Raw genomic sequence first — 72,089 nt, forward strand, 5'->3', positions numbered from 1 at the left:
TAAAAACTTCCTAGAAATCAGCTCCAGTGAGGAATATCCCTGTCTAAAGGATGCTTAGGTGCCAAAGGAAGGCAGAATCCAAGGTGGGACAGTGTGGTGTGGTCTCAGGATGCCTAGGTGTGGCAGAGTACTGAAGCATGGGAGCTAGGAAGCCACCTGCAATCAGTTCAGGGTTGCCATACACCACAGACTGTGGCATTGTTGGGACCATTCTCTTAGCAGGGACCCAAAAAGCAGTGGCAGAACTGGCAAGACTCCCCTTTCTCCCTTGGGAGGAGTGGCATAGCAGCATGCTGTAGCAGTCTGCAGGGTTTGGAGCCTCAAAATAGGGTCACATGCTTGAAATAGAAACACTCTGTCACAGGCCTGGTGAGCAGGGAATGTGGAGGGAAACCAGGGAGACAAGAGTGATGATGGACTGTTTTCCCTAAGGAAGCATTGAGGATTAGAGCACAGGGCTTTTGGCTCCAGGGCTGGAGATTGGGATGCTACATTTCATTCCATCCTCTAAAGAGGCATGGAAAGCCTTCAGGAACAAAACCCACATAGAGCAATCCAAGCAGTGTATTTAGCCTGGCTGCCTGGCAAGGGTGGTACAATTCCACCCAGTGCAATGACACTTGAGAGTCAAAGCAACAAGCCCCTCCTCCAGAAGATCAGCAAGAACATGGGGCTAAGACCAACTTTATGGATCACACAAAACTGCAAAACTCTAGCACTAGGGGAAAATAGTACGCAGAATTCATTTCTTTTTTTCCCATGATTCTTTAGTCTTTCAATTTTAATTTTTTTCTCTTGCCATCTTCAACCAATTTCATATTTTAATAAATCTTTGTTTTAAATCTACTTTAATTTTCATTTTTAAAGTACATTCTATACTTTCATTGTATTTAATATTATTCATATACATACAAAAATAAATGTATATATTATATGTAATATATATATACAAAAATAAAATACATGTGTATATATATTTGTCTTTTTTTACAATTTGGAGTGTGATTTCTTTTTTTTTTAAGATTTTATTTATTTATTTGATGGACAGAGATAACAAGTAGGCAGAGAGGCAGGCAGAGAGAGAGGAGGAAGCAGGCTCCATGCTGAGAAGAAAGCCCAATACGGGGCTTGATCCCAGGACCCTGGGATCGTGTCCTGAGCTGAAGGCAGATGCTTTAACCCACTGAGCCACCCAGGTGCCCCTGGAGTGTGGTTTCTTCTAAGGAACAGATCAAAATAAACCCAGAATCTAGTGTGTGGCTCTGTTCTTTTCACCTGTCTAATCATATTCACTTTCATTTTCTTTTCCTACTTTTTTTTTAAGCTTTTAAAATTTTCATCTTTACAGTTACATTCTATCCTTTGAATGTATTCTATTTTAATTTTGTTTACATATGTTTTTCTTTTTTTATCATTTTGAGTTGTAGTTTCATCTAACAAAGTGACCAAAACACACTCAGGATATAGTGTATTGCTCTGTTCTGCTTAACTGCTTATATTCCTTATTTTTTGTTCTTTTTTTACTTTTCCCTCCCTCTTTTAATTTTCATTTTTACATTTACATCCTATCCTTTCTTTTTTTTTTTTTTAAGATTTTATTTATTTATTTGTCATAGAGAGAGAAGCGAGAGTGAGCACAGGCAGACAGAGTGGCAGGCAGAGGCAGAGGGAGAAGCAGGCTCCCCGCCAAGCAAGGAGCCTGATGTGGGACTCGATCCCAGGACGCTGGGATCATGACCTGAGCCGAAGGCAGCTGCTTAACCAACTGAGCCACCCAGGCGTCCCTCATCCTATCCTTTCATTGTATTTAATTTCATTTCTTTACATATATAAGGTTTTCTTTCTTTACTATTTTGGGATCTAGTTTGAAAAAAAAAACCAACAAAACACCAAAATAGACACAGGATCCAGTATATTGCTCTATTCTCTTCAGCTCTCTCATTATATTTACTCCCTTTTTAAAAACTTTAATGCGTTGTTTTGTTTTGTTTTCCATTTCAGGTCTCTTCTGATTTGTTTAGTGTATGTTTCTCTGGCATCACTGTTCCCATTTTAGTATTTGTATTCTTGTTCATCTATTCTTCTCTGGACAGAATGACAAGATAGAAAAACTCACCTCAGAAAACAGAACAAGAATAAGTATTGGAAGTCAGGGACCTAATCAGTATGGAGATATGGATGTCAGAACTAGAGTTCAGAATAATGATTATAAATTTCTACCTGGGCTTGAAAAAAGTATAGAAGACACTAGAGAATCCCTTTCTAGAGAAATAAAAGAACTAAAATCTAATTAAGTAAAAATAAAAAAGTCTATTAATGATATGTAATAAAAAATGGAGACTCTAACTTCTAGGAAAAATGAGGCAGAAGTGAGAATTAGTGATATAAAAGACAAAATGATGGAGAATAAAGAAGCTGAGAAATAGCTAAGAAATAAACAACTACTGGATCACAAGGGGAAAATTTGAGAGATAAGTGACATTACAAAGTCAAAAAATACCAGGATAACTGGAGCCCTGGAGGAAGAGGAAAAGGAACGAGAGAGAGAGAAAGAGAGAGGTCCAGAAGTATACTGGAGCAAATTGTAGCAGAAACTTCCCTAATTTGGGGAAGAAAACAGGCATTCAAGTCCAAGAGGCACAGAGAACTCCCCTCAAAATCAATAAGAATAAGTCAACACACTGACATTCATTACTGAAACTTGCAAATCACAGAGACAAAGAAAAAATCCTGAAAGCAGCTCAGGACAAGATATCTGTAGCCTACAAGGGTAGAAACATTAAACTGGCAGAAGACCAAACCACAGAGACCATAACAGGCCAGAAAGGACTGGCATGATATATTCATGGTGCTAAATGAGAAAAATATGCATCCAAGAATACTTGATCCAGTTTGAATGTCATTCAAATTGAAGGAGAAGTGCGCCTGGGTGGCTCTGTCATTAAGCGTCTGCCTTTGGCTCAGACCTAGCTCCAGGGTCCTCGGATCTAGCTCCACACTAGGCTCCTCGGATCTAGCTCCACACTGGGCTCCCTGCTCTGCAGGAAGCCTGCTTCTCCCGCTTTCACTCCTGCTGCTTGTTTTCCCTCTCTTGCTGTATCTCTCTCTGTCAAATAAATCTTAAAAAAAAAAATTGAAGGAGAGATAACAAGCATTCAGGACAAACAGAAACTAAAAGCATTTGTGATCACTAAACCAGCCCTACAAGAAATATTGAAAAGGTCCTCTAAGTCAAGAGACAGTCCAAAAGTAAAATAGATCAGAAAGGAACAAAGACAATATACAGAAACAGTGACTGGACAGGGAATACAATGGCACAAAATTCATATCTTTCAAGAGTTACACTGAATGTAAATGGGCTAAATGTCCCAATCAAAAGACACAGGGTATCAGATTAGATTAAAAAAAGCAAGACCCATTGATATGCTGTCTGCATGAGACTCATTTTACACCCAAAGTCACCTTCAGATTTACAGTACAGGGGTGGAAAACCATTTCATGCTAATGGACAACAAAAGAAAGCTGGGGTGGCAATCCTTATAGCAGAGAAATTAGATTTCAAACTAAAGACTGTAATAAGAGATAAGAAATGTCACTGTATCATACTTAAAGGGTATATCCAACAAGAAGTTCTAACAATCACAAATATTTATGCCCCTAACATGGGAACAGCCAATTATATAAACCAATTAGTAACAAAATTAAAGAAATACATCAATAATAATACAATAATAGCAGGTGACTTTAACATCCACTCCCTGCAATGGACAAATTATCTAAGCAAAAGATCAATAAGGAAGCAAGGGCTTTGAATGACACACTGGACCAGATGGACTTCACACATACATTCAAAGATTTCCATCCTGAAGTAACACAATACATATTTGTCTCAAGCGTACATGGAGCAGAATAGATCCCATACTGGGTCACAAATCAGGTCTCAAACAATACAAAAAGACTGGATCATTGCCTGCATATTTTCAGACTACAATGCTTTGAAACTGGAACTCAGTCACAGAGGAAATTTGGAAAGAATGCAAATACATGGAGGCTAAAGAGCATCCTACTAAAGAATGAATGGGTCAACCAGGAAATTAAAGAAGAAACTTTCTTAGAAAGAAGTGAAAATAAAAACACAACTGTTCAAAACCTTTGGGAAAAAAGCAAAGTTCGTCCAAAGAGGGAAGTATATAGTAATACAAGCCTTTCTCAACAAGAGAAAACAAGAAAGTTTTCGAATATATATGCTAATCTTATACCTAAAAGAGTGGGAGAGAGAACAAACAATAAAGCCTAAACCCAGCAGTAGAATAGAATTAATAGTGACTAGAGCAGAAATTAATGAAACAAATCAAAAGAACAGTAGAACACTCCTTGCTTCCTTTCTAGGAAATTAGGAGCTGGTTCTTTGAAGAAATTAATAACAGTGAAAAACCCCTGGCCTTCCTTGTCAAAAAGAAAAGAGAAAGGACCCAAAGTAAATCACAAAGGAAAGAGGAGAGATCACGCCAACACCACAGAAATACAAATAATTACAAGAACATATTAGGAGCAACTATATTCCAACAAATTAGGCAATCTGGAAGAAATCAATGCATCCCTAGAGATGTATACACACCAAAACAGAAGTAGGAAGAAGTAGAAAACCTGAATGATACCAGCAAGCAAATGGAATAAGTAGTGAAAAATCACCCAACAAACAAGAGTCCAGACTGGATGGGTTCCCAGAGGAATTCTACCAAATATTTATTTATTTATTTAATAGATTTTATTTTATTTACTTATTTTGACAGAAAGAGTGAGACAAGTATAAGCAGTGGGAGCAGGAGAGGGAGAAGGAGAGGTAGGCTCCCAGCCCAGCAGGGAGCCTGACACAGGGCTGGATCCCAGAATCCTGGGATTATCACCTGAGCTGAAGATAGGTGTTCAACTATCTGAGCCACCCAGGCACCCTCCACCACACATTTAAAGAAGAATTAATACCTATTCCTCTGAAGCTGTTTCAAAAATTGAAATGGAAGGAAAACTTCCAAGCTCATTCTATGAAGCCAGCATTACCTTGATCCCAAAGTCAGACAAAGACTCCACCAAAAACAAGAATCACAGACCAATATCCCTGATGAGCATGGATGCCAAAATTCTCACCAAGACTAACCAATAGGATGCCACAGTACATTAAAAGAATTATTCACCATGATTAAGTGGGATTTATTCCTGGGCTTCAAGGATGGTTCAACATCTGCAAAACAATCAGTGTGATACACCACATTAATAAAAGAACAAGTACTATTATTCTCTTAGTAGATGCAGAGGAAGCATTTGACAAAGTATAGCACCCTTTGTTGATTAAAAGTCTTCACAGTGTAGGGATAGAGGGAACATTCCTCAATATCATAAAAGCCATATACAAAAAGCCCACAACAAATATCATTCTCAGTGGGGGAAATGCTGAAGGCCTTTTCCCTGAGGAACATGACAGGGATGTCCAGTATTGCCATTACTTTTCCACATAGTACTTAAACGCCCAGCCTCAGCAATCAGGAATAAAAAGAAATAAAACACATCTGAATCAGCAAAGAAGTCAAAATCTCACTCTTTGCAGATATATGTTGATTCATGTGAAAAACCCAAAATACCCCACGCCAAAATTGCTAGAACTTAGATAGGAATTCAACAAAGTGGCACAGAAATGCACAGAAAACAGTTGCATTTCAATACACTGAGACAGAAGAAAGAGAAATTAAGGAGTAGATCCCATTTACAATTGCATCCATACCATAAGATACCTTAAATAAACTGAACCAGAGGGAAATGATCTGTACTCCAAAAACTATAGAACACTCATAAAAGAAATTGAGGAAAAAACAAAAAAAAAATGGAAAAACATTCCATACCATGGATTGGAAGGACAAATATTGTTAAAATGTTTATGCTACCTAGAGTAATCTATACCTTCCTTGTAATCCCTATGAAAACACCATCAAATTTTTTCACAGAACTGAAACAAATAATCCTAAAATCTCTATGGAAACAGAAAAGATCCCAAATAGCCAAAGGAATGTTGGAAAAGGAAAACCAAAGCTGGTGGTGACAAAATTCTAGACTTCAAGTTCTATTACAAATCTGTAATCATCAAGGGGGTATAGTACATACCCAAAAACAGACACATAGTTCAATGGGTCAGTATAGAGAATCCAGAAATGGACCCTCAACTCTATGGTCAATCTTCAAAAAAACTGGAAAGAATATCCAATGGCAAAGAGACAGTCTGTTCAACCAATGGTGTTGGGAAAATTGGACAGCCACATGAGAGAATGAAAGTGAACCATTTCCTTACACCATACACAAAAATAGGCTCAAAATGGGTAAAAGACCTAAATGTGAGGCAGGAATCCATCAAAATCCTAGAGGAGAACATAGGAAGCAACTTCTGTGATCTTCACCACAGCAACTTCTTGCTAGACACAATCTCCAAAGGCAAAAGTGAATTACTGGGATTTCATTAAGATAAAATGTTTCAGCACAGCAAAGGAAACAGAGCACAAAACCAAAAGATAATCTAAAGAATGGGAGAATATATCTGCAAGTGACATATCAGATAAAGGATAGTATCCAAAATCTATAGAGAACTTACCAAACTCAACACCCAAAGAACAAATAATCTAATCAAGAAATGGGCAGAAGACCATATAATAACTGGCTCTCTCTGCTTGACTTATTTCACTCAGCATAATCTCTTCCAGTATGTCCATGTTGCTACAAAAGTTGAGTATTCATCCTTTCTGATGGAGGCATAATACTCCATAGTGTATATGGACCACATCTTCCTTATCCATTCATCCGTTGAAGGGCATCTTGGTTCTTTCCACAGTTTGGCGACCGTGGCCATTGCTGCTATAAACATTGGGGTACAGATGGCCCTTCTTTTCACTATATCTGTATCTTTGGGGTAAATACCCAGTAGTGAAATTGCAGGGTCATAGGGAAGCTCTATTTTTAATTTCTTGAGGAATCTCCACACTGTTCTCCAAAGTGGCTGTGCCAACTTGCATTCCCACCAACAGTGTTAGAGGGTTCCCCTTTCTCCACATCCTCTCCAACACACGTTGTTTCCTGTCTTGCTACTTATTTGTGGAGCATAACAAATAACATGGAGGACATGGGGAGATGGAGAGGAGAAGGGAGTTGAAGGAAATTGGAAGGGGAGGAGAACCATGAGAGACTATGGACACTGAAAAACAACCTGAGGGTTTTGAAGGGGTGGGGGGTGGGAGTTTGGCAGAACCAGGTGGTGGGTATTGGGGAGGACATGTATTGCATGGAGCACTGGGTGTGGGGCAAAAACAATGAATACTGTTACACTGAAAAGAAATTTTAAAAAAAGTTGAACATAAAAAAATATTGTCGTATTTGATAAAGAGCAATTATTTTATATGAAGCTTCATACTAAACAATCTAAAAAGACAATTTTAAAATTAATTGTAATTGAAAGAACAGGGATAGAATGTAATAAACAGGTGTTTTGAAGTGTATGCAAATTATGGAGCTACTGTCAGTTTCATGTTTTATATCTACATATTGCAAAAAATGTCAGAAGAAACATTAAGATATTGTATACATTTGTATCTAACATTAAATCAGATTTACAGCAAAAAAAAAAAAAAAAAAGAAATGGGCAGAAGACATGAAGAGACATTTCTCCAAAGAAGATATCCAAATGGCCAACAGATCCATTTAAAAAATGCTCAACATTTCTTGGCGCCAGGTAAATACTAATAAAAACCACCATGAGATACCACCTCACACCAGTCAGAATGGCTAAAATTAACAAGTCAGGAAATGATAGGTATTGGTGAGGATGAGGAGAAAGGGGAACCCTCTTACACTTTTGGTGGAAATGTAAGCTGGTGCAGACTCTCTGGAAAACAGTATGGAGTTTCCTCAAAAAGTTGAAAATGGAGCTACCCTATGAACCAGCAATTGCACTACTAAGTATTTACCTCAAAGATACAAATGTAATGATATGAATGGGCATGTGCAACCCAATGTCCACAGAAGCAAGGTCCACAATAGCCAAACTATGGAAAGAGCCCAGATGTCCATCAACAGATGAATGCATAAAGAAGACATGGTATATATATACAATGGAATAATCCTCAGCCATAAAAAAAAAAAGAAAGAAAGAAAAGAAAAGAAAGAAAAAAGAAAAAGAAATCTTGCCATTTGCGACAATGTGAATACAACTAGAGAGTATTATGCTAAATGAAATAACTCAATCAGAGAAAGATAATTATCAGATAATATCACTATGTGGAATTTAAGAAACAAAAAAGATGATCATGGGGAAGAGAGGAACACATAAAACAAGATGAAATCAGAGGGGGAGACAAACCATAAGAGACTCTTAATCATAGGAAACTGAGGGTTGCTGGAGGGGAGGGAGATGGAGAGATGGGGTAACTGAGTGATGGCCATTGAGGAGGGCGTGTGATGAATGAGCACTGGGTACTATAAAAGATTGATGAATGACTGACCTCTACCTCTCAAAATAATAATATATTATATGTTAATTAATTGAATTTATACAGAAAATGTTTTAAAAAAGAATGTGTAGTGGTATTTAGTCTTTTACATGATATTGATGCCAAAAAGATATAATTAGTGATTCACAGTAATGTTCAACAATTCTATAGTTTATAAAATATCTGTGATGTATAATGTCTCTAATCTCAAATGTGTAAAAATACTGTCATGAAATGTTAAAAAAAACAAAACTATCCAAAAATACTGTCAAAACCACATAATTAGGGGCGCCTGGGTGGCTCAGTGGGTTAAAGCCTCTGCTTTCGGCTCAGGTCATGATCCCAGGGTCCTGGGATCGAACCCCGAGTCGGGCTCTCTGCTCAGCGGGGAGCCTGCTTCCTCCTCTCTCTCTGCCTGCTTCTCTGCCTACTTGTGATCTCTGTCTGTCAAGTAAATAAATAAAATCTTAAAAAAAAAACCCACATAATTACTATTCAACACACATATTCTTTAATTTCTCTATGACTCTATTCTGCATCTCCTGTAACTTGACCCTTGGGGAAAAAGCTAATGTCATAAAACTCTTAACATCTATAGACAGCCAATAATGGAATAAATGTTAGTTATTAACACCCAGTCCTGTAATTGGTTTCATTCCTAACAGTAACAACTATTTATAACCTCGTGTCTCAATTAATAAAGATGAATCTAGAAGGTAGTGAATGTCTCTGTGTTTCTCAATCCCTTGAAGCTGCTGAGGGTGAAAACCAGAGCCTGTGCAGGTACGTGAAAACCCCATCTTTAATTCTCCAGCATTGGGTTCCATAATTAACTCCTTTTTTACATTCCCCACAGTTTACTTCTCTCCTAGTCACCCTTTTCCTTTGTTAACTCAATTTATTTGAATAAATTTCATTCATACTGTTTTATATCCTTCTAGTCTTATTCTAAGAGTTAAAATTGTATGACAGATGAACGTAACATATTCTTCAAAGCTCTAGTATCTTTTTGAAAATAGTATGTGAAGTATATTGGGTCTCTCATCTCCCTTTTCTCTGAATATTAGGATAATAAAAATAAGATGCAATGTCTATGCCTTTGCTCTTCTATTCCTACTGAAATAACATGAAAAAGGCATGCTAGCTTTCTGTCTGCCAGATTTACTCAATCACTGTTAAAACTCTGGTCTGTTTCCTGAAAATCATCAAAATTATCACAATATATAACACTTATTTAGCATTTTGTGTATGTCCAAACACTATTTGATGTTTTGTTGTTTCAACTCATTTAGTCCTCAAAACAACTACAGGAAATAGAGACTGTTAGTATCTGCCTTTAACAGATGCAGAAACAGACGTATCTGGCAGTTGAGTAACTCATATGGAATACACAGCAGGTAAATGGGGGACCTGGGGATGCATTTTGGTCCCCATGTCTGTGCCCTTAAACACTGTTTTACTATGTATTGAAATGGTTTCTATATAACCTTTCCATCTCCTCAATTTATTTTGACACATTTGTTTTCAAATTTAAAAAATGAATATTACCTCTAAAAATACAGCAAATCAAGTTGGGGGTAAAGAAACAAGTGTAAGATTAGTTAAAATCCCACCACCTGTAGGACAACAGATGGTAGTTACACCTGTGGTGAACATAACATAGCATATAACGATACTGAATCACACCTGAAACTAATGTAACATTGTGTGTCAGCTATATTCAAATTAAAAAAGTTTTTAACCACACCACCTATAGATATTTGGGACAAATTCTAAAACTCTATTCATTTAAATGTCATTTGCACTCCCCTCCACCAGTAAAAATATTTTTTTACTGTATTTTTCTGGACTTAACTGATATCTTTCCATACTCATTAATGTAGACCTAATGGCTTTTTAAAAATAGAATATATCCACATAATCAGTCTTTTATCATTAAACATTTCATATTATAAGAAATGTTAAAGTAAAGTAACATATGTTTTTTATATTTATCTATTTTCTTTCAATTAATTTCAAGGCATAGCATTACTGAATCACAGTTAAAATATTTTTTATGACTCAACTGCCTTCTGGAATGACTGTACTATTTCACATTTCCTTTCACCTGAGAAGCACTGCTTCTCCAATTCTAAAACATCAATAGGCTTATTCAGTCTGTTGAGGAGAAAATACAAAAATGGAATCTGCTTTCTGAATTTGAGGTAAATGCTACAATCTCAAATTTTAGAAAGTGAATCATAATTCAATGTATTAAACTTTACAACTTTATTTTTACATTTAAGGCTTCTAATAATCTACAATATACTTGCTGTAAGATATATAGTAAGATACTTAAAAGTTTGTTTCCAGTGTTGAGCTACATGTTTAATAACCATTGAATACTCTGAATTTAGATATATTCTAAATTCTAAAGCCCTCCATTATCCTATTTAATTGTTTTGACCTCTTTATCATATACTAAGTTCCCTAATTTGTATCATATTCATAACTACATTTTGTCCTATTTACCGGTCAATTTCAGTCAAATCAATCATTATTTAATTAGCATGGGTTTATGATATATCCCAATATCTTTTATAGAAAGTATTCTCTTTTCTCCCCTTGGTACCCACTTGATTTCTTTTTCAAAATATTCCTGGGCTTTGAAATGGACATTTAGGTATCTTTGTAAAGCTCCAAAACATTTCTGCTGGGCTTTTAATGGACACTGCAGTTATTGCTCAAGATAGTTCATTAAGAATGGATTTTTTTTAGTTGTAAAAACATCTTCTATTTGCATGGATTCATTTCCTATTTTAATCTGCATTTCAAATGTTTCAGGAAAGTTTGTTTTTTCAATAGAGTGCATATATTACACATTTGTTTCACTTACAAATGAGAGTTTTTCAATCAAATTTTAATAAGTCATTTACTACTTATTATTTATTATATTTATTAAAATAATCTTGCTAGATTTATTTTTCATTTAATTGTAAGTTTTTGACATGGAAAATTGTATGAGTTGGGAATGATTATAGTTTCGATACTGTTCTTTCAAGAATATTATTTGATTTAATCTTTCTGCTATAGTAAATCATTGAAACATAGTGCTGCAGGCTTCCTTCTTTATGTTCTTGGTTTTAATGCTTCTTATTTTTTAATTTAATTTTATTTTTTTCAATGTTCCAAGATTCGTTGTTTATGCACCATCTATAACCAGACATTGACTATTGGTTTAAAAATTTATTAAAATCATCACTTATTTTATTTTTTCAGTGTTCCAAAATTGTTTATGCACCACACCCAGTGCTTCATGCAATACATGCCCTCCTTAATAACCATCACCAAGCTCACCTAACCCCCTACCCCTATCCTCTCCAAAACCCTCAGTATGTTTCTCAGAGTCCACAGTCTCTTGTGGTTCATCTCCCCCTCCAATTTCCCCCAATTCGCTTTTCCTTTCCTTTTCCTAATATCCTCCATGGTATTCCTTATGGTCCAAAAGTAAGTGAAACCATATGATAATTGACTCTCTCTGCTTGACTTATTTCACTCAGCATAATCTCCTCCAGTCCCATCCATGTTGATAGAAAAGTTGGGTATTCATCCTTTCTGATGGAGGCATAATATCCCATTGTATATATGGACCATATCTTCTTTATCTATTCATCTGTTGAAGGGCGTCTTAGCTCTTTCCACAGTTTGGCAATTGTGACCATTGCTGCTATGAATGTTGGGGTAATATGGCCCTTCTTTTCACTACATCTGTATCTTTGGGGTAAATACCCAGTAGTGCAATTGCAGGGTCATAGGGTAGTTTTATTTTTAATTCCTTTGGAATCTCCACACTGTTTTCCAAAGTGACTGCACCAACTTGCATTCCCACCAACAGTGTTAGAGGGTTCCCCTTTCTCCACATCCTCTCCAACACTTGTTCACTGTCTTGGTGATTTTCGCCATTCTAACTGGTGTAAAGTGGTATCTCAATGTGGTTTTGATTTGAATCTCCCTGATGGCTAATGCTGATGAACAATTTTTCATGTGTCTGTTAGCCATAAAATCATCATATTAAAATATTTCTTAATCCTATTTTACTAAGAGGTTTTTGTTTGTTTGTTCTTTTTTTTAAATCATGGATCAATTTTGAAATTTACCCAGTGACTATTTAGTACATTAATTCCTTAAAGTTTTTATGGAAATATCCTCTCAAGTCAAATATTGCTCATCTCTACTCATGGCCTTATGTGATATGCTGAGGGATCAAAACTTTTCTCTTGACAGACCCACCAAAGGTTTCAAGTAGGAAAGCCATGTGGTGTTATTTGATCTTTAGATAGACAGATATGGAAACAGACTGTACAATGGACTGGACATGATGAAGAATGGAATGGGGAGATCATTTAGGAGCCTCTTCAACAATTAATATGGGAAAGTAAAAGTTTACCAGAAGTAAAAGATAAAATGACAATAAAAATGAGGAAGGAACTGAAGTGAAAAATAGTTGAAAGTAAAAATTATGCAACTGAAGCTGGAAGTACAAGGACAGAGTGTGACCCAGGTATCTACACTGGGCACATTTATTAAAGCATTGCTGTCAATTAAAGTATCATAAATTCAGTTTGACATTAACTTGAAGATGGAGGTGGAACTTCCATCTGAGTATGCCACATACTGGTTCGGATATATTACTCTGGAGTAAGAGATAAAGCTACAGATTCAGAATTCAACATGTAGGTACTAGTTACAATGAATAACCTGATACTAAATAAAACTTTTACCCTATGGGCAATGAGAATCCATACAAGGGTTTTAAAAAGACACAGGTGAAAAATCCTTACAAGGGTTTTAAAAAAGATACATATGTAATGTAAGATTTGCATTTTTAAATCCTTTCTGTCATCAGACCAAGGTAAACAGGCATATAAGACTTTGCTGAGTATGGTTAGGAGAGGTATTTCCAGCATAATTAAAAAAAAAAAAGAGCAATTACTTATCATAGACTCTGAATTATACCATAAATTAAGGTTGAGCAAAGGAAAATGATTACTGTGTTAGTGAAAGGTATAGAGAAGTCAGAAAGGCAGAAGAATAGTTAGGAAAGGGCTATCATAAAAATGGTCTGATTGGGGGCACCTGGGTGGCTCAGTGGGTTAAGCCTCTGCCTTCAGCTCAGGTCATAATCCCAGGGTCCTGGGATCGAGCCCCGCATCGGGCTCTCTGCTCAGTGGGGAGCCTGCTTCCTCCTCTCTCTCTCTGCCTGCCTCTCAGCCTACTTGTGATCTCTGTCTGTCAAATAAATAAATAAAATCTTTAAAAAAAAATGGTCTGATTGCATTCAACCAATTAACAGAAAACCTGGCTTATAGTTGATCAAAGAAGTTCTAGTTTATTTTTCTCACATTAGAAGAACAAATCTGAAGGGACACTATGGCAGATTTTAAATGATTCAACATGTTTTTGGTTTCTGGGTCCTCTCTAAATTTTTATTGTATTATTTGTATTATATGGGCTCTACAACTTTGTTGTTGCTGTAACTTTAAGATATCATTGGAATTAAATGAAAAAAAAAAAGACCATGAAAAGAGCCTTCTCTACATGGAATTTTGTCTTTTCTTTTGGAAGGAAAGCTCTCCAAACAACATTGGTTTACATCACATTGAACATTTCTTGGTCATATATCCTACCTTAGATGAAATCATGGGCAGGGAAAATGGAATTATAGGAAATGGTTTAGAAAAATCACATATCATGCTCTCAATTTAGGATAGATCTATTGTCTTCTCAAATCTAGAGATTTCAGCCAATCACTTAAACAAATGCTATCTATTGGCAAGAAGTGGGAAGAGGATTGGCCTTATGAAAGCCAAGGAGCCAAGGACAGAGGGAGTTACAGAACTAAGGACATGAAAAACAGTATCAAATCCTGCAGAGATATCAAGGAAAATGATAATTGAAAACTGATTATTGTATGATGTATTTGGAAGCCAGAGTCTCTTTCTAAGAAAAAGGAATTTTGGAAACTGATTGTTTTGGCTTACTGGCAATCAAAAAATGAGGGCTGCCAATAAGGATTTAGGGAGAAAAGAAAATTAAGAGACACAAGATTCAGAGATTTGATTTTTTTAGAAAGAACTTAACTATGTAGGAGAACCTGGGTGACTCAGTTGGTTAAGTGTCCTAAGATTGAGCCTCACATTGAGCTCTCTACTCAGCAGGGAATCAACTTGCCCCTCTCATTTTGCCCCTCCCCCACACTCATGCATCTCTCTCTCTCTCTCTGTCTCAAATAAATAAATAAATAAAATCTTTTTGATCAATCAACTAAAACAAATAAATAAAATCTTTTTTTTAAGATTTTATTTATTTATTTGACAGACAGAAATCACAAGTAGGCAGAGAGGCAGGCACAGAGAGAGGGGGAGGCAGGATCCCTGCTGAAAAGAGAGCCCTATGTGGGGCTCGATCCCAGGACCCTGGGATCATGACCTGAGCCGAAGGCAGAGGCTTTAACCCACTGAGTCACCCAGGCACCCCAATAAATCAAATTTTTAAAAAAAGAACTTAACTTTATGAATAGGTAAAAGGAAGCAAAAAGTAGAAGAAATTTTAACCGATGGATCCTTAGGAAAGATCCAGCATATACTGGAAGGTGCCAGGCTTGAAGAGCACAATGGCATGGTTATAAACATGGATTACAGTGTCCTAGAGCTCTGGATAAAAGTTGCGGCTCTAATACTTGATCCCTTTAAGACTCCGTTTCTTCGTTAGCAAAATGAATGTTAAAAAAGCATTTCTTATGGAATTTCTTATGGAATTCTGTGGATTTAAGTGAGATAATGTGGTTCATACAAAGTTTTGCATAAATGCTATTTATTAATTTTATAATTGTTTAATTAACACTTTTATGTTCAAGTATTCAGCCTTTGTATCCAAGAGTTTAATTGAATATAGAGGCAGATACCATGATAATAGTTATGAATCAAAATTATGAATAACTACATCTCAGCATGTGACTTTCATGGTAAATTATACAAAATTAAAAAAATAAAACAAAACACACATACAAGGTGAAACAAGGTGAAAGGCACTAAACTATTTTGGCCTAAAGATCTCTATGTGACCACTGAAATAAATCCAGCTAAGGAGAATTAGCAAATACGTGTGAGACTATTACTGTGAAATTGACAGTAATAGCTGAGATTATTCAGGTGAGAGAACACCTAGGTAAGTGATCAGGGGTATGTCTAAAAATCCTTGAGAGGCAAAATAAAAAGATCTGAAAATGGAAATGAAGGGAAGCAACACTATTTATCTCCATCTAAAATAATAATAATTTTCTTCTGTTTTTATGTAATCATTCTCTTAACCACCACCACATTTCTATATCCTTATTTTTTTTTCTTATCCTATTTAATTATTTCTAGTTCAGGATATGTACCCCAAAGAACAACTAGCAAGAAATAGGAAATTTACATTTATACCACTGATTGTATCTTTTTAATCATTTTCTATCCTCAGGTGATTTGAAAATCAGCTCTCCTGCCCAAGTCAATGGATAGACTAAATAATTCTGTGGTTTCTGAGTTTGTGTTGCTGGGACTCTCTAGTTCTTGGGAAACTAAAGTTTTTCTCATGTTGATTTTTTCCTTGATTTATTTAGGGATCATCCTGGGAAATCTCTTCATTTTCTTTTTGGTAATTTTTGATTCTCACCTACATTCTCCTATGTACTTCCTGCTGGCCAACCTGTCACTCATTGATGTGGGAGTTGCCTCTACCACAGTCCCAAAGATGATTAGGGACCTTTTAAGTGAATACAAGATTATTTCTTTCCAAAGCTGCATGACACAGATATGTTTTATCCACATCATGGGAGGAGTGGAGATGGTGTTACTCATAGCCATGGCATTTGACAGGTACACAGCAATCTGTAAGCCTCTTCACTACCTGAACATCATGAATCCTAAAATATGCGTTTCATTTGTAATTGCTGGCTGGGTAACTGGGGTGATCCATGCTATGTCTCAGTTTGCTTTCATTATAAACTTGCCCTTTTGTGGTCCTAATGAAGTAGACAGCTTTTACTGTGACTTTCCCAGGATCATAAAACTTGCATGCACAGATGGAGACAGGTTTGAGTTTATTATTGCTGCCAACAGTGGCTTCATGAGCATGGGCACCTTCTTCTTGCTAATTCTTTCCTACATCTTCATTTTGGTCACTGTCTGGAAACGTTCTTCAGGAGACTTATCGAAAGCATTTGTCACTCTGTCAGCTCACATCACTGTGGTGGTTCTTTTTTTCACTCCATGCATGTTTCTCTATGTCTGGCCTTTCCCCACATCATCAATTGATAAATACCTGTTCATTGCTGATTTTGCTATCACTCCCATTTTAAATCCCATCATATATACATTAAGAAATAAAGACATAAAGGTAGCCATAAAAAGACTGAGCAAACAGGGACATTATGTCAGACTTTGCTAACTGGCTCTATCTTTGGAGATCTAAAACTATATATCCATCTGCTCTTTGGACTTCTCTATTCAGGCATCTGACATTTAAAATAGAACTGGATGTATTATCTACCTCACTGAACAAAATTCTACTACTACTTCTGTAGAACATTCATTCATTACCTTGGCTACCATGGGAGATGTGACTCTACCATGTAAGGGTATTATTTTCTTTTTTCAGCAGACAGCAGTAATACCTACTAAATAATATTTTATAATTGAAATTGTGATCACTTTGACAATAAGTAAGAATATACGAAAATCTCTTCTGCTTCCCATAAGTACAACCCAACTTGGGAAATGTCAGGACCTATCACATTGAATGGTTATATATGTAGGAGTAGTAGCTCTACTTAGTTACTTAGGTTGGTTTCTCTCAGCTGGTCCAAAGACAACACTGTATTGATTTAGTTTGTTTGGAAACTCATTTTTGGATGCATCAGTAAGGGAACTGGGAAATGGTCTTGCGAAAGGAAAGATGCTCATGTTGGTAATATAACTGGAATGCAAGCAAACTGTAGTCCTCCAGGAGACTGTATAGATTCTGTGATTTAGAATTAGCCCAACTGAAAGGCAAGGTATTTGAAGTGTTTCTTCATTTGTAGAGGATTCACTGACTCCTTAGCATACCCAGCCTTACCCACAGTAAATATTTTGTATCTCTGTCAAGAAGCCAGACACAAGCAATCAAATAGACTTTGAGGGGCTGACAGTAAAGACTTATCTCCAGTAAAAGTAAACTTAAAAGCAGCCTCCCAATATTGCTTTGTAACTTAAAGAAGTGCTACTTAAACATTTTACTCCAGTAGGCCCCAAACTGGTAATTGAGCACAGAGGATTCTGTAATTCTGCTTTCCACAAGTCCCATAAAACCAGCAGTTCAAAGTAGGCCATTTGCCTGGGAGCATGGTTCTGCAAGTCATGACCAACCTACAGGACCACGTCCCACAGCTGGCCATCACAGGCTACCCACAAAAGCCTTCTGACTTCCTCAAAAAACAGGAAGGGAAATCTTGGTTCCAATTTAAGAACTGTAGACATAGATGAAAATAAAGTTAGATTTTTCTCACACCTTCAAAAAAGTCAAATGAACTGAAATTCAAAACAACTCTAGAATTGTTATAATTAAATTGACTTTGGATTTTTCGGTCTGAATTTCAGAAAAGACACACTAATAAATGATGTCTCAATTTAGGGAAACTTCCTAAAATGTCCCAAGAGACATAGCATGGATAATCTGCCTATAAGCCTTTTTCTACCCACAACACAGAGCTCCGATGTTTCCCACTCAAGAGCACATCCATTTCTGAGGATATCACTATCTGATAAAACTTTCCCAAACAAAATGTATTGTTTTATTGCATTCTGACTGTATTTAGGCCCTGAATAGATTTTTGACTCAGCTTTATATCCATGAAGAAAACTCGGATCATGGATAATGATGTCTCCAAATGTGATTCATCTTATACTCTATAATAAACTCATAACTTCTCTCTTCTCTTCTTCCCTCATATTTAAACCAAATTTCAAAACCAACTTTCCATATATAGCAAACTGGATATTTCTGGAAGTTTTTTAAAATTTTTTTTCATTTTATTTACTTATTCATTTGCTGAGCAGGAAGACTGATGCAGGGCTCCATCCCAGGATACTGGGATCATGACCTGAGCTGAAGGCAGAAGCTTAACCGACTGAGCCACACAGGTGTCCCTGTTTCTGGAAGTTTTACAAAGTTTCCGGAAATATCACAGGGTTCTTTCAGGTAATTCCTGGAATCTGGACTCTAGAGCAAAGACTTCCCTGAACCAAAAGGAATGCCTTCAGTACGGTCTTAGAGCTCCCTACATACTGACATTCAGGAAGGACTATTCTCACTTCATGATTCACAATCCTCCTATACAAAGAGATGGCCCTGGACAGAGATTCATAATGTCAGCTACAAGAAATGTCTAAACAAAAAACTGGCTGTTAATCATATTGTTTGCCAACAGTTTAGGTCAGGAAGAATTTGAATTATATAGAGGGAAGGCTCTCAGAATGCTATGAAAACCAGGTATTTTCCATAGAAACAGAACAAGCTTTTAGAACTTGACAGAATCAGAATGGCACCTTAGAAGTAGGAGTCAGTGGACCCAATATGTGTACCCAAGTTATGCTTCTTCCCAATTTTGTGGCTTCTTGAAAGATATGCTGAAATATATTTCAACATAAAATCCACTTCATGGATAATAAAGATTAGGTATTACAGTTTGAATGGAAGCTCCTAGCATGTGAATTGTATAGAAAGGTTTTTTCCAGATCTTTCCTTTTGATCTGCACATATGTTTACCCCCTCTTTAAGGAGAGTTCTGTCTTGAATATCTGAAGATAAAAATATAAACTCTTGGAACCTAAAGATCTACTGCTTCGACCTTAAACATCTTGTATTTCTAAAATTTATTACTATGGTATTCTTTATCTGACTAGTAACATAAATTAATTTTATAATATTATCAATACTCTGTGATGTGTAAATCAACATAAAACATTAGTAATGCCTTTCAAGGAAAGTGGTAAGCGGAGAAACTATGCATGGACTTTGGTGTCACCTCACACTCCGGGTCTCTTTCACCTGATGTGTCCTGATAGGCTATGCTCTATGAAAATGGTCAATAAATCCTTTTGAGTTTACTAGAGAAAATTAGAACCTTCCAACTGCCTTTTGGTGCACTGACACTCAAGTACTCTAAAAAGTAGCTCACAAAGCCTTGCTTTAACACACACCCACAGGAAACAACAGTGATAAAAATTAATCCATAAACAAAAGTCTGGCAGTTATATTAATTAGGGTTGGTAAATTTTGCCCCAACCACTCTGGCCATACAGTTAAGCAAAATTGATATAATTTTGGCATAAAGCTTTAAGACATTTTTATAATAAATTTTAATTAGGCTGCAAAAAACTACAAATAAATAAAAATAACCTACAAAATTGACTTTAATATTCTTGACTACATGATAGTTAAGACCCAAACTTAGATACCATGATAGCTAAGACCCAAACTTAGAGAATAGATACCCCTTATGCTTAGCCCCAAACTCCAATAGTTTTAATAACAAAATTATTCATGAAAGTACTATCAGCAACAGACTAAAACTCAAGGACTGAGGGTTCTTTATATCTCTTCAGAGGAGCCTGTTCTATAATTGATAAACCCTAATAAACCTTATCAACTCTTGCTAATGAGGTCTATATGCTACCACCTTCAACAAACCCTAAAAAGGAATTATAGTAAGCACAAACATGAAAACATTAAAATGTTAGATCAAGTTGTAACCTATGAGGTAGAAAGAAATGGGCTACATTTTCTATTCTAAAAACATTAAATTTTATACTAAAGTCTTTATGAAATTAAAACTAAAGGAGAATTTAGTAATAAATTAAGATGAGAGAGCTTAATTCACTTAGGTCATGAGACACAACACATCACCCTCTTCAAATAGCAAAACTTACACAGAACTTATTAATAATCATTATATATACGAGAGGAGATAATAAGGTAAGTATCCTGGAAAGTGTGTTTGGACATATCAAAATGAACTTTAAATAAAACACCTAGTTTACACCCAGGAGATTTCATTTAATATGAGTACCTGAACGAAAGCTGGCCCAAACTTACCAAACTCAGTATTTTTTTAAAAAGATTTTATTTATTTATTTGACAGACAGAGATCACAAGTAGGCAGAGAGGCAGGCAGAAAGAGGAGGAAGGCTCCCTGCTGAGCAAAGAGCTGGATGCAGTGCTCAATCCCAGGATCCTGGGATCATGACCTGAGCCAAAGGCAGAGGCTTTAACCCACTGAGCCACCCAGGCGCCCCCCAAACTCAGATTTTTAAAAAGATTTTATTTATTTTTCTGAGAGCAAGAACACAGGTGAGAGCATGAGCCAAGATAGGGTAGAAGGGGGAGGGAAAGGGACAAGCAGACTCCCCACTGAGCAGGGAGGCTTACATGTGGGGCTTGATCCCAGGGCCCTGACACCATGATCTGAGCCAAAGGCAGACACTAAACCAACTGAGCTATCCAAGTGCTCCATCAAATTCAATTATTATAAATGAATTAAATAAAACACTTATTTAAAATTAAAAGTAAAGGAGACAAAATTTTAATCAGTGCTATAGAAAAAGTATGATAAGAGGATGATAAAAGAAATATTAAAAGCACTAAATAGCAAAGTTTACCCTTTTTTGTACCTGCAGAAAGATTTACCTAGAACAATTAAAGAGAACTTAACTGCTCTGAAACCAGTTGAGCTATCTATAAAAATTTTAAAGAACAAATTTACCTGTGTAGCAAAATAGTGAAAAGATTTATAGGAAGAGGTGAAAAGCCTATCAAGCCTGGTGATAGCTATCCAGAACAGACTATCTGATAGTTATCCAGAGCAGAGTTTTAGCTCAACTTTAAACTTCCCTTAAGGAATAATAATTTCAACATAAATTTAAATATTCCTCTAAAAAGGTACAGCCTTTAGATACAGGACACAACCTTCCATAGAGAGTAAGTAGGCCACCATAGGTGGCCTAGATGTAGCCTCCAATTAAAGTATTCAAGCTCAACAATATACTCATCTAAATTACAACAATATACTCATCTAAATTACAACACTAAAGACCAACTCCTAACCTAACACTAGATTAATCTATTCATTAATAGAAACAATACTGTTCATCTGAGTAACATGAATTATTTCTCTTTGCACAAGCTTCTATCAGAATGGATAATCACTGATGGCTAACAAAAAAATAAATTTAACACATTGATTCCTTGCTATTTAAGTTAATTGTTAACCCAACACAAGTATGCATTTATGGAAAGATTTTTAAAAGTAAAAGAATCTCAGCAAACACAAACCTTATCTGTTTACCAAATACATGACCTTTAGCATTTCTAGTATTAGAGGCACTCTGTGAAATAGAGGCAATCAATGAAAATCACTTTCCCATGAAGACATAAGAATGACATGTTAAACAGAAGAATCTATGGAGCTTTAATTAATCAGACCAAAAAAGAACAAAACATTTAACCAAATTTAAAGGATAACGAACCTTTAAGTGTACTAACAATTTTGTTTGATCTAACTTCAGCTAACAAAATATCCTCCAAGTAATTAAAATCCAGACCAACCAGTTAAAATGTTTTATCACTTACTGATCTAAAATATGGATCAACAGAACAAGTTACCCTAGGGATAACAGCACTATTCTATATAGACCAAGTGGTCTATGATCTCAGTGTTAGGTCAGGACATCCCAATGGTGTAACCCCTATTAATGATTGGTTTGTTCAACTATTAAAGTTCTATGTGATCTGAGTTTAGATCTGAGTAATCCAGATCAGTTTCTACCTGTTCTACATTTCACCCAGTAGGACACAAAAAGATAAATAAGGACTACTTTACAAAATAGTCTTCATACTAATAGATGAGATAATATTAACATGATTAATTTATACCTAGCCCTGCCAAAGACCAGGGCTTGTTAGGGTGGCAGAACCCGGTAACAGCCTAGAACTTAAACATGTATTACCAGAGGTTCAATTCCTCTAATAGCATGCTCATAATTACAATTCTGTTATTGATTATACCTATGCCATATGCTGTGACATTCCTCACACTAATCAAGTGAAAAGTATTAGCCTAGATACAACTTCATAAAGGACCAAACATTGGTTGGCCCCATGGCCTACTATAATCTAACACTGATGCTCTCAACTTATTCATTAGAGAACCATTTAAAGCACTAATATCATCAATATCCATATTTATTTTTGCACCAACCCTACCCCTCACTTTACCCTAAGAATATGAATTCCACTGCCCATGCCATACCCATTAGTTAATATAAACCTAGGCATACTGTTTATACTAGTCATATCTAGTTTAGCTATTTATTCCATTTTCTGATCAGGATCTGGCTGAGCTGCAAATTCAAAATTCCAATTAGTGGATCCCTACCAATGGTGGCAGAGTTTCATACAAAGTAACATTAGCAGTTATCCTACTACCAGTCCTGTTAAAATACAGGTTATCTACACTCTTCACACTAATTATTATCCCAGAATATCTATGACTCATTTTTTCCATCTTGATCACTAGCTGTAACAACTTATCACAACCCTCGCAGAGACAAACCAAGTTCCATTGGACCAACAGAAGGAGAACCAAAACTCATTTCTGGTTTCAACAATGACTATGTAGCAGGTCCATTTGTCCTGTTGTCCCTAGTAGAAAAAGCTATTATATGGGGCACCTGGGTGACTCAATGGGTTAAGCCTCTTCTTCCAACCCAGGTCATGATCTTGGTGTCCTGGGATGGAGCCCCACATCAGAATCTCTGCTCAGCAGGGAGCCTGCTTCCCCCTCTCTCTCTGTCTGCCCCTCTGCCTAATTGTGATCTCTCTCTCTCTTCTCTGTCAAATAAATAAATAAAATCTTTTTTTAAAAAGAAAATGCTATTATAATAAATATTTTACAACAGTTCTGTTGTTAGGAGCCTTCCACAGCCCCTATATACCAGATTGTATACAATTAACTTTATTATCAAAACCCTTTTTCTATCTCTTTTTATGAACCTGAGCATCCTATCCATGATTCCAATATGATCAACTCATGCATCTCTTATGAAAAACTTTCTACCATTAACAATACCCCTTTGCCTATATAGCATGCATCACTGCTCATTATTATATCAAGCATTCTATCATAAGCATTAAGGAAATTACTTCAATAGAGTAAATAATGGAGCTTAAACCCTTTTATTTCTGGAATTACAGGAATTAAACCTAGTCCTAAGAATCTAAAATCTTCATGCTACCATATAACAGCATAATTATATTGTAAGGTCACCTGAATAAACTATCAAGCCCTTAACCAAAAATGTTGATTTATATTCTTCTCATACTAAATATCTCCAATTCTCACTATCATCTAACTAAAGATCATTGCAGGAACCATAATTGGGATAATGAGCTCACATTCACAAATAATCTGAAATTGCTATGAAATAAATATAGTTGCTATTTTTCTAGACTTAATAAAAAAATTTAATTCACATGTGAGCCATAGAAGTTCCACCAGTTTTTTTTTTAACATCAGCCACTGAATCAAACTCCAACACTCTCACAATTCTTACACAAATGAATATTCAAGAAATAAAAATATGACATTATTTGTCATCATTAACAGTAATTATAGCACTACTTAATCTATCTAGATATGATTAACTTCCTCCACATCATTAACTATACACCCATGAATAAACAACATAAAAATAAAGTGATACTTGAAAACATAAAACAACCAATCCTTAAATCAACACTAATGGTCATTTCATTACTTCTCCTAATACCAATATTGTCACTACTGGACTAGTAATTTAGGAGGTTTGTATATACAAATAGGCTTCCAAGCCCCAAGCAAGTATAATTTACTTAATCCCCCCCCCCCAAAAAAATAAAGACAATAAGACTTATTATGATATAACAACTGAAGGCAAATCAAATTCTTTAAATTAAATGAAATCCATACTAAATCGGTGGGCTTTCACCCCACAAAATTTGAGTTACATCTAAATATCCTAGTTAACAGGCTTCAATCTGATTTTCTTGCCACTTCAGGGAAAAGGCATGAGAAACCCCAACAGAACTGAAGCTGCTACTTTGAATTTGCAGTTAGCATGTCATGTATCACAGGGCTTGGGAAAAAGAGGACCCAACCTCTGTCTTCAGATTTACAGCCTAATGCTTGCTCAGCTATTTTACCTGTGTTCATGAACTACTGAGTATTCTCAATAAATGATACTTTACACCTACTCTTTTGTGCTAACCTGGGATAGTAGTACTGCCTTTTAATCGGTACTGAACTAGGTCAGCTGGGAGCTTTATTATGTGATGACCAAATCTATAATGTAGTTTTAATCACCCATGCATTTGTAAGAGTTTTGATTTTATTTACACGTATCATAATTGGAAGATTGAGAAACTGGCTAATCCAATTAGTAATAATTGGATCACCTAACACAGCATTCCTTTGAAAAATAACATAAGTTTCTGACTACTCCCATCATCACTGTAACTCCTGCTTAAATCATCAATAGTTGAAACAGGTCCTGCAATGGATTGAACTGCATATACACCTCCAGCCAGCAATCTGCTCCACTTTGGAGTTTCTGTTGAATTAATCATTTCTCCCTACATTTAACAGGTATATTCTCAATTGTAGGTGCCATTATTCATATTGCTACAATAATTAATATGAAACTAAGAGCCATATCTGAATATCAAACAACATTATTTGTTTGAGCAGTCCTAATTATAACTATGCTACTACTACTATCATTCTCACTTTTAGCAGACAGAATTATTATACTATTAATAGAGCACAACCTAAACACTGTTTTCTTCGACCTCACAGGATAAAATCCAATTATATATAGCCATTTTTTATTCTGATTTTTTGGTTACCCTGAAGTCTGTATTACTATCCTACTGGGATACACAATAATTTCCCACATAGTGACATATGATTCAAGGAAAGAAGCAACTTTGCAATATATAAGAAAGTCTTGAGCTATAATATCCATTGGTTTCCTAGGATTTAGTGCATGAGGTCACCATATATTCACAGCAGGTATAGATGTTGATACATCTATATACATCTATATTACATCAGTTCCTATGATTATTGTCATTTCTACAGGAATAAAAATGTTCAGTCGACAAGCAATCCTCCATGGAGATAATACTAAATGCTCACCAGCCATAGTATGACACTTGGGTTTTATTTTCTTGTTTATACTAAGAGGTCAAACAGAAATTACTTTAGCAGATCCACCATTCAACATTGTTCTCCATGATATATATCATGTAGTAGCACATTTTCATTGTGTCTTATCAATTTGAGCATTTTGCCATTATAAGAAAATTTGTTCACTGATTCCCATTGTTGTTAGGTTACACTTAATCTGAACAAAAATGTATTTCACATTTATATTTGTACGTATTAACATAACTTTCTTCCCACAACACTTTCTTGAACTTTAAGGAATGCCATGACATTACGTTGACTACTCAGATACATATACAACACAGAACACCATGTCAACCATAGGTTTGTCTGTTTTATTAGCAGCAATAATGTTAATAGTTTTCAGAATCTGAGAGACATTTGTATCCAAGTGAGAAGCATCAAGAGTAGAATCAATGACTACTAACTCAAATGACTACATGGATGTCCCCTACCATACCATAAATGTGAAGAACCTACCCAAGGAAATTTAAAATGAGAAGGGAAGGAATGAAGCTCCTCCACCTGGCTTCAAGCCAATATCATAACCACTGTGTCTTTCTGAGACATTAGCAAAAAGTTCAATAATTTATCAAACTTAAATTATAAGTTCAAATCCTTTAGATCTCCATGGCACATCCATCCCAACTAGGTTTTCAAAATGCAACATCACCCATCATTGAGGAACATTTACACTTTCATGATGATATAGTAACTAGTTCCTAACTAGCTCTTTAGTCCTCTATATCATCTCATTAACATTAAGAACCAAATTAACCCACACAAATAAAACAGATGCACATGTAGAAACAGTCTGAGCTATTCTGCCAGCCGTCGTCTTAATCCTAATTGCCCCACCACTATTACAAACTCATTATGTAATAGACTAATAATCCTGCCCTAAACATAAAAACTACGAGCCATCAATTATACTGAAGCTATGAGTATACAGACTATGAAAACTCAACCTCCATTCCTATATGATTCCTATATTTTCTAATTGCAGTCTCATTTTCCAAACTTGCCATCTGCCCCCACTGTTGAAGGCAGAGCACTTCTCCTTTTACATCCTATGAGTGTGAATGCAGACTACATTAGAGAAAACTTTTAAATCATTTGTACCAACACTAATGAAATTGTTTATGGAATATCTTTCCATATGGATAGGTTCCATTCATTTCACCTTTTTGAAAAAAATTCTTATGGAGACTTAACATTATTAAATGTAAACTACGAGAGGACCCAAATCCTACTCTTGGTTATTTCCTGAAATGAAATATCAAGATATCAAGATCAACACTAACCTGTAGAAGAATATTCACCCAATTCTACTTTTAATCACCAAAAACTGAAAACAGCCATAATGTCTTCAACTGGGGAGTAGATAAATAAACTTGCTATGTCTGTACAATGAGAGAAACTACTAATACATGCATCAAAATAGATGACTCTCAGGTGCACAAGGAGAAAAACCAGACTCGAAAGGTAACATGTGATTTCATTTTTATGATCCTTTGAACAAGAAAACTACAGGGACAGAAAAGAAATCACTGCTTTCCTGAAACAAGGGAATGGTATGTGGTTGACCAAAAGGACCACAGGAGAAGTTGATGTGAAGTGCATCTGTAGGATGTCTTGCTGTGCTTTGGTTACCCAAATATAAATGTATGAACGCTGAGAAGCAGCCTCTTTATTCTTTAGAAGTACCCAAACATTTAAGATTTAAGTATTGTTAGTATTTCTGAAAATGGGTGTGAAAGTAGAGACAAAAACAGAAGGAACTGAGGAGGAGACAAGATGGCAGAGGAGTAGCACAGTGACATGACAGCAGGTCACAGGAGTTCAGCTAGATAGTTATCAAACCATTCCGAACACCTACAAGCCCAACATGAGATCAAGGAGAAGAAGAGCAGCAATTCTAGACACAGAAAATCGATCACTTTCTGAAAGGTAGGATGTGAGGAGAAGTGAATCCAAAGCGACAGGAAGATAGACCTCAGGGGGAGGGGCCAGCTCCTGGCAAACAGTGGAGCAACAGAGCACAAAATCAGAACTTTTAGAAGTCTGCTATACTGAGGGACATCAATCCAGAGGCTAAGTGGGGGTGGAGCCCTCGCAGGGACACTGTGGTCTCAAGTCCTGCAGGGTCACAGAAGTATTGGGGGTGTCTGAGTATTACAGAGCTCGCAGGTGTCAGAGCAGGAAACCGGCTACAGAGATGGAGCCGAGGAGTGAGCTTGCAGTTCGTGTTTACCTTAAGCTGTGATCTGTGGCACAGGCAGTCCACTGCTCTTTAAGCAGGGACCCCAAAAGTGGCAGATCTGGGGAGACCCACCTTCATCTGCCAAAAGAGCAGAGCGGCAGGAACCTAGAGTGTATTATGTTAAGCAAAATTAGTCACTCACAGGAAGACAAATACCATATGATTTCACTCATATGTGGCAGTTAAGAAATGTAGCAGATAAGCACAGGGAAAAAAAGAGAGACAGATGCAAACTGAGAAACAGACTCTTTTAACTGTAGGAAACAAAGAAATGGTTACCAGCAGGGAAGTGTGGTGTGGGAGAGTTAAATAGGTGTTGGGGATTAAGGAGTATATTTGTTGTGATGAGCACTGGGTAATATATGGAAGTGTTGAATCACCTAACTGAAATTAAAATAAAAACTTAAACATGCATGTGTGTGTTTGTGTGTGTAACTACAGAATTAATTTTGATATATGTAAAGTGTGAGTGTGTGTGAAAAGCTATAAATTACAAAAATATAAAATGAAAGAAATACTTTATTGAATTACAAAGTTTTCACTCTAAGTTTCAGAGCAACCATGTACTTCTTCAAACTCTCCCCTAAACAAGCATCCTTCCCCAGAGGGTACCTCTCACTGATCTTTCACTTAACAGCTCTAAGGTTTGGGAGAGTCATTAAGCCTCTTTTTGCCTGTTTCTCCTCTGTAGATGGATCTATGTGTTACCACGACTGCATGAGATGATGCCTGTAAAGTGTGTTGTAGTACACAAGCAAGGGAATAAATATTGACTCTTTGAGTTCTCAGATTGAGATGGTTATGGACTCTAGACATCAGGGCACAAAATGGCTTATGGATCATGTTTTGTGATCTAGACCAGAGATGATTTAGACATAGATCATGCTTTGTGATCTAGGTGTGAAAAAAAATGCCATGCAACTCAGAAAGGGAGAAAATGAGACAGCAAAGAGGACAGAGAGGGGCAGGGCCAGTAAGGAATAAGAGAAAAAGAAGGAAATGGGAGAATTTATTAATAGCCTTTCACATCTAATTTACTTAAAATCAAAAGTAAAAACAAACACAAAAGAGAGATTAAAAAAAATTCTCTAAGGACACATGGTGATATGTACAGTCATCGTCACTGATGGGAACAGGAACAGAAGGATGCACTGCAAGACCAGTAGTTGTTACCTCCAAGAGTGCATGAGACCGAGAGCACAGGTGAAGGGGGCCTTTACTATTTGTTCCAGATACTCCTATTTTTAATAGTTGAAATCTTATTAAGATTCCATTCACATATTATTTCCTTGGTAAATGAATGACTTGAAAAGTCTCCTTTCATTATCTCTCCATTACTTAGAGAGATGCCTCTAATATGTTTTATACTCAAACTGTTGGTGTTCGGGGACCAGCTTAAGGAAGGAATGTGAAGGCTGAGACCTAACATCCCCCTGAAATCCAAGGAAGCGAGTTCAAGTAGGCCCTTAAATCATGACCATAGTTGCAACATGCCAACGATGAGCTACTAGCTACCTGCCCACCTACATAACTCAACTAGATTCTGGTGGGACTGGAACTGACATCTTAGTTCACTTTATGACAATGTAGATAGACAGCTAAAGAACGAAAGTTATAGCCTCCTCATAGACAAAGTAATTAAACATTTTGATCCCCCTTCTCTTACACTTTTACTTGTATTTAACTGGACTACCTTGAATCTAGCTTTGAAAGGCGTGGGTTATTGCATGATGCCCTCAAAGCCCAAATTTTCCTCAGGGAGAACTGGAAGTTAAGGATCCCCAAGAGCATGATAGGGAAAGCCTTTCCAAACACTTGGCTCTATTTAAGCCACTGAGATGGAAAGCCTGCAAGCTCAGAGGCTACTCCTTACAGTGGAAACTTGGCACACCGAGGAGAACACAATCCTCCAATACTGCTCATGGCAGAAACTTAATTGGACTTCATTCCACGTAAGGTGGATTCTAGAGTAAGCCCTCTCAGTAAGCAAGGAAGGAACCGGTTTCAGGGGTGATCTGTGTAAGGTAAGTACATCCTGGACAACTAATGTTTGGCTCACACATTTGATGTCTTCCCCTATTTTGAGACTTATTTCTTTCTCTTCCCCTGAAGCATTTTTTTTTTCATACCTATCTATAGAGTTTCGAGTTCTGAATGTGTTATTCAGTGAATGTCTTAGGGGAAAGATTATGGGTTTTCTCTCCCAGCGAATCCCTGGGACTTCTACATTCCTAACAGCATTTCACACACTAACAAAAGCACTGCCTATGTACATTCTTAGATGCTCCCAGAAGTTCAGGTTGGGGATGACTGGTTCTCAAAAACCTTCCAACTTATCCTGACATTTTCTAATTCCTTTTGGATTTTACTCGTTTTGCCTTTCCTCAAGGTAGCAAATGGAGAAATGCTTCAGGAAAAAATTAATAGGCCAAAGTGCCTAAAATTTAAAATCAAACAAAATGCTTCTGATTGGTTTTAATGTGAACCTGTGTGTATCATTCTTATCATTATTAGCCATTTACAGTTACTCATGTGTCTGTTATCTTTTCATTGAAAAAATGTATTACTTCAGAAATCTTGTTTTCCTAGTCTGCCAAAATCAAGGTTTCTATCAGGATCCATTTTATAGTAGGGAAGTTATTGTAGAAGATTTGGAGTCAGATAGACCGCAGTTTATTTCTTTTAAGATTATTTATTTATTAGGGGGCCTGGGTGGCTCGGTGAGTTGGGCGTCTGCTTTCAGCCCGGGTTGTATCCTGTCTCTCTGGGATAGAGCCCTACTGTTGGGCTCCCCTCAGGAAGCCTGCTTCTTTCTCCCTCTGCTTCTCCCCCTGCTTATGCTCTCCCTCGGTCTCTATCAAATAAATAAAATGTAAAAAAAAAAAGTATATTTATTTACTTACTTGAGAGAGAGATAGCACAATTAGGGTGAGGGGCAGACAGATGGAGAGCAAGATGCAGGCTCCCCATTGACCAGGGAGCCAGACTAAGGGCTTGATCCCAGGAACCCGGGATCATGACCCTAGCCAAAGGGCAGATGCTTAATCAACTGAGCCACCCAGGCACCCTCAGGCCTCAATTTAAATTCTAGCTTTATTGTTATTTTACAACCAGGAAAATAGGTAATTTCTGTATGTATGTATATAGTTTGTGATGTTTTTGTTAAGTATTCTTACCAAAAAATAAATACATAATATAAAATAAAATAATTAGAATCAGTAGTGAGATGACAGTCACAAGGAAATCACAACCACATGTTACTTTTGTTTAAAAAAAAAAAGACTTTTTTTTTGTTTGAGGAAAAAAAAAAAAGCTTAGAAGGAGAAAGAGCAAAACCCAATAGGAAAAACATACAAGAAAAGAGGAGTATGCAGTTCAAAGAAAAGGAAAGGCAATTAATCCTTAAAAATGGGAAAACCACTTAATCTCACAATCAGAAATTAAAACTACATTCAATGGTACCTAGGTGGCTCAGTTAGGTAAGGGTCAGACTTTATCCCAGGTTCTGACCTCAGGGTCTTGAGATTAAGCCCAGGATCATGCTCAGCATTCACTGTGCAGTTGTTTTGGGATTCTCTCTCCCACTCCTCTTGTCCCTCTCTGCCATGCCCATGCCTGTGTGTGCTCTCTCTCTCCCAAATAAATAATCTTAAAAAAAAAAAAACTAAATTCAATTGCCATTTCTCATCATTATATGAGAATAAGATTGCACTGGAGAAGCTGGGGAAAAACAGGTAATTCTTACGTTGCTTGTGGAAATTCAAAATACTTTCACTCCTATGGAAGGAATATAAACAGATAAATAAAAAGCAAAACAGATAAATGTTTTTAAGGTGTTTAACATAAACTTGGTACATATTAAGATGAATGGATAAGGAAGATGTGGTCCATATACACTATGGAGTATTATGCCTCCATCAGAAAGGATGACTACCCAACTTTTGTAGCAACATGGACGGGACTGGAAGAGATTATGCTGAGTGAAATAAGTCAAACAGAGAGAGTCAATTATCATATGGTTTCACTTATTTGTGGAGCATAACAAATAACATGGAGGACATGGGGAGATGGAGAGAAGGGAGTTGAGGGAAATTGGAAGGGGAGGTGAACCGTGAGAGACTATGGACTCTGAAAAACAATCTGAGGGTTTTGAAGGGGCAGGGGGTGGGAGGTTGGGGGAGCCAGGTGGTGGGTATTAAGGAGGTCACATATTGCAAGGAGCACTGGGTTTGGTACAAAAACAATGAATACTGTTACGCTGAAAAGAAATTTAAAAAAAAAAATTTAAAAAAAAGAGCTATTTAGTCACCTCTATAATGTGAACTTTATAGCCTGAAAAAAAAAAAAATAGGATACAAGAAAGAATGGAATAAGAGAAGAACTTGGGCTCCTAGGTTATAGAGAATAGTAAATATATACGTTTCCACATAGGTCAACGTAAACAGCATGTCAACAGTTTACATACAAATGAACTTAGAATTTATATTTTTTCCAGTGAAGTACAGTCAGGAGTAAAACTAACTTGCATATATCTGTCATTTAATATAATCTCAGAAAAGAAATCTCTGTTACCAAGGAGAACCAAGGACCAGTCAATATACGTTCATGAATGATGTTACTTAGGCCAAAGAATACATGAGTTTGTGGAAATATCCTTTCATGGGGAGATTCCAAATACAGTGAAATACTGGATTTTAGAAATGCATAGTCAGCATCCAGAGTCTCTTTTAGAACACAAATAACATTTCTCAAGTCATTTCATCAACGGTTTTCCCCAGAATTAAAGAATTTGGTACAGTTCAGCTCCTAATACATATCCACCTAGCAATAGATTTGTTTCTGAGAAGCATGTTTTGTATCAGAAAGCCAGCATTGAATTATTGCCCTGGGGGGAGTGGATAGAAACTCTGATATATTTTAAAGTTATGTATTCTCCCTATAGAAGAGATAGATTCAAGCCTTGGAGAAATTATTTCCGTTATATATAACTATTGACAGAATATCCATTTCTGATTCCCATAACAACTTTATTTCACATAGGTAAGGTTTTTGAACTCCCCTTCCATATTTAGCTCCTCATCTTGACTTAAGACTGTGTCTACATGTAAATTCGAGAAAATTTTATTTTCAATTTTTACCTAGTACAATGGTAAGATTTGAATTTTGCCCATGAATAGGAGGTGTCTGCTCTCAGTACCTGAGTGTTAAGGAAATTCTTTTTTCCATTCTAGAAGTTCTCAGTTCATCTCTTTCTTTGGGTTCCATTAGAATTCCATGTACAAAATGGAGGAAGCAAACCAGTCTATGACATCTGAGTTCATTTTTCGTGGACTTTGTGATTCAAGGGAGCTCCAGACCTTCCTCTTACTGCCTTTTTCTACGCTCTACCTGATGACTGTTGTGGGCAACCTCTTTGTCGTGCTCTTATTCATCACTGACCCTCATCTCCATTCCCCAATGTACTTCCTCTTAGCCAATCTCTCATTGTGGACTTCTGCCTTTCCTCAGTAACTATCCCTAAATTAACAACAGACTTTCTAAAGGATAATAAAACCATCTCCTTTGGTGGCTGCATGACCCAGATCCTCTGTGTGCATTTTTTTGGAGGGGGTGAGATAGTGCTGCTGGTGACAATGGCCTATGATCATTATGTGGCCATCTGCAAGCCACTGCATTACTCTAGCATCATGGACAGACAGAAGTGCATCTGGTTAGTTTTGATATCATGGATCATTGGCTTTGTGCATGCCATGAGCCAACTAGCCATGATTTTAGATCTGCCCTTCTGTGGATCCAGAATAGTGGACAGTTTTTTCTGTGATATCCCTTTGGTGATCAAACTGGCCTGCATGGATACACATACTCTAGGAATGCTGATAAACGCTGACAGCGGGATCTTGGCAACAACTTGCTTCATTCTCTTACTGATGTCCTACACCTATATCCTCCTAACTGTCCGTCTAAACTCCAAGGACGGAGCATCAAAAGCACTCTCTACCTGTACTTCCCACATCACAGTAGTGTTGCTATTCTTTGGACCTTGCATCTTCATCTATCTGTGGCCACTTAACATCACTTGGATGGACAAGTTTCTTGCTGTGTTTTACACAGTAATCACACCTCTCCTGAATCCAGCCATTTACACACTGAGAAATAAAGACATTAGGAATGCCATAAAGATACTGATAAATCAGCATATGGATTCACAGGATAATTTTTAGTTTTCTCATGTAATCAGAAAATGCATCCCAATTTGTCCACATTTAGAGCTATAAACTAAACTGGAAATGGGACTTATTCATATCTGAATGCTTGAAGTATTGACAGATGTATGGTTTGTGTTCATTCCATTACAAAAATATGTTCAAAACTCCAACACTGAGGATGCCTGGGTGACTCAGTTTCTTAAGTGTCTAAGTCTTGGTATTGACTCAGGTTACAATCTCAGGGTCATGGGATCAAGCCCCACAACAGGCTCCATTCTCATCTAGAATTCTGTTTGAGGATTTTCTCTCTCCCCCTGCCCCTCCGCCTGCTTCCCTCAAATAAATAAATAAATAAGCCTTTTAAAAAGAATCCAACATTTATGATCCTACCACTTGGAGAGAATAATAATTGATAATCATAATTTGCATAAATATGCCTTTGCATTTATTCCAAGATTACCAGATGATAACAATGATAATTATAAAAATAGTCATTAGTACTATTTAACACTACCAACATTCCCAACACCATGCTAAAACATTTTATCTAGCCTATGTATTATTACAAAACCACTCTGATCTAATTATCATTATTCTCATTTCTAAAATTACATGATTAAGCCTCTGCCTTTGGCTCGGGTTGTGATCTCAGGGTCCTGGGATTGAGCCCCACATCAGGCTCTCTGATCAGCAGGGAGCCTGCTTCCCCCTCTCTCTCTGCCTGCTTTTCTGCCTACTTGTGATCTCTCTGTCAAATAAATAAAATATTTAAAAAAATAAAATTACATGATTTACTTACTAACTCTTACTTAGCTAGACAGGGTACTAAAGATATTTGCATGGTCTACATCTGCATTTTATGTTCCAATGATAGAGCATGCTAGAGGGAAGTTCAAAGGCAGAGAAAGATTTGGGCTTCCCCTCTGCTTGCTGTGTTGTGTGAACATTACCACAGCTACTACAGTGAAGTTTCTTTTCTGTGGTGGGAAGTGAATTCAGGTTGCTGTTTCTTCAGAAGTTTCAGAACCAGCAATATTGTACCTTCTTATAGATAATGTCAGCATGCTGGTACTCTATCTTCAAAAACTCTGGGTCCCAGACCTATCATGCCTCTCCTCTGAGTTCAGAGAAAAAAACCAAAGGCAAGACACACTACATCCAAAAAGGGATTTTTAGCCCCACAGGATCCCTTTTCTAAATAACAAAATTTCCATAATTCTAATTTCTTATCTTTGTTCCCTCACCCTTAGAAGTAGTAGCTGCTTCCTACACTTGTTCCCTCCATGACAATAGAGAGCTATCTTTATACTTTCAGAAAGCTAGTTAACAACTTGATACCTGCTTAATATTTATATTAAACTCTGTTCAAATAATGTGTATATCCTCTTTAATGACTGATTCCTGACTGATACAGCTTCCCACAAGGAGAAACACAGGCCTAAATGGCTTCCCTGGTGAATATTGCAAAACATTTAAGAAAAAAAAAAGAAGTGTTTTTTACATAAAGTTCTTTTGAGAAGAGAAAAAGTAGAAACACCTTGTTTTGGGCTGAGATAACAAAGTTGGATAATCAAAAATATTATCCAGTATCAAAATTTAGTGGTAATTCAAAGGAAACAGAATATAAAGGTCAAGAATGGAGACTTCTAAGACCACTAATCCCCAAGTTTGCTCACAATATTTAGGATGCACCTATCCAGATACAACAATCAAGACTCAGTTCTGATAATGCATGGAGAGCATAATTTACAGAAAAGAAGTTTATTTAGGTCAGAAAACATCTTCAATGTTTACTCTGATAACTGGTTAGCTAACTGATATTTTTCTGTTGGTTCTATCCAATAAATCCATAAATTGCAGGCTAATCTACCATTAGCAACCAAGGTTGGTCAAGCATAGCCTGCTGAAAAGACCCCATATGTGAAGACTCCCCATTTTCTTTCTAATAATAAATACTATCAAGTGGTCCAATTACCATGCTTGCAAGGAGACTGACCAAGTCATTTCTATCTTTCCTTCTATATTTTTTGCTCCAAGATATCCACAATTAGGAAGAAAGGGTTTCAGACCAATGTTAACACTTTGTCCAAATTTGTTTATAAAGCCAACATAAATCTGACATGAAATCAGATAAAGACATAAAAAGAAAAAGTCATAGGCCATTCATTCTCATGAACATACATGCAAAATTTCCAAACTATATCAAAGAAACTGGAACAATATAAAATAAGAATAAAATATCATGCCAAATTAATTTAATACCAGAAGTGCAAGGTTGATTGGAAGTCAATCACCAGGTTAAAAAGGGGGGGGGGGAGCATACATACAAATATCTGGGTATAGAAAGAGCATTTGAAAAAAATCTAATACACATTCATGATAAAACTTAGGAAAGAAATTATAATGAAAATTACTTGAGCAAATAACATCTGCAGCACAAATTGCCTAAAACTGGAAATGAGAAAGACATGCTTCCTCTTAACACTAATATCTGGTATTTTTTGGAAGTCCCGACCAGTTAATTCAGGCAAGGGCACTAAATAAAATGCATAAAAGGATAGAAATGTGAATGAGGATATGTGTGATATATTAGGGATTAAGAGGTACACAAACAGAAAAAAAGAAAATAAATTTATTGTTCCTAGACAATATTTTTATTTAAAGTTATATACCTTTTCTATAGATTTCCTCAACCCAGGACCATCTACCTACTTACAATAGCATTTAATATACAATATTGCCTGTTTCATTTGTTTTCCTAGATAGACAATAAACTTCATGAGAATAGGAATTTCTAAAGAGTAAAGAATAATATAAAGGCAGATGTAATAGCGTTTTAGAAGCAAATAGGTATTAGTAAAGAAAAATGAGCTGCTTTTGAAACAAAACCAAAAGTACCAGAATAGTGAAAAAAATCAAGCAAAGGCTTCAAATGTTGTGAAATCTGCTATATAATAAGGAGGGACTTTCTTACACTATACTTAGCCACAGGAATATACCACTCACATCTCCTTTCAAGACAAAAATTGGCTTCATGGAAAGAACTTAACTGACGGCTTCTAGCTGTTGCATGTCAGATTCCACTGTAGCATTCACAGAGGCCACAGTCTGCCCAGGCTTCTCCTAGCCAATGATTGACAACAGTGGGCATACCAGAGCCAGGACATTTCTGCCCCATGTGGAATTCTTGTCATGGGCAATCTTTGCCCTGGAGACTCCCCCATCAACCTTACTGAAGCTTTCTCACAGGCACACTGCAGTCTGAGACTACTCCATCCTACCTCCCTCCTTTCCCCTCTTTTTTTTTTTTTTTCACAAGAGCCACATGGCATTTTGTAGGAAGGCTTTCCCTACCACTACTGCTCTTATTCCCCTTCACAGACATTGCTGTCAAGAAATATCATATAATTCCGTCATGGTCACTGCTTCACAGAGTACCAGAACTGACACTAACACTTGGTTTTGAACACTGAAATGTCTATGATCAAAATACTAAGAGGAATACCAGACTTTAAGGGTTACTACCCAAAATTGCCTAGTCAAGCAGCAAACAAGTTTTTCTCAGACATCAAATCACCTACACCACCCCCATTATAATGCTATGTTGACAGAATGTACTGTAAGGTAAATTATTGTCCTGGTAAAGTCAATACTATGAAATAAGCAATAAAGCTAAACTGGTAAGGTAAGTTGGTTTTTTATTAATAATATATGAACAAAATATTCATATTTCTAAACAGTTGGCCACAAAATGGGTAAATTCTTCAGTACTTTGGTCAAGTCAGTACAGATAATACATCATGCCATTGCATAGTCACATTGCCTCACATTTCCTTGTAGTTTATACTGCTGAGATGAGAACAAGTAGTCACTAGAGAATGTATCCTTAATTCTTTAATGCTGAACCTATTGCCTTCCCACTCTTTCATCAGGCCTGCCTGAAACAATAAATATTAATGGGTTCAACTTTGCGGAAAAAAGATCCTCAGGCTTTTGCAAGTTGTTTCTGCACTGTTACCTCATCTTGATCATGCCTCATCTACAAAATTCACACTTCATAAACTAGACTGTATTCTTATTTTTTTAGACTGTCTTCTTATTCTTCTTATTCTTATGCTTCTTATTCTTCTTATTCTTCTCTGATTATTATATTCTCATTTTGTCATCCACCATTTTTCTATTTCTATGTACAAGGACTTAGCCAGTATACTTGCCATAAAATGTTTTGCCACTTTAGCTAAAAAGGACTGGTTTTCTGGAGCGAATCCCTCCAGAAAATAGATTCACCTTAATTGAATAGCTTTTGGGTTTCTTTAAACAGAAAATCATTTCTTCACAAAGCTGTACTGACGGAAATCCAAGCAATCCCGCAGTGAAGCCCTAGGCAGGATACTCTTCTTTGCTTATTCAGTGGTTTGTGAAGACTGAAAAACACATTTAGGTATATTTAACCCATGAACAAACTTTTTTTTTCATAAAACAAAAATTTCTTTGTCTCTAGAACTCTATATAGAATAATTTTAGATATTAAAACTCCAAGTGACATATTTGAGCCTTCATATTTTTCAAATGCTTATATATTATTTCTCAAAATTTTAAGAGGAATTAGCAATTAAGAGTATATAGTAGTATTTATTCTGTTGCATGATATTGATGCCAAACAGATATAATCAGTGATTCATGATGATGATAACTTTCAAAAATTCTATAATTTATAAAATATCTATAATGTATAACATCTCTAATCTCAAATTTCGTAAAAATACTGCCAAAACCACATAATTACTACTCATCACAGGGACTCTTCAATTTCTCTGTTACTCTGTTCTGCAACTCATGTAACTTGACCCTTGGGGGAAAAAAGTAAATGTTCATAAAATTCCTAATGTCTATCGACAGCCAATAATGGAATAGATATTAGTTATTATTTTTATTTATTTTTTTTAAAGATTTTATTTATTTATTTGACAGAGAGAGATCACAAGCAGGCAGAGAGGCAGGCAGAGAGAGAGGAGGAAGCAGGCTCCCTGCTGAGCAGACAGCCTGACGCGGGGCTCGATCCCAGGACCCTGAGATCATGACCTGACCCGAAGGCAGCGGCTCAACCCACTGAGCCACCCAGGCGCCCCTAGATATTAGTTATTAATACCCAGTCCTGTAATTGGTTTCATTCCTAATGGTAACAACTATTTATAACTTTATGTCTCAATAAAGATGAATCTAAAAGGGAGTGAACGTTCTGTGTTTCCCAATCCCTTGAAGCTACTGAGGGTTGAAAACCAGAGCCTGTGCAGGTAGGTAGAAATCCCACCTTTTAATTCTCTAGCATCAGGTTCCATAATTATCTCCTTTTTTAAATATTCCCCACAATTTACTTCTCTTCTAGTCACCCTTTTCTTTTGTTAACTCACTTTATTTAGATGATTTTCAGTCATTGTTTAATATACTTCTGATCTTATCCTCAGAGTTAAAACTATATGATAGATGAACAAAACATATTCTTCAAAGCTCTAGTATATTTTGAAAATAGAATGTGAAGTATATTGGGTCTTCCATCTCCTTTTTCTCTGAATATTAGGATCATAAAAATAAAAAGCAATGTCTGTGTCTTTCCTCTTCCATTCCTACTGAAACAATATGAAAAAAGCATGCTAGCTTTCTGTCTGCCAAATTTATTCAACCACTGTTACCAGTCTGAAAACTCTAGGTCTGCTTCCTGAAAAATCATCAAAATTATCATAATAGAGAACACTTATTTAGCACTTAATGTATGTTCAGGCACTGTCCGATGTTTTCTTGTTGCAACTCATTTAGTCCTCAAAACGACTATAGGAGACAGTGACTGTTGGTATCTGCCTTTAACAGATGAAGGAACAGACACATCTGGCAACTGAGTAACTCACATGGAACACACAGAAGGTAAAGGGGGTATCTGGGAGATGCAAACAGTCTAGCCTTTTGGTCTGTGACCTTAAACACTGTGTTTTACTATGTATTGGAAATGGCTCCTATATAAATATTTCCATCAACTCAATTTATTTTGAAACATTTGTTTTCAAGTTAAAAAAATAAATGTTACCTCTAAAAAATATAGCAAATCAAGTTGGGGATAAGGAAACAAATATAATATTATTTAAAATCCCACCATATGCAGAAAATTGGGGTGAGTCCAACACATTTACCATGAAAAATGCCATTACTCTGCAAATGTTTCCTTGACTTATTGATAACCTCACACTACTTATAGTAGATTTAATATTCATTTTTAAACCTGCTTTATATGAATGTATCCACTTATTTAATCACTGTTATTCTTAAACAATGTGTTTCCAATTAGTTCACATTATTCAAAATGCTCATAGTAATATGATGTTACAAATACATTGTGTTCATGTGTCTATTTCCTTTCAAAATCATTCCAATATAATTACTGAGTTATTTATTTATTTTTAGTTTTTGAGAGCAAGTGAGAGAGAGACAGAGCACAAGTACAAGCAGAGGGAAATGCAGGCAGGGAAGAAGTAGGCTCTCCGATGAACAATGAGCCTGATGTGGGGCTCAATCCCAGGACCCTGGGATCATGACCTGAGGTGTCAGCAGATGCTTAATAGATTGAGCCACTCAGACAGCCCCCTGCCTTTTCTTTTTTATTTTTATGACTCAGTTAACTTCTAGAATGACTGTACCACTTCACATTTCCCTTCTGCTGAGAATGAGAAGCACTTCTTCCCCAATTCTAAAGCAGCAATAGGCTTATTCATTCTGTTGAGGAGAAAATTTAAAAATGGAACCTACTTTCTGAATTTGGAGTAAATCTCTTTGATCTCAAGTTTTAAAATTAATTCACATATTTTATTAAAATTATATAATTTTACTTGTACATTTAAGCCTTCTAATCACCCAGAATTTACTTTAAACCTGTTATAAAATGTAAGATAAGATACTTAAAATTTCATGTTCCCAATGTTGAGGTACATGTTTAACAACTATCAAACATTCTGAATTTATTTTTATTTTAATTCCAGTGTAGTTAACATAGAGTGTTGTATTAGATTGAATAGATCTTCATTACTTACATAATTGTGATGCCTTTTTATCATATACTAAATTCTCTATTTATATCACAGTCTTAACTGTGTTTTGTTATGTTTATCTGTTCAACTTTTGTCAAATTAATCAGTTTAATTCATATACTTTAGGATATACTCTAATATATTTCATAATAAGCATTCTCATTCCTTTTCTAATTTCCATTTCATTTCTTTTTTAAATATTTTATTTATTTATTTGACAGAGATCACAAGTAGGCAGAGAGGCAGGCAGAGAGAGGAGGGGGAAACAGGCTCCCCACTGAGCAGAGAGCCCTACGCGGGGCTCGATCCCAAAACCCTGGAATCATGACCTGAGTCGAAGACAGAGGCTTTAATCCACTGAGCCACCCAAGCACCCCTCCATTTCATTTCTTTTGCAAAATTTTCTGAGCTTTAAGATGGACATTTAAGTCACTTTTTAATATTCTAAAAGATTTTCACTGCACCGATTGGTCAGTGAGAATTGATATTTTTATTACTTGGCATTTTCTTCTCTCCATTTGCATAGTTTCATTTCCTATATCATATAGGGTTTCAAATATTTCAGAAAAATTTATGATTTTTCAGTGGAATGCATACACTGAACATTTGGTTCACTTATAAATGAAGTTTCTCTTATATTTAATAGGTTATTACTGACACTACATTTATTAAAATGATCTTATTAAATGTAATATTTTTTAATATTTGTCTTAAGTTTTTGAGGTAGATAATTGAGTGATTTGTGAATAAATATATTTTGCTACCTTCCCTTCGGTATTATTTGATTTAATCATTCTGACTATGTAATATGATTGAAACAGTGCTGTAGGCTTCCTTTTTATATTACTGATTTTGATATTTCATCTGTAATCAGATTTTAACTATTAGTTTAAAAATTCTATTAGAATCGTGTTAAAAATAGTAATCTTTCCTAATTTACTCAGGGTTTTTTATCAGGAATCAATTTTAAAACTTATCCAGTTACTGTTTAGGGCATTAATTCCCTATAATTTTCATGGAAATATCTTCTGAAACCAAATATTACTCCTCTCTTTTCAAAGTAGTAGGAGATACGCTGTGGGATTTCAATAATTTTCTCTTGACAGACAAACTAGAGGCTTTAAGTAGGAAAACCACATGATTCTTTTTGACTTTTGATAGATAATATCTCAAATCAAACTATAGAATGGACTGGACTTGGGGAAGAATGGAGAAGAAAGATCATTGAGTACCCTTTTCAATTGTCAAGATGGGAAAATATATGGACTAGAAGCAGAATAATATGACAAGAGAAATGAAGAGGAGAGAAATTAAGAAATATTTGACAATAAAAGTCATGCAACTAGAGGTAGAAAGGGTAATACAAACAAAAGTCCCATACAGATGTTTATATTGGGCATCTGGGAAAATGGTAATAATATTTATGAAAACATTGGAGTGGAATACAATGAGTTCGGTTTGTCATGTTAACTTGAAGGTGGAGGCCAGACTTGAATTTGTGTGAATCGCATACAGCTTTAAATATATTGCTCTCGAGTCCAGTGATAAATCTAAAGATAGAGAAGTGAACATGTAGGTACTAAAAAGCAGAAGGAGGGAGATCATTTGTGGCTTTGGGTAAGTGACTCTACATGCAACTTGGGGCCCAGATAACTTTAGAACTTTTCACTACTACTTTTAGTATTTGAGCTTTAGAATTTTATGGTTGCTTCACCTTTAAGCATCATTAGCATCAAATGCAGGAAAAATGGACCAGGAAAATCCATCTGCACATGAAGATATGTCATTTTATTTGGGAAAGAAAACCCTTCACAGACGACATTGATTTACAATTCACTGAACAGTCATGGGCCGTGTGACCCATCTTACACTAATCCAGGACCAAGAAAAACGTAATTATAGTAACTAGGTTAGGAAAATCATATAATATACTTTCAAGGGTTACTCCCTCCTAATTGAAGTGATTTCAGCTCACTACCTAAACAAACAGAATTTCTACTGGTAAGAAGTGGGAAGGGGAATGGCTTTAAAGAAGACAGGAAGCCAAAGGCAGAAGGGGTTACAGAAACAATGTCATGATAAACTATAAAAACCTGCAGAAAAATCAAGGTAAATAATGACTGAAAAGTGATTATTACATGAGGAATCTGGAATCTAAAGCTTCTTTCTAACAAACAAGAAATCTGTGGACACCATTTTTAGCTTATGAATGAACAAAAAGTGTGGACCAGCTTACCAATGAAGAGTTGGAGAGAGAAAAATCTGGAACGGGACACAAGATACAGAGAGTTAATTTTTAAAAAGAAAGTTCATTATGCTAATATTAGGTAATAATAGTAATTTTATGCCTGTTATAAGTCAAGGAAAATTTAAAAAGGAAGAAAATTAATTGATGGGTCTTTTATAAGACCCAGGATATATATGAAGGGGCTGTCCTTGAAGATCATAGTGCCATGTTTAAGATCAGGAATTCTGATGTCCTGTACCTGTAGATACAAATTCTGGCTCCGACAATTGATCCCTTTGGAATTCAGTTTCTCCTCTCATACAATGAATCTAATAAAACAGTTACGATCTTATGGAATTTTATAAAGTTAAAATGTGCTTAGTGCAGATAATGTGCTTAGCACAGTGGCTTGCAAGAAGGAATAAATGTGTATTATCTATTGATATTATCTTTGCTTAATAAACATTTCCTTACTAACAGGTATTTATTCTCTTCAATATTTTCTTTGATATAGAGATCTATGCATCTATCATGACAGTGTGTCTTGAATAAAGCATTATGAATAATTTCAACCTGAATATCAGACATGCATGATAAATTGTACCAAAAAAAAAAAACCCCACAGATGAGGTAAAACAAGGTGAAATTTATTAAACAGTTTCAGCCTAAAACTGTCTATTTGACCAGTGAAATAAAATATCCAGCTGACAAAAATATGCAAGTTAGTATGTGAGCATTAATGTGAAAGTTACAGAAATGTTAGAGATTATTCGGTTGTGAGAATACCTAATTAAGTGGTCAGGGAAAATGTCTTGAAAGTCAATAAAAGGAAAAAAATGCCTGATAATGGACTAAGAAGGGAAATACCCCCAATTAATCTCTATCTAAAGTACTCAATTTTTTTCTATTTTTATATAATCACTCCCTGATCGTTATAGTAATTCTATTTTATTTGTATTTTTTCTTATCAGTTAAATGATTTCTAACTCTAGAATATGAACCATACAACAAACTACCAGCATAAGTAGGAAAACTGCATTTGATTTCTGTTTTGTTTTCTAAAGAGGGAAGGGAGAGGGGCAGAGGGGCCGTACACTGAGCATGGAGTCTGATGTGGGGCTTGATCTTACAACCCTGACATCATGACCTAACCCGAAATCAAGAGTCAGCACTTTGACTAAGTCACCCAGGCACTACAGAAAACCTACATCTGTACTATTGATTCTCACTCTTTTTCATTTTCTATCCTCAGGTGATTTGAAAATCAGCTCTCCTGCCCAAGTCAGTGGAAGGATTAAATGATTCTGTGGTTTCTGAGTTTATGTTGTTGGGACTCTCTAGCTCTTGGGAAACTAAGTTTTTCTCATGTTGATTTTTTCCTTGATTTATTTAGGGATCATCCTGGGAAATCTCTTCATTTTCTTTTTGGTAATTTTTGATTCTCACCTACATTCTCCTATGTACTTCCTGCTGGCCAACCTGTCACTCATTGATGTGGGAGTTGCCTCTACCACAGTCCCAAAGATGATTAGGGACCTTTTAAGTGAATACAAGATTATTTCTTTCCAAAGCTGCATGACACAGATATGTTTTATCCACATCATGGGAGGAGTGGAGATGGTGTTACTCATAGCCATGGCATTTGACAGGTACACAGCAATCTGTAAGCCTCTTCACTACCTGAATGAACATCATGAATCCTAAAATATGCGTTTCATTTGTAATTGCTGGCTGGGTAACTGGGGTGATCCATGCTATGTCTCAGTTTGCTTTCATTATAAACTTGCCCTTTTGTGGTCCTAATGAAGTAGACAGCTTTTACTGTGACTTTCCCAGGATCATAAAACTTGCATGCACAGATGGAGACAGGTTTGAGTTTATTATTGCTGCCAACAGTGGCTTCATGAGCATGGGCACCTTCTTCTTGCTAATTCTTTCCTACATCTTCATTTTGGTCACTGTCTGGAAACGTTCTTCAGGAGACTTATCGAAAGCATTTGTCACTCTGTCAGCTCACATCACTGTGGTGGTTCTTTTTTTCACTCCATGCATGTTTCTCTATGTCTGGCCTTTCCCCACATCATCAATTGACAAATACCTGTTCATTGTTGACTTTGCTATTATCCCTGTCTTGAATCCCACCATCTATACATTACGGAATAAAGACATCAAGGTAGCTATAAAAAGATTGAGCAAACATGGATATTATGTCAAATTTTGCTGAATAAATCTGGCTTTGGAGCTCTAAAACTATATATCCATTAGCCTATTGAATAATTTTACTTAGGTTTCTGGAACTTAACACATCCAGATCTAGATATAACATCTACCTCATTGAATAGATATCTACTCCTGTAGATACTCATTACTTTTGCTACCATGGAAATTGTGAATCTACTACAATATGGGTGGCTTTAGCAGACAGCCTCACTATCTACTAAATAACATTTATAACTGAAATTATGATAATTTGATAATAAAAGGATATAATTACTTCTCTTCTACTTCCTATAGGTTTGCAAATAAACTGCAAACTTGCTTTGGAGAATGTCAGGCATCATTATATCAAATATATGAAGGACTAGTAACTCTGTCTAGTTACTCAGGTTGTACTCCCTCAGAAGATCCAAAGACAAAAATTGATCGCCAGTAGTTTATTTGAAAGCTGATTTTTGGAAACATCATTAAGGATGTGGGAATTGAGACTAAGACATGAAAGATGCTTATGTTGATAAATGTAACTGAGATTTAAGCCTATCATGGCCCACTGGGAGACTCTATAAACTGTGGCTTAGAATTGTCCTAACTGAAGGTAAAGGAAGCTGGAGGTTTGTTTGTTTGTTTGTTTTCATTTTCATAGAGTGCATTAACTCCTTAGTATGTCTCAGCTTTCCCACAGAGAATAGTGTGCGTTAAAGGAAGCTGGTAGGTAGAATTTCGGATGTTGGCAGTTAAGAACCTTCTCCTTGTTTGGAAACAATAAATGCCAATGTATATTCCACCTTTATTTATTTGTTTATTTGACAGAAAGAGAGACACAGCAAAAGAGGGAGCACAAGCAGGGGGAGTGGGAGAGGGAGAAGCAGGTTTAGCCTGATGTAAGGCTCAATCCCAGGACACTGGGATCATGACCTGAGCCGAAGGGAGACACCTAATGACTGAGCCACCCAGTTGCCCCTATCCTGCTATAGATTTTTAAAGCAGTAGCTGGATAAGAAAATCCTGGGTTGAGAATCACTATTTTAAAAGTCATAGTGGATTTTCACTCAGTTCATACTTACAGAACTGATGTTATGTGCTAACTTCAAGTGCTTGGTCTCTACTAAGTTCTAGCAACTAGCCAGAAATGTTTTTTTTTTTTTTCCCCTTATTTGTTTCTTTTCTTTTTCTTTCCTTCCCTCTTCTTCCTTCCTTCCTTCCTTTTCTTTTCAGTTTTAAATTCCTTTATTGAAGTATAACTAATATATAGTGCTATATTAGTTTAAGGTGTATTCAACATTATTCAACATCTCTATGCATTACTCAGTGCTCACCACTGTGTTAGCTACCATCTGCCACCAAGAAATATTATTACCATCTTGTTGACTATATTCTAGATGCTGTACTTTTCATCTCTGTGATTTATTTATTTTGTAACTATTTTATTCCCCTTTATTTATTTCACCCATACACCCACCAACCTCCCCTCTGGTGACCATCAGTTTGTTATCTGGTTTTTTGTTTCTCTCTCTTTTTTCCTTGTTCATTTGTTTTATTTCTTAAATTCCACATATGAATGAAATCATGTTTTTCTTTCTATGTCTGACTTATTTCATTTAGCACTATACCTTCTAGATCCATCCATATTATTGCAAATGGCAACATTTCATTCTTTTTTAATGGCTGAGTAATATTCCTGTGTGTGTGTGTGTGTGTGTGTGTGTGTGTGTGTGTGTGTGTGTGTCTTTATCCATTCATCTATTGATGGATATGGGTTGCTTCCATATCTTGGTTATTATAACCAATGTTGTAATAAATATAGAGGTGCATATATATCTTCAAATTAGTGTTACAGAAATGTTTTCTTATTAAAGGAAAGTTGCAGAGGATGGAAGGGCACTGTTTTAAATCATAAAGTTCTACACTAAGATTCGACTATAGGAGCTAACAAATTTTCCACATAATATCCATATGTGTCTCAGAAAATTCAAACACTACTGCATCTACCCTCAACCACTGGCCTCCTAAAAATTATCTTAAAGGGGTAAGTCCATGAATTTGGGGAAAATATATTTCCTACTCTCTGGTATATGTGTGACTTACAAAAGTGTCTAGAATTTTGCCACTTCTTTCTCACCAGTTCTGATAGCATTATATCATCACTGTAATGGACCTGGAAAATGACCTATGGAATAGAAAACTGGAGAGTTGATAGAGCCTTGAGATAAAATAGTGAATTTGTATAGTTGCATCTTCCAGAAAAAAACACAATGCTTCTGAAAAATTTTGCTAATAACTTCTGGGGAAGATGGTAGAGTAGGAGGACCCTAAATTTATTTTGTCCCATGGATATAACTAGATAACATTTACATAAGGGAAAATAACCCAGAAAGGGACTCAAAGACTAGTTGAATGTACTCCACAAATGAAGGTAGAGAGAGTCTATATTGAAGAGGTTAGGAAGGATGAAGACTCAGTGGAAACCTAAACCCTACATTTGACCACAAGAGGAAAGGAGCCATGGGTGTAGAGAGAGGCAAAAAGCAGATTAGTATACCAGGGAGCCTGCAAAAAGAAGAGAAATCCCAACAGCATATGGCTTTGAAAATCAGAAGGGCTAAATTTCATGAATGCTCCCACTAGTGGAACTTAAAGCCTGGAACTTTAAAAATCAGCAGGCTCAATGACATAGACGGAACTAGAGTGTAATAAGTGAAATAAGTCAGTCAGAGAAAGACAAATACCATATGATTTTACTCATATCTAGAATTTAAGAAACAAAACAGATGAACATAGGGAAAGGGAAGGAAAAGTAAAACAAGAGAAAAACAGAGAGGGAGGCAAAACATAAGAGACTCTTAGCTATAGGGAACAAACTGAGGGTTGCTGGAAAGAAGGCGGGTGGGGGGATGGGATAAGTGGGTGATGGACATTAAGGAGGGCATTTAAAGTAATGAGCACTGAGTGTTGTATGCAACTGATGAATTTTGGAACTTTACCTTTGAAACTAATATACTCTATGTTAATTAAATTGAACTTAAATACAACTTAAAAAAAAAAAATCAGCAGGCTCAGCTCTGAGAGAGCCCAGAGGGTGATAGAAATCTGAGCCCCTGACCTTAAAGAGATAGCATAGCCAACAGCTCACAGAGATACACCTTGGAAGCAACAGTTTGAAGGTGCCTGGAGCTTATGGGAGAAAGAGTTAGTTACTAATCTCATAATTATCTGAGGGACTTCTCTAGGAATAAAGGCAATAGCAGGTGCCATTTCCTTACCCACCCCTCATCATAAACACATGACCATGTGCAAGAATCAGCACTGCTCCAGCATTCACTACCTAACTTGCTTACACTACCCCCAGCCCTCAAGCCAGACATGCCACAGTATGGGTACTGCAGATCTCCTCCCCCAGAAGATATACACAAACCTTGCCAACACTGCACATCACCAGCTCCTGCAGAGAATGCCCACACCTTGTTAAAATGGTACTCCCAGCCTGTATATGTTTTGCAAAATAGCCTGGCTGGCACAGTCTCCATAGCAGCTATGCATTTCCTGTGGAAATGTTCTTCCTGAGGAAGAACAGCACACACAGCTCGCAGGACCATAGCACACTCCCAAACCCCACTACCAGCCAGTCTCTTCACCAGCTTTGTGTCCACTCTGAGAAGGACCAGCCCCATCTAGTTAAAAATGCAAGTGAAACCCACTACTTTCAAGAGCAAGATTTGTAGGTGAGTTTCCTAACACAGAGAAACAGACACAAAGTAATAAGCAAAATGAGGAGTCAAAGGAAAGAGTCATAAATGGAAGAAGACAAAATCACCACAGGACACTTAAGTGAAACATATATAATTAACATGCCTGATAGAGAATTTAAGGTAAGATAAGGTAAAGATACTCAATGAACTTGAAAAGAGCGTGGAGGGCATTGGTGAGATCCTTAATAGAAAATGTCATAAAAACAGAATGTTATGTATATGTTCCACATTACCACAAAAATATTTCCAGGTTTTTAACTGACATGAATACTCAAATTAGCACTTTAAATAATCTCTCTTTCCTTTAGTTATTGCTTTAAACTCCTGGACTGGAGGAAAATTATTAAAGGTCAATTATCAAAGGTCAACTATCACAGGTCTTTTATTCAGACTTCTCTTTCTCATTATAATATTAACCTTATTTTATTGTCATTTCTGGTGTCTCCCTGCCTAGTGCCAAGACTCCCTCACTGCCATAACTTCCAACTGACAGTTAATCTTTTCCAGTCAAGGAGGTTCATATATGAAAATTGCCTCTCCCTTTTGTAACTCCCCTTTATGATCCCCAACTGACCAATATTGACCTTCAGATAGGGACATCTCTATGCCCCTATTCAGCAAGAAGAAATTACAGAAGATGGGACCTTCTGCCTTCAACAACCTTAAAGATGTAAGGATGAAAATTATTCAGGGGGGAAATGATGAGGGATCAGAAGGTTAGCTGAGGACAAAGCAAAAGCTGACACCCTTCAACTTCCCCCCACACCCATTTCTAGATGGGATATGTGTAACATTCTTCCAGGTTGCCAGAGGGAAAAACAACCTTAACTTGACACTGGCAAGGCCTCCCATATCTTGTAGATCCTCTTTAGCATATGAAGGTTCTTTTGAAAACCTCCCTTTTTCTTTACCTCCCCCACCCTGTAGCATATAATCAATTGCTCCTCACAACCCCAGTGCAATTCGGCCCACAACGTCCTATCCCTGTGCTTTAATAAAACCACACTTTTGCACCCAAAAAAGTAAAAAGTAAAAATTAACTAATCATAGATGAAGAAGACATTAAATGAATAAATGAAATTTAAAATGCACTTGATAGAATAAATAGCAGACTGCAAGAAGTGAAGGAATGAATTAATGAACTAGAACAGATTAATGGAAAATAATCAAACTGAAAAAAATGAGAGAAAAAAAGAATTATGCAAAACAAGAATGGTCTTCAGGAACACAGTGACTCCATCATCTCCATTATAGGGGTCCCAAAGGGAGAAAAGAGAAAAAGGGGGGGAGAAAATATATTTGAAGAAATAATAAATGCAAAGTTCTCTAATCTGCAGATCCAAGAGGCAGAGAAGCCTCAACAAAATCAAACCAAGGAAATCCACACAAAGACACATAGTAATCAATACAGCAAACAGTGACAAAGAAAGAAAATTTAAAGCAGGAAAAGAAAAATACAGTTACATATAGGCGTCCTCCAATAAGGTTATCAGCTGATTTCTCACCAGAAACTTGGCAGGCATAAAAGGAGGGATAATATATTCAAAAGCCTAAAGGAAAAAAGCTACAAATAAGAATATTCTTTCTAGCAAGGCTCTCATACAGAATAGAAGGAGAAATAGAGTTCCTCAGACAGGGGTTCTTGGATGGCTCACTCAGTTGAGTGTCTGATTCTCAGTTTTGACTCAGGCTGTGATGTCAAGGTCACAGGATCAGACTCTATATCAGGCTCTGTACTAGAGACCTGCTTGAGATTCTCCCTCTCTCTCTCTCCCTCTCCCTCTGCCCTTCCCAGCTCTCTAAAATAAATAAATCTTTAAAAAAAAGAGCTCAGGGGGCACCTGGGTGGCTCAGTGAGTTAAAGCCTCTGCCTTCGGCTCAGGTCATGATCCCAGGGTTCTGGGATCAAGCCCCACATCGGGCTCTCTGCTCTGTGGGGAGCCTGCTTCCTCCTCCCTCTCTGCCTGCCTCTCTGCCTACTTGTGATCTATGTCTGTCAAATAAATGAATAAAATCTTTAAAAAAAAGAGCTCAGACCAAAACAAAACACTATAGGAGTTCATGACCACTAAAACAGCCCTATAAGAAATATCAATGGGGACTCTTTGAATGAAAAGGAAAGACCATAATTGAAAGTACAAAAAGTAGGGAATGGTAAAAATAAGTATATCTATAAAAATTAGTCAAGGGATTCACCAAATAAAATATGACATGATATACCTAAATGTGAGAGAGAGAGAGGAGTAAAGAATAGGTTCAAACTTAAGCAACTATCAACTTAATATAGACTGCTATATGCAGAAGATGTCATAAACAAACCTAATGGTAACCACAAATCAAAAGCCACTAACAGATTTTTTTAAAAGCTTAAAAAAAAAAGAATCCAAGTATAGACAACCAGAAAATCATTACAGAAAGCAAGAAAAGAAAGGATCAGGGGTTCCTGGGTGGCTCAGTGGGTTAAAGCCTCTGTCTTCAGCTCAGGTCATGATCTCAGGGTCTTGGGATCGAGCACCACATCAGGCTCTCTACTCAGCAGGGACCATGCTTCTCCCTCTTTCTCTCTTTGCCTGCCTCTCTGCCTACTTGTGATCTGTCTGTCAAATAAATAAAATCTTAAAAAGAAAAGAAAAAAATCAGAGGAAAACTACAAAAACAACCACAAAACAAGTAACAAAATGGCTATCAGTAAATATCTAATCATTAATTACGTCAAATATAAATGGACTATATGCTCCAATCAAAAGACATAGGTTGACAGAGTGAGCAAAACAAGACCCAAGAATATGCTACTTATAAGAGACTCATTTTAGCTATAAAGATGCCCGAGATTGAAAGTCAGGAGACAGAGAAACATGTATCTTGCAAATGGATGTCAAAAGAAAGCCAGACTACAAACACTTATATTGGACAAAACCGACTTAAACAACTGTAAAAGAGACAAAAAAGGACACTATATATTAATAAAGGGGGCAATTCAAAAGGAAGAAATAGTAATTCTAAACATGTATGCACCCAACATGGGAGGACACAAATATATAAAACAGTTATAACAAACATAAAGGAACTCATCAATAACAATATAGTAATACTAGGGGACTTTAACACTCCATTTACATTGATAAACAGATCATCCAAACAGAAAATCAACAAGGAAACAGTGGCTTTAAATGACAGACAGGACCAGATGGATTTAACAGATATATTCAGAACATTCCATTCTAAAGCAGCAGAAAACAAATTCTTTCAACTGTACACAGAACATTCTCTAGAACAGGTCACATATTAGCCCACAAAACAGGCCTCAACAAACTCAAAATGATCAAAGTGATACCATGTACTTCTTTTCACCACAATACTAGGAAACTAGAAATCAACCCAAAAAATAAATAAATAAATAAAATCTGGAAAGACATAAATACATGAAGGTTAAATAACATGTTACTAAACAATGAACAGGTCAACCAAGAAACCAATGAAGAAACCAAAAAGTATATGGGAGGGGCGCCTGCGTGGCTCAGTGGGTTAAGCCGCTGCCTTCGGCTCAGGTCATGATCTCAGGGTCCTGGGATCGAGTCCCACATCGGGCTCTCTGCTCGGCAAGAAGCCTGCTTCCCTCTCTCTCTCTCTCTCTCTGCCTGCCTCTCTGTCTACTTGTGATCTCTCTCTGTCAAATAAATAAATAAAAAATCTTTAAAAAAAAAAAAAGTATATGGGAACAAATGAAAATGAAAACACAACAATCTAAAACCTTGAGGTGCAGCAGAAGCAATTCTAAGAGGAAAGTTAATAGCAACACAGGCCTATCTCAAGAAGCATGAAAAATATGAAATATATAACCTAAGGACTTAAGTAACAAAATTACAAATGAAAAGCTAATAACAACCCACTATAGAAATACAAACAATTGTAATAAAAGGATTATAAAAAAATCATATGCCAACAAACTGAACAACCTGGAAGAAATGGATAAATTCCTAGAAGCATATACCTTACCAAAATTGAAGCAGGAATAAAAAAAAAAAATTAATGGACTGACTATCAGCAAAGAGACTGAATCAGTAATCACGAAGGGGCACATGCACCCTCATATTTCTAGCAACATTACCAACAATAGCCAATTATAGAAAGAGCCCAAATATCTATTGACTGACAGATAAAAAAGATCAGTCGATGGACATTTGAGATCTTTCCATAATTTAACTATTCCATAATTTGGCTTTCCATAATTTAGCTAAAAATATTATATATTTATATGATTAAGCCACCAACAAGAATGAAATGTTGCCATTTGCAATGACATGGATGAAACTAGAGAGTGTTATGTTAAGTGAATTAAGTCAGTCAAAGAAAGACAAATACTATACTATTTCATTATACGTGAAATTTAAGAAACAAAATGCAGGAACATGGGGAAAGAAAAAAAAGAGAGAAAAAAAAAGGGAGGGAGGCAAACCATAAGAGACTCTTAACTATAGAGAACAAACTGAGGGTTGCTGGAGGAGAGGCAGGCAGGAGAATGGGATAAATGGGTGACAGATATTAAAAAGGGCACTTGTTGTGAAGAGCACTCACTGGATGTTATATTTAAGTGATAAGTCATTAAATTCTACTCCTGAAACTAATATTACATAATATGTTAACTAACTAGAATTTAAATAAAATATTGAAACATTTAAAAAAAAGAGAGAGAGACAGAGGTTGAATTTTGCATCAGTAATCAAAATCTCCCAACAAACAAAGTGCAGGACCAGATGGCTTCACAGGCAAATTCTACCACACATTTAAAGAAGAGTTAATACCTATTCTGCACAAACTATTCCAAAAAGAACAGAAAAAGAAGGGAAACTTCCATATTCATTCTATGAAACTAGCATTAACCTGATACCAAAACCAGATAAAGAAATCACACAAAAAAGAGAACTACAGGCCAATATCTCTGAAGAACAATAGATCAAAAAATCCTCAACAAAATATAGCAAACTGAATAAAAAATTCATTTTAAAAAAACCCATTTGCCAGGGGGAGGAATCAAGATGGTGGAGAAGTAGCAGGCTGAGATGACATCAGGTAGCAGGAGATCAGCTAGATAGTTTATCAAACTATTCCAAACATCTACAAATCCAACAGGAGATCAAAGACAAGAGCAACAATTGTAGAAAGAGAAAATCAACCACTTTCTGAAAGGTAGGAACAGCGAAGTGAATCCAAAGCAATGGGAAGATAAACCACAGTGGGAGGGGCCAGCTTCCAGGAAGCAGGGGAGCAATGGAGCACAAAATCAGAACTTTTAAAAGTCTGCTCCACTGAGGGACATCGCTCCAGAGGCTAAACTGGGGTGAAGCCCATGTGGGGACAGCATGGTCTCAGGTCCCACGGTGTCACAGAAGGACCGGAGTGTCTGAATGTCACGGAGCTCACAGGTATTAGAGCAGGGAAGATGGCTACAGACATGGAGCTGAGGAGTGAGCTCTCAACTTGGGGTTACCTTATTGTGATCAGTGGCACAGTTCACTGCTCTGCAAGCAGGGACCCCACAAGACCCAGGGAGACTCTCCTGGAAGAGCGCAGGGATCTGTGGAGTTTGGAGACTCCAGGTGGGGCTGTGTGCCAGAGAGAGAGATGCTGGGTCACAGGCTGGGTGAGTTCGGAGCACAGCCAAAGGCCAGGGAGACAGAAGTGATTGAGCACTTTTCTCTGAGGGTGCACTGAGGAGAAGTGCTCCCAGCTCTCAGCTCCTCCAGGCCAGAGATTGGGAGGCTGCCATTTTCATTACTGTCCTCTGGAACTCTACACAAATTGTTCAGGGAACAAATGCTCCCAAAAGCGAACCCGAGCAAATTACTTAGCTTGGTCCCTGGTAAGGGTGGTGCAATTCCGTCTCAGGCAAAGACACTTGAGAATCATTACAACAGGCCCCTCCCCAAGAAGATCAGCAAGAAATCCAGCCATGACCAAGTTCACTTACCAAGAAAAACAGCAGAATTCCAGAAGAGGAGAAGTAAAGCATGGAATTCATGGCTTTGTTACCATGTTTCTTTTGTCTTGCAAAGTTAATTAATTTTTTGAATTTCATTTTTTTTTCTGCTATTTTTTTAACTTTTACCCTTTCCTCATTTAACATTTTTAAACTATTTTATCTTCACAATACCTTTCAAAAAAATCTTTTTTGAGCCTTCATTATTATAGTCACATTTTATCCTTCATTGTATCTAAATTTATTTTTTGTATACACATAGGGTTTTTTCTTCTAAAAAAAATTGGGATACAACTTCTTTTAATAGATAAAAATATACCCTAAATCTAGCACAGGGCTTTGTTCTAGTCTCCAGCCTGAGCAAATTCTCTCTACTTTCTTTTTCTCTGTTCTCCCAACCAACTTATATTACCAACTCCTTTTTAGAAAAAAAGAAATTTTTTTCATCTTTATAGACATATTCCATCCCTTCATCATGTTTACCATTATATATGTTTTTCATTCTTTAAAATTTTGGGAGGTAGTATCTTCTAAGAGACCAAAATACTCCCAAAATTAATTGGGTGAACCTGTTCTATTCACTACTCTAATATATATATTTTTTTCTTTTCTATAGTTTTTTTTTTCTCTTTTTAATTTTTTTTCTGAACTTCTTTTTACCTCCTTTCTTCCCCCTCAATTTGGGGTCTCCTCTGATTTGGTTAAAGCACATTTTGCTGGGGTCTTTGCCACCCTTTTAGTATTTTATTCACTCCTTCATATATTCTTATCTGGATAAAATGACAAGGCAGAAAAACTCAGCACAAAAAAAAAAAAAAAAAGAACAAGTGGCAATACCAAAGGCCAGTGACCTAATCAATAAGGACATTGGTAATATGTGGGATCTAGAGTTCAGACTGATGATTCTCAAGGTGTTAGCCAGTCTCAAAAAAGGCATGGAAGATATTAGAAAAACCCTGTCTGGAGAAATAAAAGCCCTTTCTGGAGAAATAAAAGAACTAAAATCTAACCAAGTTGAAATCAAAAAAGCTATTAATGAGGTGCAATCAAAAATGGAAACTCTTGGGGTGCCTGGGTGGCTCAGGAGGTTAAGGATCTGCCTTTGGCTCAGGTCATGATCTCATGGTCCTGGGATTGAGCCCTGCATCAGGCTCTCTGCTCAGCAGGGAGTCTGCTTCTCCCTCTCTCTCTGCCTGCTGCTCTGCCTGCTTGTGCATGTACTCACTCTCTCTCTCTCTCTCTGTCAAATAAATGAATAATAATTTTTTTAAAAATGGAGGCTCTTACTGCTAGTATTAATGAGGCAGAAGAGAGAATTAGTGATATAGAAAACCAAATGACAGAGAATAAAGAAGCTGAGCAAAAGAGAGAAAAACAACTACTGGACCACGAGGGGAGAATTCAAGAGATAAGTGATACCATAAGACAAAACAACATTAAAATAACTGGGATTCCAGAAGAAGAAAGAGAGAGGGGAGCAGAAGGTATATTGGAGAGAACAATTGTAGAGAATTTCCCTCATATGGCAAAGGGAAAAAGCATCAAAATCCAGGATGCACAGGCCAACCTCCTGGAGGTAAATCTCACAGTATGTTGGGATTTCTTCTTTGATTGAGTGCCCTTGGAGTATATAACTCTCAAGAGTAGCTCTCACTGAACCTCCAGCAATCCAGAGACTATGCTTGATGTTTTCCTTCCAGGTGCTGGTTCCCGCAGTGGTTTCTATGCCTGATTGTTCCTTCAGGCACCTTTAAAATAATGATTTGAATTGAGGAGCCAAGATGGCAAAGAAGTAGAAGGCTCAGATGACATCAGGTAGCAGGAGATCAGCTAGATAGCTTATCAAAACATTGTGAACACCAACAAGTCTAACAGGAGATCGAAGAGAAGAAGAGCAGCAATTCTAGAAAAAGAAAATCGACCACTTTCTGAAAGGACAAAATGATAAAATGGAAAAACTCACCACAAAAAAAAAAAAAAAAAGAACAAGAGGCAGTACCGAAGGCTAGGGACCTAATCAATACAGACACTGGTAATATGTCAGATTTAGAGTTCAGAATGATAATACTCAATGTGCTAGCCGGGCTTGAAAAAGACATGGAAAATATTAGAGAATCCCTTTCTGGAGAAATAAAATCACGTTCTGGAGAAATAAAAGAACTAAAATCAAACCAAGTTGAAATCAAAAAAGCTATTAATGAGGTGCAATAAAAAATGGAGGCTCTTACTGCTAGGATAAATGAGGCAGAAGAAAGAATTAGTGATATAGATGACCAAATGACAGAGAATAAAGAAGCTGAGCAAAAGAGAGAAAAACAAATACTGGACAACGAGGGGAGAATTTGAAAGATAAGTGACATCATAAGACAAAACAACATTAGAAAAATTGGGATTCCAGAAGAAGAAGAAAGAGAGAGGGGAGCAGAAGGTATATTGGAGAGAATTATTGGAGAGAATTTCCCTAATATGGCAAAGGGAACAAGCATCAAAATCAAGGAGGCACAGAGAACCCCCCTCAAAATCAATAAGAATACGTCCACACCCCATCACCTAATAGTAAAATTTACAAGTCTTAGCAACAAAGAGAAAATCCTGAAAGCAGCCCAGGAAAAGAAGTCTGTAACATACAATGGTAAAAATATTAGATTGGCAGCAGACTTATCCACAGAGACCTGGCAGACCAGAAAGGACTGGCATGATATATTCAGAGCACTAAACAAGAAAAACATACAGCCAAGAATACTATATCCCAGCTAGGATATCATTGAAAATAAAAGGAGAGAGAAAAAGCTTCCAGGACAAACAAAAACTAAAAGAATTTGCAAATGCCAAACCAGCTCTACAGGAAATATTGAAAAGTGTCCTCTAAGCAAAGAGAGAGCCTAAATGTAGTAGATCAGAAAGGAACAGAGACAATATACGGTAGCAGTCACCTTACAGGCAATATAATGGCACTAAATTCATATCTCTTAATAGTTACCCTGAATGTAAATGGGTTAAATGCCCCAATCAAAAGACACAGGGTATCAGAATGGAAAAAAAAAAAAATTCATCAATATGCTGCCTACAAGAAACTCATTTTAGCCCAAAGACAACTCCAGATTTAAAGTGAGGGGATGGAAAACAAGGTACCATGCTAATGAACATCAAAAGAAAGCTGGGGTGGCTATCCTTATATCAGATCAATTAGATTTTAAGACAAAGACTATAATAAGAGATGAGGAAGGACACTATATCATACTCAAAGGGTCTGTCCAACAAGAAGATCTAACAATTTTAAATATCTATGCCCCTAACATGGGAGGAGCCAACTATATAAACCAATTAAGAGCAAAAACAAAGAAACACATTGACAATAACAGTAGGGGACTTTAGCACTTCCCTCACTGAAATGGACAGATCATCCAAGCAAAAGATCAATAAGGAAATAAAGCCCTTAAATGACACACTGGACCAGATGGACATCACAGATATATTCAGAACATTCCATCCCAAAATAACAGAATACACATTCTTCTACAGTACACATAGAATATTCTCCAGAATAGATCACATCCTGGGTCATAAATCAGGTCTCAACTGGTATCAAAAGAGTGGGATCATTCCTTGCATATTTTCAGACCACAATACTCTGAAACTAGAACTCAAACACAAGAGGAAATTTGGAAAGAATACAAATACATGGAAACTAAACAGCATCCTTCTAAAAAATGAATGGGTCAACCAGGAAATTAAAGAAGAATTGAAAAAATTCATGGAAACAAATGATAATGAAAATACAACCATTCAAAATATGTGGGAAAAAGCAAAGGGAGTCCTGAGAGGAAAATATATAGTGGTACAAGCTTTTCTCAAGAAACAAGAAAGGTCTCAAATACACAACCTAACCCTACACTTAAAGGAGCTGGAGAAAGAAAAGCAAAGAAAGCCTAAACCCAGCAGGAATAGAGAAATAACAATGATCAGAGCAGAAATCAATGAAATAGAGACCAAAACAAAGCAAAAAAAAAAAAAAAATAGAACAAATCAAAGAAACTAAGAGCTGGTTCTTTGAAAGAATTAATAAGATTGATAAACCCCTGGCCAGACTTATCAAAAAGAAAAGAGAAAGGACCCAAATAAATAAAATCATGAATGAAAGAAGAGAGATCACAACCAACACCAAAGAAATACAAACAATTATAAGAACCTATTATGAGCAACTATATTTCAGCAAATTTGACAATCTGGAAGAAATGGATGCATTCCTGGAGACATATAAACTACCACAACTGAACCATGAAGAAATAGAAAACCTGAACAGACACATAACCAGTAAGGAGATTAAAACAGTCATCAAAAATCTCCAAACAGGGGCGTCTGAGTGGCTCAGTGGGTTAAGCCGCTGCCTTCGGCTCAGGTCATTATCTCAGGGTCCTGGGATCGAGCCCTGCATCGGGCTCTCTGCTCAGCAGGGAGCCTGCTTCCTCCTCTCTCTCTACCTGCCTCTCTGCCTGCTTGTGATCTCTCTCTGTCAAATAAATAAATAAAATCTTAAAAAAAAAATCTCCAAACAAGAGCCCAGGGCCAGACGGCTTCCCAGGGGAATTCTACCAAACATTTAAAGAAGAATTAATTCATTTTTCCTGAAACTGTTCCAAAAAATAGAAATGGAAAGAAAACTTCCAAACTCATTTTATGAGGCCAGCATCACCTTGATCCCAAAACCATCAAAGGATCCCATTGAAAAAGAGAATTACAGATCAATATCCTTGATGAACACAGATGCAAAAATTCTCACCAAAATACTAGCCAATAGGATTCAACAATACATTAAAAGGATTTTCACCATGACCAAGTGGGATTTATTCCAGGGCTGAAAGTTTTGTTCAACATCCACAAATCAGTCAATGTGATACAATACATTAATAAAAGAAAGAACAAGAACAATATGGTACTCTCAATAGATGCTGAAAAATCATTTCACAAAGTACAGCATCCTTTCCTGATCAAAACTCTTCAAAGTGTAGGCATAGAGGGCACATACCTCAATATCATCAAAGCCATCTATGAAAAACCCACTGCAAATATCATTCTCAATGTAGAAACACTGAAAGCTTTTCCCCTAAGGTCAGGAATATGGCAGGGATGCCCATTATCATCACTGCTATTCAACATAGTACTAGAAGTCCTAGCCTCAGCAATCAGAAAACAAAAAGAAATTAAAGGCATCCAAATCAGCAAAGAAGAAGTCAAAGTATCACTCTTTGCAGATGTTATGATACTATATGTGGAAAACCCAAAAGACTCCACTCCAAATCTGCTAGAACTTGTACAGGAATTCAGTAAAGTGTCAGGATATAAAATCAATACACAGAAAACATTTGCATTTCTATACTCCAGCAACAAGACAGAAGAAAGTGAAATTAAGGAGTCAATCCCATTTACAATTGCACCCAAAACCATAACATACCTAGGAATAAACCTAACCAAAGAGGCAAAGAATCTGTACTCAGAAAACTATAATGAACTCATGTAAGAAATTGAGGAAGACATAAAGAAATGGAAAAATGTTCCATTTCCATGAGAAAAATGCTCATGGATTGGAAGAACAAAATATTGTGAAAATGTCTATGCTACCTAAAGCTATCTACACATTTAATGCAATCCCTATCAAAATACCATCCATTTTTTTTCAAAGAAATGGAAAAAATAATCCTAAAATTTGTATTGAACCAGGAAGGACCTCATATAGCCAGAGGAATGTTGAAAAAGAAAGCCAAAGTTGGTGACATCACAATTCCAGATTTCAAGCTCTATTACAAAGCTGTCATCATTAAGACATATGGTACTGGCACAAAAACAGATATATTGGTCAATGGAACAGAATAGAGAGCCCCGAAATAGACCCTCAACTCTATGGTCAACTAATCTTCAACAAAGCAGGAAAGAATGCTCAATGGAAAAAAGACAGTCTCTTCAACAAATGGTATTGGGAAAATTGGACAGCCACATGCAGAAAAATGAAACCGGACCATTTCCTTACACCACACATGAAAATAGACTCCAAATGGATGAAGGACCTCAATGTGAGAAAGGAATCCATCAAAATCCTCAAGGAGAACATGGGCAGCAACCTCTTCGACCTCAGCCACAGCAACTTCTTCCTAGGAACAGCACCAAAAGCAAGGGAAGCAAAGGCAAAAATGAACTATTGGGATTTCATCAAGATCAAAAGCTTTGCACAGCAAAGGAAACAGTTAACCAAACCAAAAGACAATTGACAGAATAGGAGAAGATATATGCAAATAACATATCAGATAAAGGGCTAGCATCCAAAATCAATAAAGAATTTTTCAAACTCAACACCCACAAATAATCCAATCAAGAAATGGGCAGATGACACGAACAGACATTTCTGCAAAGAAGACATCCAGATGGCCAACAGACACATGAAAAAGTGCTCCATATCACTCAGCATCAGGGAAATACAAATCAAAACCACAATGAGATATCACCTCACACCAGTCAGAATGGCTAAAATGAACAATTCAGGAAATGACAGATGCTGGCGAGGATGCGGAGAAAGGGGAACCCTCCTACACTGTTGGTGGGAATGCAAGCTGGTGCAACCACTCTGGAAAACAGCATGGAGGTTCCTCAAAAGGTTGAAAATAGAACTACCCTATGACCCAGCAATTGCACTGCTGGGTATTTACCCTAAAGATACAAACGTAGTGATCCGAAGGGGCACGTGCACCCGAATGTTTATAGCAGCAATGTCTACAATAGCCAAACTATGGAAAGAACCTAGATGTCCATCAACAGACGAATGGATAAAGAAGATGTGGTATATATACACAATGGAATACTATGCAGCCATCAAAAGAAATGAAATCTTGCCATTTGCGACGACGTGGATGGAACTAGAGGGTATCATGCTTAGCGAAATAAGTCAATTGGAGAAAGACAACTATCATATGATCTCCCTGATATGAGGGAGAGGAGATGCAACATGGGGGGTTAAGGGGGTAGGAGAAGAGTAAATGAAACAAGATGGGATTGGGTGGGAGACAAACCATAAGTGACTCTTAATCTCACAAAACAAACTGAGGGTTGATGGGGGGAGGGGGTTAGGAGAGGGGGGTGGGGTTATGGATATTGGGGAGGGTATGTGCTATGGTGAGTGCTGTGAAGTGTGTAAACCTGGCGATTCACAGACCTGTACCCCTGGGGATAAAAATATATGTTTATAGATTAAAAAAATAAATAAATAAATAAATAAATCATAATAAGATACCACCTCACATGTTACAGTGGTTATTATAAAAGAGAAAAGAGAGAATGAATGTTGGCAATAAATGTGCAGAAAAAGGAGCTCGTGTACACTGTTCATGGGAATGTTAATTAGTACCACATTTTGGTAAACAGTATGAAAGTTCTTCAAAATATTACAAATAGAACTATCTTATTATATAGCAATCCCACTTCTGAGTTTATGTTTAAAGGAATCAGTTTTATTTCATTTCAAGAGATATCTACACTCTTACATTCATTGCAGCATTGTTCACAATAGCCAAGATACAGAAATAATCCGATGTCCCTCTATGGATGAATGAAGAAAGAAAATGTTTTATATACATACAATGAAATATCACAGAGCCTCAAAAAGGAAGGAAATCATGTCATGTGCAACAACACAGATGAACCTAGAGGACATTACACTAAGTGAAATCAGCCAGTCATCAAAGAACAAATGCTACATGATCTCACTTATCTGAGGTATCTAAAATAATCAAATCATGGGCTCCTGTGTGGCTCAGTCAGCCAAATGGGTAACTTCAGCTCAGGTCATGATCTCAGGATCCTAGGATTGAGCCCCAGGTAAGGCTCCCCACTCAATAGGGAGTCTGCTTGTCCCTCTCTTCTCCTTCTACCTCTGTTCCTCCCCTCTCCCCAATGTTTGCTCTAATAAATAAATACAATCTTTTAAAAAATTTTTAAAAATAAGATAATCAGGGGCACCTGGGTGGCTCAGTGGTTAAAGCCTCTGCCTTCGGCTCAGGTCATGATCTCAGGGTCCTGGGATCAAGCCCCGCATCGGGCTCTCTGCTCAGCAGGGAGCCTGCCTCCTTCTCCTGTCTCTCTCTGGCTGCCTCTCTGCCTACTTGTGATCTGTCTGTCAAATAAATAAATAAATAAATAACCATTTAGAAAAAAAAAAATAAATAAGATAATCAAATAATAAAAACAGAAAGTAGAATGATGGTTTCCATGGACTAGAAGGGAGAGGGAAATTAAGAGTTGTTATTCAATAGATAGTTTCAGTTCTAGAGTTAAGCTCTAGAGATCTACTGAACAACACTCTATCTGCAGTTAACAACATTGTACTGGACACTTAAAACTCTGTTAAGAAAGCAGATAAAGTATTCTTAGATTAAGTACCAAGTATTCTTTTGTTTTGTTTTGTTTTTAAGATTTGAATTATTTATTTGACAGAGAGAGATAGAATACAAGCAGGGGAAGCCTCAGAGGCAGAGGGAAAAGCAGGCTCCCTGCTGAGCAAGGAGCTACATGTGGGACTCCATCCCAGGACTCCTGGATTATGATCTGAGTTGAAGGCAGACACTTAATTGACTGGGCCACCCAGGGGTCCCTCAAGTATTCTTCTTTTTTTTTTTTTAAAGATTTTATTTATTTATTTATTTGACAGACAGAGATTACAAGTAGGCAGAGAGGCAGGCAGAGAAAGAGGAGGAAGCAGGCTCTCTGCTGAGCAGAGAGCCCGATGCAGGGCTCAATCCCAGGACTCTGAGATTCATGACCCAAGCTGAAGGCAGAGGCTTTAACCCACTGAGCCACCCAGGTGCCCCTCAAGTATTCTTTTTTTAAGAAAAAAATTTTTAAGATTTTATTAATTTATTTGACAGAGAGAGATCACAAATAGGCAGAGAGGCAGGCACAGAGAGAGGGGGAAGCAGGCTCCCTGCTGAGGAGAGAGCCCAATGGGGGGCTTGATCCCAGGATCCTAAGATCATGACCTGAGGTGAGGGCAGAGGCTTAACCCACTGAGCCACCTAGGTGCCCTAAAATATTTACTTTTAAGTAATCTCTACACCCAGTAGTGACTTGAATTTACAACTGTGAGATCAAGAATCACACACTCTACCAACTGAGTCATCCTGGTGCCTCAAGTATCAAGTATTCTTACAATTGAAAAACACACACACACATAAAACAAAAACTCTGTGTTTTTTTTTTTAAAGACTTACTTACCTGTTTGAGGGAGAGAGAACAGGGTGGAGGGGCAGAGGGAGAGAGAAGCTTAAGCAGACTCTGCATTGAGCTTGGAGTCTGACCATCCCAGGACCCTGAAATCATGACCTGAAATGAAACAAAGAGTTGGGCATTTAACTGACCGTGCCACCCAGGCACCCCAAAACTCTCCATCTTTGAATTCACTGATAATAGTACTAATCTCTACAATTCTTCTTAAGGTGAAATATTACTTTGGTTTATTATTTTAGTAGGTTAATTAGATCTAGTTTGCTTCACTTGGCTTTTTTTTAATCATAACAGATCTCATTTCATGACTTAGGTAACCAATATGGAAATATTCCAATTGTCAGTGTACTTATGCCAATTTTTATCTCAAAGTATGGACATAACTAAAGAATAGATTTAGGAAAACACACAGCACACTTTGAGATAGGCACAGACAAAATTTCATTGACCACCTGATTGCCACAAACCCCTATTTCTGACTGTCCACAGTAGCATTTTCTTTCTACAGAAATTAGTGACAATTCAAAATCAAAATCAGTGTCTAATAACCTCAAAAATTTTGATTATTCTCATTATCCTTTGAAGAATAGGAAAAATACAGTATCAAATTGTGGCTGTGGAGCCAGTTCTCCAAGGGTCACTGACACCAAGACAGCTTTCGGCTAACAATGTCTTCCATTAAGATCGAGTGTGTTTTGTGGGAGAATTGCTGGTGCGGGGAGTCTCCGGTGCAGGAGGCGGCATCCATCTCACTGCTCTTTATAGATATTCTTGCAAAAAAACTTTGCCAATGGGATTCACTCAGCAAGTGTGTGCAGCAAGTGACTGTGGATGTCCCCATCACCTCTGATCCCTTCACCAGGGAGGAGGCTATGTCACCACCATTGGAACAAAGTTCTGTGCTCTGAACTGGGAAGATCACTCAGCAGTTGCCCTGGCCACAGGAGATAAAGACCAGAAAAACAATTGGTTCAATAATGGGAAGGTAGATCCTGCTGGGAGATATTTTGCTGGCACCATGGCCGAGGAGACCACCCAGCAGCTCTGGGGTGGCACCACGGGTCCCTGTACTCCCTCTTTCTGGACCACCAAGCGGAAAAGTATTTTGAGCAGGTGGATATCTACAATGGTTTGGATTGATCCCTGGATCCCAAAATCTTCTATTACATCGGCAGCCTGTCCTACTTGGTGGATGTCTTTAACTATGACCTACAGACAGGAAAGATCTCCAACTGCAGAAGTGTTTACAAGCTGGAGAAAGAAGAACAAATTCCAGATTGGATGTGTATATATGCTGAGGGGAAGCTCTGGGTGGCCTGTTATAATGGAGGGAGAGTGATTTGTTTAGATTCTGAGACAGGAAAAAGACTCCAAACTGTGAAACTGCCTGTTGTTAAAACAACTTAATGCTGCTTCGGAGGTAAGGACTACTCTGAAATGTATGTGACCTGTGCCCAGGATGGAATGGATCCCAAGGGTCTTCTGCAGCAGCCTGAAGCTTGTGGGATCTTCAAGATAACTGGCCTGTGGGTCAAAGGAATTCCTCCCTATTCCTATGTGATATGAGTGGGAGGCCTTCTTTCCCACTGGAGGAACTTTTAAAGACACATAGAAAATTCTAGAGCCAAAATTTCAATCTAGTTACAAAAAAAAATCAAAGAAATGATATTATTAACAGGGTTTACAATTTTTAAAAGATAGAGCACTTTAGTAAGTGAGTAAAAAACTACCTTACTCACTTTAGTAAGTGAGTAAGGTAGTTTTGATAACGTACTAAAAAGCCTTCTGCAAAGGTATTATAGAAATAGAGAAAATTGTTCGACATGTCAACCAGCCTCTTGATTCTTTGCAAATTGCTGGCGGTGGGAGGGACCATGTTTGTTCTGCACTCCACACTTATAATACCTAAAGCTTAAAAAAACTAATAAATAATGGCTTAGTAACAACTTAAAAAATAGTTATGGCTATGTAGAAGTGTCCTTCCTCAAGACAACACAGCCCTCCCTTCACTCAAGAAGCTTCAGTTTGGTAAATTGAATTGATTCTAAAGTAAATCTCTGGATGCATTAAACAAATTACTTGTTGCCTGGATCTGGGAATGGAAGTGGGGATTAACTACAAATAGGCACAAGGAACATTTTAGGGAGATTGAATTATTCTAAAACTGAATAATGATAATGGTTATACAACTCCATAAATTTATTTTAAATTACTGAGTAATATATTTAACTGGATAAATTTTACAGTATACATATTAAACCTTCAAAAAGTTGTTAAAATACCAAATGAGATTTTGCCAATCTAATATTTCACTATTTTTGGAACTCCCCCTGATAAGTTCAAGTATTAATTCATTATTTCTCAAAATTCCAAGTTAGACAAACCATTATGGGTATAATGTGATAGTTTTCATAAACGTGATAGTGGTGCCCAACTAATACCATCAATGGTTTATATAACTTGCAATAACACAATGAACATCTAAAGTTAACCTAAAATTCTCTAATTTGAAAAAAAAAAAAGTGTATCAGAGCACAAAATCACAGATCAACACATTGAACTGCTTGATTTCCCTGGATCTGTTGTGATAGTTTACCTTTGGGAAAACCAGTGTACACAAAAGACCTGGTTTCCATTAGAAGCAATTAGGACTCTGCCCAGTCCTACCATCCAGTCCAGCTGACTCCCTTCCAAATGGTAAGAACTATTTATAACTATCTGTCTCAAGAAATGGTGGCAATTCAAAAGGGTGTGAACTGTCTGTACGTCTCAGTATCTTGAAGCTCCTGCTGAGTGAGACCTGCACCTGAGCATGAAACCTGCTCTCTAACTCCCCAAGAACTGGTTACATTTCATTCCCAAATCTTCTTTCTCCTTTATCTTAAGGTTCTTTTTGCTCATTCTCTTTATTTGAATAATTTTTACTCACATAATTTTATACAGGTTCTGGTATCATTTTGATAATTTCAATTATATTATGAGATGAATTTCTCTTCAAAGAGCCCATATCTTTATTAAATTGATATGTGAAGGGGTTTCAATTTTCCATGCCTTTTCTTCCTCTGATATTAGATTCATGGGAATTCATGGAACATTATATCTTGGTTATTTCATTGCAAATGAGTACAGTCTGGCAGAGCAAGCTATCTTATGTTCAGAAAGAACTGAATGATCAAGTCTTAAAAATCATTATAATTATTTTTTAAAATGTATTAAGTACTTATTATGTGCCACAGCATACTCTGCTGTTGTCCATGTATTAACTCACTTAATCCTCACAACAACAACAGTATAAGGTAAGTACTATTATCATCCCTATTTTACAGATGAGGAAATTCAGGGAGAGAGAAGTGAAGCAACTCACCCAAGGACACATAGTTCATAAATCAAGGAGATGGAGATTCGAATCCAGGTAGTCTGTCCCCAGAATGCTTGCTATTAGTTACTATACAATACTGCTATTTATAAAATTACTCCTAGATCATTTTTCTTATTTCTTGAACTAATTTCAAGTTCTCTTTTAAAATGTTACTTATAAAATATAGAAAATAAGAGTTCATATTTAGGAAAAAATAAAATCACTTAAAAACCCACAAACTAAAGATACTATAAAGCCTAAATATTTCTATACATACATTTACATTATATGTTATTTTAAAATCTTTTTTTTAACTTAACAAATTATTTTTTCAGTTTCATTTATCTGAAGTTCTAATCTATGTCATGTGTTCAAAAACTCTTCTGAACATAGACTCAAGTGTGTTTAAAAGTTCTCTTCCTGCTTCATGTATCAAACACCTTCAAACACCTTTCCACTGGAGGCTTATGCTTAAAAAGTATACTGCTCTTTCAAATTACTGATTTTTTCCAAATATCCAGTGATGTTTTCAGTTTAGCAATACGTCTTTAGGATGCTTTAATATTTTACTATAATTTGAGGACAGTTCCAGATACTCTGTAATGATTATACACATTTTGTTTGAGGCAAAAAATAAAGAGGAAAGTTTGTACTTTTTCCAGTTTCACTGCATTAGATTTAGGATCGACTCGTGACTGTGAGGTGCTGAGATCACTCTGTGAGAATGATGTCATGACAAGGAGGTTGCTGATGGAGATTGGTTTCCATTCTTCATCAGCAAGCAGGTGCCGATGAGTTCAAACCTCAAAGTCATTTGGTGAAGATTTATTCTCCACCAAATATCCTATAATAGCTTCTATGCCCTGATTTTGCCTACCATGTGTTCTTGAATGTCAGTGAAGACTATCATTTGATAGTGCCTACCTTGTGCCAGAAATTGTGCTAACTACTGGGGTATACAAATTGGCTAAAATCCCTTTTTCTCAAATATATTAATTATATTATATTATATTATAAAGAAATTATTATATATTTTATTTTTAAAAAGGTACAAGATATAACAGTAGTTCAGAGATACTACTCAGCTTAGGGTTATAAATGAATACTCCAGAGTAGCTTGTATTTAATCTCAGTTTTGAAGGATAAAGGAAAGTGGAATTAACATTTCTGCCAGATAGTTTTACCCATGTACTCTCAAATCTTCAAACATCTGGATATGTTTCTCAGACTAAGAAACAAACTGGAGGTTCTGGAGGGGGGTTTGGGTGAGCCTGATGGTGGGTATTATGGAGGGCCTGTATTGCATGGAGCACTGGATGTGGTGCATAAACAATGAATTTTGGAACACTGAAAAAAATAAAATTAAATAATTTTTTTAAAAAAATCTGGAGATGTAAGTTAGACACCTCTCAATTTATAAACAAATAAATACCATCAGCATAATTGGCTAGTATATCCTATTTTATAGAGATCATATGTGGCAGATCTAGAATGGCAACCAAGTCTATCGGGCCTTTTAAGCAAATATGTTTCCTCTTTGTAATGACCAGGAATAACACAGATGACAGTATATGCAAGAGCAGAGAAATGTGAAAAAATAGAGTAACACATTCAGTTTAACTTTTCTCGGCCTTTTGGCTAAGATCAAGTGTATAAAGAGCTTGATGTGATATGCTAGTAGATTTTAACATATCCACAATGATAGAACCAGAAAATGAAATAGGAGAGTTACGTGACCATATTTGATCTCTATTTATTATGTTTAATTAGCCAACATATAGTCATCATTAGTTTTTGATGTAGTATTCAAGAATTCATTAGTTGTGTATAACACCATATTTGATCTTTAGATAGACAAATCTGAAAGCAGAATGTAGAAAGTATGAAATGTAGGTAAGATTGAAGGCAGAGAGATCATTCAGAGCCTTTATGGTCATTAATTAGAAAAAAATAGACCTAAAATAAAACTGACAGTGGAAATGAAGAGGAAGAAACAAAACAGAACTATTCAGGAAGTGTAATTTTCCTTCTGGTATATAAGATGAGAGAGGATAAAAGGTGTCTCAAAGACTCCTGGATTAAGCATCTGAGAGAACACTCATGATATTTCCTAAAGCATTAAAAAGAGGATGAAATTATGATTTCACCCTTGCACATTTTAACTTTGAAGTGTTTGAGGGATATCCCTTTATATACTACAGTAAAGTCTTGGGTTTATTATGCTAGAGTCCAGGAATAGAGCTATAGATAGGGAAATCTTTCATAATCTGGCTGGTAGGGGTGGGAGAGAAAATCCATGCATCAGTGAAATATACAAAAAAGAAGTTAGAAATAGGGGTGCCTGGATGGCTCAGTTGTTAAGCATCTGCCTTTGGCTCAGGTCATGATCCCAGGATCCTGGGATCAAACCCTGCATTGGGCTACGTGCCTGGAGTGGCAGGGAAGCCTGCTTCTCCCTCTTCCACTCCCCCTGCTCCTGTTCCCTCTCCCATTGTGTCTCTCTGTCAAGTAAATAAGATCTTTAAAAAAAAGAAGTTAGAAATATAGGAGAAAAACCAAGAGAGATCTGTTATACAAATATTAAAAATGCATCTAGCTTCAAGTTAACATTGCCTTATTTACAGTCTCTTAAAGTAAGTTTTTATTTTTCTCAACAGGATATCAGAAGGTAGAACTTTTTCTGACATCAAAGACCTTTTAGACAGGATTATTTTTCTATCTGTTCATAATATCTTCTTTAACATGTAGCTACTCAAAGGTCATGAGTGATGCATCTTTGAGCATCACATTAATCTTGAATGCAAGGATAAAAGAGCCCCAAAAAAGAGACTTCTCCACATTAATCTTTCTATTTTAATCTGGGAAAGAAAACCTTCCACAAAAGGCATTGTTCTTTATCTCATCAAAACAGCTACATGCCCCTCTTATACCAATCCATGGCCAAGGTACATAGATTATCATATTTCGTCCCAGAGCTAAGATACGAACCTACATTCTTCCAAAACTCAGAAATTTCCATCAAATGCCTAAATAGATAGGTGTTCTCTTATCACAAACTGTATGGAAAATGCTTTGGGATAGGCAGCCAATACAGAAAACAGCAACGGATGACAGAAGAAATTTCAAAAACAATTCAAGATCAACAGTACCAAATTTAGAGAACAAGTGTATAAGATAAAGGCTAAAAATTGTTCATTATATATGACATTTTTATATGTAGACCATTGTGTACTAAATTCTTGGTAACTTCTCTAAAAGAATTTTCTGGAACAAGTGGCTTGTTCAGTAAATACAATGTGTAAGTTAAGGTAAACTCACCTGTGAAGGGCTTTTAGAGAGTAAAGGGAAAATAAGAAGGATACCCCCCTCCCCATCCTTGAAAGATTTGATTTTTGAAGGAGAAATTCTATGTGCAACACATTAAGGGAAATAAAAATTTCAGATGTAGGAAAAAGATTAATGCATCTTGATCTTTGGAGAGGGTTAGAATGTACTTGGAAGTGCTAGCCTTGAAAAGCACAGAACATTGGTTAGAATACATTCTCAAGTCGTAAAACTCTAGATACACCACTCCTAGTTTTGCCACTTCATCTTTCTCAGGCACAACTTCATTTGTGAAGTGGGGATAATAAAACTGAACCTATCTTATACAGTCATTAGGAGATTTGAAAAACATAATACACTTAACACAATTCCCTAAATATAGGAGACACTCATATCTGTTATCTGTGATCATTAGAATTATTGTTTATAATTAAATTAACTCCTCTTTACTCTCAGATATACAATATTTTATTTTATTTTTAGCTTGTCATTAAGTAATCTATTTACTAAAAGTGGTCTTGGACCAATGGTGATAATCATGTCATAAACTTAGTATTAATATTAAGCCTATGCACCCGAATTCCATTTA

At 36.6% G+C, this 72,089-nt stretch overlaps 3 protein-coding genes and 1 pseudogene across 3 annotated transcripts; all 4 read left to right on the forward strand.

The window, feature by feature from the left end:
* Window positions 1–16,055: 16,055 nt before the first annotated feature.
* LOC125105076 (olfactory receptor 4F21-like) lies at window positions 16,056–16,991 on the forward strand. The gene has a single exon (XM_047738117.1). The coding sequence runs from the start codon at window positions 16,056–16,058 to the stop codon at window positions 16,989–16,991; it is 936 nt and encodes a 311-aa protein (XP_047594073.1).
* Window positions 16,992–29,992: 13,001 nt separating this feature from the next.
* Window positions 29,993–34,329, forward strand: LOC125104423 (olfactory receptor 4F4-like). The gene is given in 3 exon segments (XM_047737052.1): window positions 29,993–30,132; window positions 33,340–33,593; window positions 33,596–34,329. Coding segments are annotated over 2 exon segments (945 nt in total). The 5' UTR covers window positions 29,993–30,132; window positions 33,340–33,382.
* An 8,904-nt stretch (window positions 34,330–43,233) lies between these two features.
* On the forward strand, window positions 43,234–45,838 carry LOC125104424 (olfactory receptor 4F21-like). The gene is given in 4 exon segments (XM_047737053.1): window positions 43,234–43,279; window positions 44,883–44,971; window positions 44,974–45,297; window positions 45,299–45,838. Coding segments are annotated over 4 exon segments (999 nt in total).
* Window positions 45,839–65,486: 19,648 nt separating this feature from the next.
* On the forward strand, window positions 65,487–66,416 carry LOC125105311 (regucalcin-like; annotated as a pseudogene).
* Window positions 66,417–72,089: the final 5,673 nt, after the last annotated feature.

The sequence above is a fragment of the Lutra lutra genome, chromosome 7 (genome assembly GCF_902655055.1).
Source record: "Lutra lutra chromosome 7, mLutLut1.2, whole genome shotgun sequence".
Classification (NCBI taxonomy): domain Eukaryota; kingdom Metazoa; phylum Chordata; class Mammalia; order Carnivora; family Mustelidae; genus Lutra; species Lutra lutra.

Bases quoted from the DNA above. Each gene is read 5' to 3' on its own strand.
- LOC125105076 (XM_047738117.1), top strand. From the start codon at position 16,056: ATGGATAGACTAAATAATTCTGTGGTTTCTGAGTTTGTGTTGCTGGGA.